Source organism: Rattus norvegicus, chromosome 20 (genome assembly GCF_036323735.1).
Source record: "Rattus norvegicus strain BN/NHsdMcwi chromosome 20, GRCr8, whole genome shotgun sequence".
Lineage (NCBI taxonomy): Eukaryota > Metazoa > Chordata > Mammalia > Rodentia > Muridae > Rattus > Rattus norvegicus.
In genome coordinates, this window is record NC_086038.1 from 12,550,227 (window position 1) to 12,622,315 (window position 72,089).

General features: G+C 43.9%; 1 protein-coding gene and 1 non-coding gene across 2 annotated transcripts; both read left to right on the forward strand.

Moving 5' to 3' along the window:
- The first annotated feature begins 8,766 nt into the window (after positions 1-8,766).
- On the forward strand, positions 8,767-58,361 carry Slc5a4b (solute carrier family 5 (neutral amino acid transporters, system A), member 4b). The gene is made up of 15 exons (XM_008772932.4): positions 8,767-8,901; positions 9,734-9,805; positions 11,171-11,275; positions 13,136-13,195; positions 15,743-15,847; positions 32,793-32,898; positions 33,883-33,963; positions 37,750-37,970; positions 42,813-42,948; positions 44,989-45,096; positions 46,778-46,928; positions 51,462-51,630; positions 53,567-53,782; positions 54,704-54,806; positions 57,250-58,361. Exons 1-15 carry the CDS (start codon positions 8,767-8,769, stop codon positions 57,462-57,464), a joined length of 1,983 nt encoding a protein of 660 aa, XP_008771154.1. The 3' UTR covers positions 57,465-58,361.
- LOC120099032 (U2 spliceosomal RNA) lies at positions 57,747-57,945 on the forward strand. The gene has a single exon (XR_005497859.1). It is a non-coding gene; the product is annotated as a U2 spliceosomal RNA (small nuclear RNA).
- Positions 58,362-72,089: the final 13,728 nt, after the last annotated feature.

The following is a 72,089-nucleotide window of genomic DNA, read 5'->3' on the forward strand; positions in this document are numbered from 1 at the left end:
TGTGGCATGTGGAGCTTGGGGATGGGACTAAAAGCTCACCTATGCAGTGACATACTTCCCCCAACAAGGCCACACCTACCCCGAGAAGGCCACACCTCCTAGTAGTGCTTCTCCTTATGGTCAAGCATTGACACCCATGATTCTATGGGGATCAAACCTATCCAGACCACCACATGAACAATTTTACTTGTTAATCTTTCCATCCCAATGGGCTGTCACCCCTTGCCTTTGTCTCTTGCTGTGTCCTTTTCCTAGCTTCCTGCAGTCTTCTCCTGGCTTCCTGTGGATGAAGATATAAAATTCTCAGCTCCGCCATGTCTCCCTGGATGCTGCCTTCCCCATGGCATTGGCAGAGAATGCCCCTTGCTGTTTGAACTTGTGATAAAAGGTTTCCATTGGTATGCCTTTACATTTCTTGGTTAGGAAGTGTAACTTTTGGATGTCAATACTGATTGATCCCCTCTTGTGATTTCACAGGCCATCTGCTTTCACTCAGTTAAGCCAGGATGTCACCACATGTCTTTCTCTAGCTAGGGAAGGGTTTCTATATGTCATATATATGCTTTCTATATATTTATATGTATATGTAGGGTTGTCTTCAAATGCTAGGTCCAGCAGAGTAATGATCTGCATGTTGCAAAAAGATCTACCTCAACATGATTAAGTAGCCTGTGTTGGTTCAAATTTCTAGAGTATGACCCGGGGCAGCTTACTTTAGATATATTTAAGTATAGTAAAACTTGGGAGGAGCTTCCGGTCTTCATCTGCACCCAGAGCTAAGGCTGTCGCACAGCCCTCAATAGCCAAATCCTGCTTAGAGAGAGTTGGACTCCCAGGAGTGCTCTCATTCCCAAGATCACAGGCTCACAGGCCCACAGGAGGCTCCAGTCAGAATCAGCAAGACCAACTAACATCAGAGATAACCAGATGGCAAGAGGCAAACGCAAGAACCTTAAGCAACAGAAACCAAGGCTACTTGGCAACATCAGAACCCAGTTCTCCCACCACAGCAAACCCTGGATACCCCATCACACTGGAAGAGCAAGACTTGGATTTAAAGTCACATCTCACGATGATGATAGAGGGCTTTCAGAAGTACACAAATAACTCCCTTAAAAAATACAGGAGAACACAGGTAAACAAGTAGAAGCCCTTAAAGAGGAAACACAAAAATCCCTTAAAGGATTTTTACAAGAAAACACAACCAAACCAGTGAAGGAGTTGAACAAAACCATCCAGGTTCAAAAAATAGGAATAGAAACAATAAAGAAATCACAAAGAGAGACAACCCTGGAGATAGAAAACCTAGGAAAGAGACCAAGAGTCATAGGTACAAGCATCACCATGAGAATACAAGAGATAGAAGAGAGAATCTCAAGGGCAGAAGATACCACAGAAAACATTAATACAACAGTCAAGGAAAATGCAAAATGCAAAAAGCTCCTAACCCAAAACATCCAGGAAATCCAAGACACAATGAGAAAATCAAAACTAAGGATGATAGGTATAGAAGAGAGTGAAGATTCCCAACTTAAAGGACCAGTAAATGTCTTCAACAAATTTGTAAAAGAAAACTTCCCTAACCTAAAGAAAGAGATGCCCATAAACATACAAGAAGCCTACAAAACTCCAAATAGATTGGACCAGAAAAGAAATTCCTTGCATTAAATAATAGTCAAAACATCAAATACACAAAACAAAGAAAGAATATTAAAAACAGTAAGGGGAAAAGGTCAAGTAACATATAAAGGCAGACCTATCACAATTATACTAGAATTCTCAATAGAGACTGTGAAAGCCAGAAGATCCTGGGCAGATGTCATTCAGACCCTAAGAGAACACAAGTGCCAGCCCAGGCTACTATATCCAGCAAAACTCTCAATTAACATAGATGGAGAAACCAAGATATTCCATGAAAAAAAAAACAAATTTACACAATATTTTTCCACAAACACAGCCCTAAAAAGGAAAATAGATGGAAAACTCCAACACAAGGAGGGAAACTATACCCTAGAAAAAGTAAGAAAGTAAACTTCTTTCAATAAGCCCAAAAGAAGATAGCCACACAAACATAATTCCACTTCTAACAACAAAAATGGCAGGAAACAACAATCATTATTCCTTAATATCTCTTAACATCAATGGATTTAATTCCCCTCCCAAAAAAGACATAGACTGACTGGGTATGTAAAAAGGACCCAGTATTTTGCTGCATGCAGGAAACTCACTTTAGTGACAAAGGCAGACACTACCTCAGAGTAAAAGGCTGAAAAATATTTTTCTAAGCAATTGGTCCCAAGGAACAAGCTAGAGTAGCCATTCTAATATCAAATAAAATCGACTTTCAACCAATCATTATCAAAAAAGATAAGGAAGGACACTTCATACTCATCAAAGCAAAAATCTACCAAGATGAACACTCAATTCTGAACATCTAAGCTACAAATGCAAGGGCACCCACACTCATAAAGGAAACTTTACTAAAGCTCAAAACATACATTGCAACACACACAATAATAGTGGGAGACTCAAACACCCCACTTTAATCAGTGGACAGATCATTGAAACAGAAAATAAACAAAGACACAGTAAAACTAACAGAAGTTATGAACGAAATGGACTTACTGGATAACTATAGACCATTTCATCCTAAAACAAAAGAATATACTTTCTACTTAGCACCTCATGGTACCTTCTCCAAAATTGACCATATAATCGGACACAAAATGGGCCTCAACAGATACAAGAAGATTGAAATAATGCCATGCATCCTATCAGATCACTGCGGACTAAGGCTGGTCTTCACTAACAACAAAAACAACAGAAAGCCCACGTACATATGGAAGCTGAACAACGCTCTACTCAATGATGACTTGGTCAAGGAAGAAATAAAGAAATTAAAGACTTTTTAGAATTAATGAAAATGAAGGCACAACATACCCAAAGTTAAGGGACACAATGGAAGCAGTGCTGAGAGGAAAACTCATAGCTCTGGGTGCCTCCAAAAAGAAACTAGAGAGAGCAGACACTAGCATCTTGACAGCACACCTGAAAGCTCTAGAAGAAAAAGAAGCAAATTCACCCAAGAGGAGTAGATGGCCAGAAACAATCAAACTCAGGGCTAAAAATCAACCAAGTACAAGGGATCAACAAAACCAGGGGCTAGTTCGTTGAAAAAAATCAACAAGATAGATAAACTCTTAGCCTGACTAATCAGAGGGCACAGAGACAGTATCCACATTAACAAAATCAGAAATGAAAATGAAGGCATAACAACAGAAACTGAATTCAAAAAATTATCAGATCCTACTACAAAAGCCTAATGCAACAAAACTGGAAAACCTGGATGAGGTGGACAATTTTTTCAGACAGACACCAGGTACCAAAGTTAAATCAGGATCAGCTAAACCATCTAAACTGTCCCATAACCCCTAAGGAAATATAAGCAACCATCAAAAGTCTCCCAACCCCCCCCCAAAAAAAACAAACAAACCTGGACCAAATGGTTTAGTGCAGAATTCTATCAAACCTTCAAAGAAGACCTCATACCAATACTTTTCAAACGATTCCCAAAAATAGAAACAGAAGGATCACGTCCTAATTCATTCTTTAAAGCTACAATTATACTTATACCTAAACCACACAAAGACCCTACAAAGAAAGAGAACTTCAGACCAACTTCCTCTATGAATATCGATGCAAAAATACTCAATAAAATTCTCACAAACCAAATCCAAGAACACACCAAAATGATAGTCCACCATGATTAAGTAGGCTTCATTCTTGTGATGCAGAGATGGTTTAATATATGGAAATCCATCAACATAATCCACTATATAAACAAACTCAAAGAAAAAAACTCATGATCATCTCATTAGATGTTGAGAAATCATTTGACAAAATTCAACACCCCTTCATTATAAAAGTCTTGAAAGATCAGGAATTCAAGGCCCATACCTAAACATAGTAAAAGCATTATACAGCAAACCAGCAGCCAACATCAAACTAGATGGGGAGAAACTTGAAGCAATCCCACTAAAATCAGGGACTAGACAGGGCTGCCCACTCTCTCGCTACCTATTCAATATAGTACTTGAAGTCCTAGCCAGAGCAATTAGACAACAAAAATAGGTCAAAGGAATAGAAATTGGAAAAGAAGTCAAAATATCACTATTTGCAGATGACTCCAAAATTTCCACCAGAGAGCTCCTTTCCTTTTTTTTTTTTTTTTTTTTTTTTTCGGAGCTGGGGACCAAACCCAGGGCCTTGCGCTTGCTAGGCAAGCGCTCTACCACTGAGCTAAATCCCCAACCCCACACCAGAGAGCTCCTAAACCTGATAAACAACTTCAGCAAAGTGACCGGATATAAAATTAACTCAAACAAATCAGTAACCTTCCCTCTACTCAAAGGATAAACAGGCTGAGAAAGAAATTAGGGAAACAACACCCTTCACAATAGTCACAAATAATATAAAATTCCTCAGTATGACTCTAACCAAGCAAGTGAAAGATATGTATGATGAGAACTTCAAGTCTCTGAAGAAAGAAATTGAAGATCTCAGAAGATGGAAAGAACTCCCATGCTCATGGATTAATATACTAAAAATGACCATCTTGCCAAAAGCAATCTACAGATTCAATGCAATCCCCATCAAAGTTCCAACTCAATTCTTCATAGAGTTAGAAAGAGCAATTTGCAAATTTATTTTGAATAACAAAAAAAAAAACCCCAGGATATCAAAAACTATTCTCAACAATAAAAGAACTTCTGGGGGAATCACCATCCCTGACCTCAGGCAGTATTACAGAGCAACGGTGATAAAAACTGCATAGTATTGGTACAGAAACAGACAAATAGATCAATGGAATAGAATTTAAGACCCAGAAATGAACCCACACACCTATGGTCACTCGATCTTTGACAAAAGAGCTAAAATCGTCCAATGGAAGAAAAAGACAGCATTTTCAGTGAATGGTGCTGGTTCAATTGGCGATCAGCATGTAGAAGAATGCTAATCGATCCATTCTTATCTCCTTGTACAAAGCTCAAGTTCACGTGGATCAAGGGCCTCCACATAAAATCAGATACACTGAAACTAATAGAAGAGAACGTGTGGAAGAGCCTCAAACACATAGGCATAGGGTAAAATTTCCTGAACAGAACCCAATGTCTTATGCTCTAAAACCAAGATTTGAGAAATGGCACCTCGTAAAATTGCACTGTCAATAGGACAAAACAGCAACCAACAGATTGGGAAAGATCTTTACCAATCCTACATCCAATAGAGGACTAATATCCAATACATACAAGGAACTCAAGAAGTTCGACTCCAGAGAGTCAAATAACCCTATTAAAAATGGAGTACAGAGCTAAACAAAGAATTCTCAGCTGAGGAATATCAAATGGCTGAGAAGTTCCTAAAGAAATGTTCAAAATCCTTAGTCATTAGAGAAATGCAAATCAAAACAACCCGGAGAACCACCTCACACTAGTCAGAACGGCTAAGATCAAAAACTCAGGTGACAGCAGATGTCGGTGAGACTGTGGAGAAAGAGAAACACTCCTCCATTGTCAGTGGAATTGCAAGCTAGTACAATTACTTTGGAAATCAGCCTGGTGGTTCCTCAGAAAATTGGACATAGTACTATCTGAGGACCTAGCTATACCACTCCTGGGCATATACCCAAAAGATGCTCCAACATACAACAAAGACACATGCTCCACTATGTTCAAAGCAACCTTATTTATAATAGCCAGAAGCTGGAAAGAACCCAGATGTCCTTTAACAGAGGAATGGATACGGAAAATGTGGTGCATCTGCACAATGGAGTACTACTTAGCTATTAAAAACAATGACTTTGTGAAATTCATAGGAAAAGGGATGGACCTTGAAAATATCATCCTGAGTGAGGTAACCCATTTACAAAAGAACACACATGGTATGCACTCACTGACAAGCGGATATTAGCTCAAAAGCTCAAAGTATCCAAGATACAATTCATAGACCACATGAAGCTCAAGAAGAAGGAAAGTCAAAATGTGGATGCTTCAGTCCTTCTTAGAATGGGAAACAAAATACTCACAGGCGGAAATACAGGGACAAAGAGTGGAGCAGAGACTAAAGGAAAGACCATCCAGAGACTTCCCTACCTGGGGATCCATCCCATATGCAGCCACCAAACTCAATCACTATTGCTGGTGCCAAGAAGTACTTGCTGACAGGAGCCTGTTATAGCTGTCTCCTGAGAGAGTTGTCATCCTTATCAGTACAGATGAGGATGCTTGCAGCTAACCATTGGACTGAGCACGGGGACCCCAAGGAAATTAGAGAAAGGACTAAAGGAGCTGAAGGGGGTTGAAACCCCATAGGAAGAACAATATCAACCAGCTAGAGCCCCCTAGAGCTCCCAGGGACTAAACCACCAACCAAAGAGTACACATGGGGGACCCATGGCCCTAGCCGCATATGTAGCAGAGGATGGAATTTTCTAGCATCAATAGGAGGAGACGCCCCTGGTCCTGTGAAGGCTCATTTCCCCAGTGTAGGGGAATGCCAGGGTGGTGAGATGGGGGTGGGTGAGTAGGTGGGGGAACATTCTCATAGAAGGAGGAAAGGGGGTAGGAAAGGGGGGAACTGTGAAAGGGGATAACACTTGAAATGTAAATACATAAAATATTCAATAAAAATGCAAAAATACTTGGGGAAGAGGGGAGGTTTCCTGATGTAACACAATCCCCCTTAAACAAGGAGGCATAGTTATAATAAACATGTACGCTTATCAAAGTACATGCTGCCTCCTTGATGAGGATGTGTTGTAGAGATAAGCTACATGCATTTCTTAAGGGCTTAGGGGATGATCTGGTGTGGTGTCACCCGCACTGACAGTGGAGAGGGGATTCGGGATATGAGCCACCTCTGTACTGGTTTGGGTACTTAGGGGGAGACCCTGGCTGCACAGATAATGAAAAGGTCATCTAGACCATTAGCCATCTCCAGTCCTGCGCGTGAGAGTTTGTTATGGCCTGGCCCTGTAGACAGCACAGATCACCAGGCTGTTAACCACCTCCATTCCTAGCCTTACGGTCAGGAAAGCAGGTTATACATCTTGTTGAAGAGATGATCCTGTGTGTACAACATTCTTGATTTTCCTGGTGCTTATCTGTGAGTTCAAGGACATTTGTGCTCTGGACGCATGTATGTATGTATGTATGTATGTATGTATGTATGTATGTATGTATGTTTGTATGTATGTGTATGATTTGTGTATATATGCTTTGAATATATATGTATATATACATGTATATATATATTCAACCACATATGTTCAATGAACATAGTCAACTACAAACACACAAATCTGTTTTGAAATTTGAACCAAAGTCCTGAGCTCTCTCACAAGAGAGGATTCTTATTTCCTCGGCCCATATCATTAACCCAGACAGCCAATACCGTCTTTGGATTCCTGCCTATCCATAAATTAAACTTGAGCAACAGCTGCTCACAATAATTAAGAATAAGTCATAGACCAAGAAAGTTTTGGATGCCCCCATTCAGGCTTGGAATGGTTAGAGCCCAGTTAGACCATCTGGAGGGGTGGTTTTCAACTTGTGAAAGATTCGAGATTCTGAAAAGTGTCCGGATATTAATATTAGGGACTTGTTCGATTCTTCCCCATGCGGTTCCCTTGGTCAAGAAGTCTGTTTCGTCCTTATTGAGGCCTCTGTTGAAGGAAAATACCCATGTGAAATGCCGTTGAAACAGTAGCCCCAAGTCAGGATGATGTTCTTAGGCCACTGAAGAAAGGACTCTGGTGGGGCTCCTTGAACAGCAAAGGAAAAGAAAACCAGGAAACGGCCACACCGACGGAACAATGTCCGCAAACTTGACTCCCATCTTTTCTGTAAACCTCCTCCTTGTTTAGGAAGCCTTTCCAGAGACCTTGAAAGAAGGAAAATACAGTTGCCAAGTGACTTGGTCCCTGCCAAAATGCTTATGTGAGACGTTGCTAGATTGCCCAATAGCCCTCTCGTCCTACACCCAGGCCATTTTGTTGGTACGAATCACACACTGGGGCTTAAAAATAACTAATGAAATTATAAATCACCATGTATGGAGGGTGACGTAGTTAAAAAGCCCTATTACAGCCTATGTTCCTCTGCTCCTTTTGAGCATGGGACCTGCCCAATGAATGTCCCTACATATATAAAAGGTGTTCCCAGAAGGAGTGTTGGAGCCCAATTTCTTTGATCAGAACTCCACAACACCATGGTCTTGAACTATCATATAAATTTCATTCAAATGATAAGTCCCAGAGAAATACAGTACTGTGGAAACCTTAAAATAAAGAATTAACCTTACTTTTAAGAGATAGCCTTTTTTTTACCATAGAGAATGTTTTGTAAGGAGCCTTGGCCCCAATGCTCGCTCTGTTCTGCCCTTTGCTTCTTCCCCTCTCTCCCTTTCTCTCTCCCTAGTGTGCAGCTGAACCTGTCTAGTCTTGAGTGTGCTGTCTTTCCCATCCATGAGCACTCTGCACACCACTTCTAATCCCCCCTCCATGTCTGATTTTTATCCCTCACTCTTACCCACTACCAAGAACAAGGCCAAGGTCCCGAAGCTTGAACACACAGCAGAGGTTTAAGGTCCATGCGTCCAAGATCAGCCCTGACACCTTGCTCCATTTGCCTGGGGGTTGATCATTAATCCAGTGTCTGCATAAAGACAGGACTCATCCTCAGGAAGGGACCAGAACCTCCTGAAACCATGGCTAGCACACTAAGTCCCAGCACCGCGCCTCGGACCGAGGAGCCTCCTGAGGTGTCAGAGCGCATTCAGAATGCGGCTGACATCTCAGTCATCGTCATCTACTTCCTAGTGGTGCTGGCTGTGGGGCTGTGGGTATGTGGGAAGCACGCTGGCTTTTGGGTGGGCACCTGGCTCAGGGGACAGTGTCTTCGGGTGGAGGAGGTGTGTCGCGATAAGCTGAGACAGGGATAGGTTGATGGTGACGTCATCGCCTTTCTATCGAACATTTTCTGGTAGGTGGTAGTGACAAGTAGGCTCCTTCCTAAGGCAACACAATTATTTGAATGGAGGGGGGATCAAAAATGACAGAGTCCATTTGCATCCCCAGCACTTGACAAAAACGCATTATCGAGTTTTCTTTATTTCTGTGTATCGTTTGAACTTCCGGCTTGGTGAGTCGGCCGCTTGAATCATTTGTGTCCTCTCTGTTCGTTTTCAGTATCAAATTCCATGCTGCAAATTTTCACCCAACACAGCACAATGCACCTCCTATTGTTTCCATGGCTGATAGCAAACAGCTGCTTTTCAGAGAGGATGGTTTCTTTTCTTTTTTTTAAGATTTATTTATTTATTATATATAAGTACACTGTAGCTGTCTTCATGCACACCGGAAGAGGGCATCGGATCCCATTACAGATGGTTGTGAGCCACCATGTGGTTGCTGGGAATTGAACTCAGGACCTTGGGAAAAACAGTCGGTGCTCTTAACCACTGAGCCATCTCTCCAGCCCCGAGAGGATGGTTTCTTAAACCCCTCCTGGTCCTTGAACCCCACTGAAAAGCCGTCCAAGCAGCAGCCTCTGGAGAATGTCTCCTGGGAGAGCACTGGAAACTCACTACTGCTCACACCCTGGCCGGTGTGGCTGGAGCGCTGAGGTGCACCTGCTGCTCTTTAACCCTCATCTTGTTTTTCCTTCCTACTCAGTCAATGGTGAGAAGCAACAGAGGCACCATTGGAGGCTTCTTCCTGGCTGGTCGGGACGTGTCCTGGTGGCCGGTAAGTGAGCCGGAGATTGCTGGAGATAAATAATAGAGCGGGAAATCAAATCTGCTCCGTCTATAGAATGTTTACATGTACGTATGCTTTCAGAGTTGGTTGTTTGCAATTGGATGACCAGTTGGCATGGTCATCATGGGGAAGGACTGTTCTCCAGTTCTCAACATCCGTTAGTTACCTGTAGTTCTTCATCCAGGCTTAAGGCCTCATGAGGTTTCCTTCTCCCACAATAGCATGACTGTTGGTGTTGCCCTTGTTCAGGTCGTGTTCAGGAGGCCCTGTTGGTGAGATTCCATAGGTGTAGGTTCTCTGACATTTCTAAGAGTTATATATTCATAGAACACTTCCTGTTCCTCTAGCTCTTACAATCTTCCAGTCCTTCTTCAGCATGAATCTCCGAGCCTTAGTTGCAAGAGTTGTGCTGTAGATGGATCAGTTGGCCCTGGGATCCACAACTCTGTATTTGATCAGGGATGGTTTGATGTAATGGATCAGACCTCTCTTGACTATTGAGTCTTAAGAACAGCAGACAGGGGCTGGAGAGATGGCTCAGTGGTTAAGAGCACTGACTGCTCTTCCAGAGGTCCTGAGTTCAAATCCCACATGGGGCTCCCAACCATCTGTAATGAGATCTGATGTGTGTGTCTGAAGACAGCTACAGTGTACTTATATACATAAAATAAATAAATCTTTAAAAAAAACAGCAGGCAGAACTACATAGAGATAGAGGAATAAAATGGCCTGTGACAAAGGTTGGAGAGGAAGTCCCTCATTCTGGAGCATGAAATCCTTAAGACTGATCTAAGTTGCAAAATCCGATAAGAATACTAGCAGCTTTGGCCAAAGACAGGTTCATTTCATAGACCACTTACAGAACAGTCAAAGCACCCATAAGGAAGTGTTCAATAAGCTTGTCTGATAAGAAAATTGTAAATCTATTAGACCACGCATGCTGTGTAATATTCAACAACACAGACAATAGTAAAACCAATAAGTATGGTTGCCTTTCAAAATATTACCACTCTTGTGGTTGCAAGGCAAGTTACCCAGTCAAAAGCCTTAAGTACTATTCCTCAGGCTATCGTGCTGCAGAGGTCTTAGACTTGTTCTGTGTCATTCAAGAATGCACCCTCACCAATAAGCCAATCACCTGGAAACTGCAGTTCAACGACATCAGAATTCATGACATGCAATATCTCTAGACGGTCCACCCAAACAATAAAGAATATACATCCTTCTAACCAGCTCATGGGACTTCCTCCAAAACAGACCACCTGTGACCACAAAGCACCAATTGCGATCTCTCATCAATAAGGCTGCTTTGGGTCTTTTTAACTCCAGCCGCAATCTCTGGTTGCGTTTCAGATGGGCGCCTCTCTCTTTGCCAGTAACATCGGCAGCAACCACTTCGTGGGCTTGGCTGGGACGGGAGCTGCCTCAGGAATTGCTATTGCAGCGGTGGAATGGAATGTGAGTGGTGTGGGGCAAGGTTCTCCTTTAAACCAAGTCCAGACAAAGTTATTTCAATCAAACTCGTATTCTAGGTATTCCAAAAGGCGTGTGTAGGATGTGCGCCTCTTTGATTTTCTTTCTGCTTCCCTTTATGTTAGTCTCCTTTTCCCCTTGGGTCTCTAGACCATTCAATAGAGTTTTCCCTTTCCTGCTGCAAGCCAAAAGTAGTTGTGACTGGATGTGGAGGCAGAGGCAGGTGGATTTCTGAGTTCATGGCTAACCTGCTCTACATAGCTAGTTTCAGGCCAGCCAAGGCTACATAGTAAGACCATATCTCAAAAATAAAATATGAGATGCATTTAGGGACGAGGTCCTGTCTATTTCCCCCTTTGGCTTACGGCTCCCCAGGCTTGAAGTAAGGAGGTCAGGAACTATGGCTGCAGGTACAAAGGATATCTTGGGTTTTGTTGCTTGAAGTTTATACTTTAAAAATTCTTATTTATTGGGCTGGAGTGATGGCACTGACTGCTCTTCCAGAGGTCCTGAGATCAAATCCCAGTAACCACATGGTGGCTCACAACCATCTGTAATGAGATCTGATGCCCTCTTCTGGTGTGTCTGAAGATAGCTACAGTGCACTCATATATATTAAATAAATAAATCGTTAAAGAAAAAAAAAGAATCCCTAGAACATTGACCACATCATGACTGACCCTGTGACCATCCTTCTGAAGAGACATGCTAAGACTCAACGGTCATTATCATTTCCCCATTGACCAATTGTAATCTCAGTTTTCTCTCTCCTTCCTAGAACCTGTATTTCTAGCCATCAACTACATAAAATACAAAAGCAGTGGTTACCCCTTGTGAGAAGCTTCCAAATGAACTCTGTAGTGTAGAATCCACTGGGAGAACATTGTACATATTGTGCATAGGGATCCTTTGGGAGGACAATCACAGAGAGTGTAGAGGACTTGACACATGCTATTAGGAGCTTGATCTTATCTCTTCACCCCCCCCCCAATATTTTCTCATGTAGTGTGTGTGCATAAGGTGAGAGGAAGACATCAGTGTAGGAGAAAGTCAGACCATGGTCAGAGTTTAGACAGACCATCCCTGGGTGGACTTAGGAATGACTAAGATTCATCACGAATACCTTTGCTCTGCCCTTGTTATGTATTTATTCTCATTTTACAGTAGTAGCACGAGAGCCTCCTGTGTATACCCAGCCTCCAGGTGTGCCCTTTGGCCAGAGTTTGATTCTGATAGCGCCACAGACTTTACCTCTAGAGTCACGTTCAGATGGCCCCTTGGGTACGAATTGTGTCTCTGTGCTTGCCTAATCTCTGTGAGGTGTGGTTTCCACTTCTATAAGATAAGGACAACTGCCTAAAGTAGCCGCCCCACTTGCTGTTGAAGCAACAGGGCCACACCTGTCAAGAACCTGCAAACACACATGTTGATGTTTGGTTGTATCTGCTATTGCTTTGTCTGAGGAGTTAGGATTAACCTCCCCATCAAGAATGTTCATAGAGCTTGAAATGTCCTTTTGGCTGCTTTATCCATTCCAGAATCTCGTGCTCACTGCCTGCCCTCCAAGGGCAATGTTTTGTGATAGCTTTCCAGTGGCCCACGTGGGCCCAGTCTGCCATGTTGTCTGACTCTTTTGTCTCACGTCTCGGGTCTCATCCTATGTCTGAGAAAGTGTTGGCCTGTGAGTCACAAGCACAGAGGAAAGGACATGATAGCTGTCTGAAGACCTCAACTGTTTCAGTGGGACAAGATTTAACAAAATGGCTTCTTACTGCTGCTTTTCCACCCCATGGTCCATGGCTCACGAGCAGGGCCTCTTTACGTTCTCTCCTCCGTCTCTTGCAGGCCCTGCTTATGGTGCTGGTTCTTGGGTGGGTGTTTGTCCCCATCTACATCAAGGCAGGGGTGAGTATTCATAGACCTACAATTGAGCCTTCCAGAAGGAATCTGCGGGTGCTTTTCTTCACCAATGTCTTTGAAGTAAAACTCAATACTCAACCTTCTCATGGCCTTCTACTGCTAAAGATATGCAGGTGACAAAGCCCCCGTCCCCCCCCTGGAAGGACTCGGTGCGAGAGGTGGCCACAGAGGAGCAAGAAACCTGTAAGGCTCTGTGTAATGGCCGCTGTGCTTGTCTACCTGGTGCAGGAACCTGAGTCCAGGATCTCCCATGTGCTTTAAGGGAAGCCCATCAGAAGGAATCAAAAATGACTTGGCATTGAACTGAGGGCATCACCCTTGAAGGCAGGGAAAAAATCAGACCCGAGAGTGCTAAAGGAACCACACAGAGGCTAAACATCGGCAGAGACCTTGCATTACCTGGAGGTCAGCTGGAAGATAAAAGCATATGCAGGAAGTGTAGGAGACAGAGGTGGGTGTGCATGTGTGGGGGAGGGGAGGAGGTGTCAATCATAATAGACACGTCTCCTCTCACCCCTGGGAAGTGAGCAGCCCAGTCTTCTGGAAACTCAAACTTCGTGGCCAGCTTGTTATTTTAGGAAGCCCCAGTCAAATCAGCTGAGAGGACAACTCACCCAAGCCATGGGCCGACGGTAGACATTTTACGAAAGACATCATATTTCACAATTTTATAGGAAAGATAGATTCTCCTGGGATAAAGGTGACATGCTTGATACCAGGTCCAAAGAGTAGGGGGGTGAAGAGAGAAGCGTGGGAATAATTTGAAGACTTGAGGCCTCATGGTCAGGCAGTGGGCAACCCCCATTGGTGGGGCTAGAAATAACAGAAAGGGTGCATGTGATGGATTAAGACTTAGTTTAGAAATGGGTGTTCGGTGCCTATTAGAATGCATCTTAGTAAGTTTTGTGTATCTATCAAAAGGCCAGAAGGAGAGTCCTTTATAAAGAAAACAGGTTTACTCAGCTCACAGTCATAGAGGTTCATCAACATGGTACCCAAAATACTTTGGCCACTGCTGCATCAAAAATATGGTGACGAAATGGAGAAGGAAATGGTTACCTGGGGGAGAAGTCAAGCATGGGCCTCATCCTTGCTCTGTGACCACCCACCTCTAAAGATCTTAGTGACTCTTGTGAGAATAGCATCCCCCACCCGTGGTGGTAGAGCTCCTGTTACCTGTCTTCCCACTAAGTGCTGCCTCATACAGATTGCCCAGTCCCAATGGCATCATGTGAGGCACCAAAGCTGAACCTCCTGAAAACTTGAGGAGAAAAAAATCAAGTCATAGAATTCTGTCCCTGGTCTCCAAAGAGGGTGCCTTTCTCATAGTACAAAACATGCTCATTCTGTAACAAGAGTTCTAAAGGCTGAGGTCATTTTAGAAGCGACTCAAAAGTCCAAAATCTTATTGGAGACTCTGGAGAAACTCTGGTAAGATTGTTGTGATAACACCATGACCATAAACAACATGGGGAGGAGAGGGTTAATTTCACTCACCTCAGGCAGGGGCAGGAACCTGAAGACAGGAACCCAAGGGCAGAAACCTGAAGACAGGAACCCAAAGGCAGGAACCTGAAGGCAAGAACCGAAGCAGAGGCTGTGGAGGAGTGCTGCTTACTTGCTTGCTCACCACGATTTTCTTCAGCCTGCTTTCTGCTATTTTCCAGTGCCATGGTCCCAGCAGTGGCACTGCCCATCGTGGGGGTGACAGATCCACACTAATAATCAATTAAGAAAATGTATCAGGCCAATCTGATGGCTTGTTCCTCATGGCTTGCTCAGCTTGCTTTCTTATAGACCCAAGACTACCAGCCTAGGAATAGCACCACCCACCATGGGCCCTCCCACCCTTGATCACTAATTGATAAAATGCCTTACAGCTGGGTCTCATGGAGGCATTTCCTCAAGGGAGGCTCCTTTCTCTGTGTAACTCCAGCTTGTGTCAAGTTGACACACAAAACCAGCCAGTACACTATCCCTCTTCCCAAATGACTCTAACTTGTATCGAGTTAGCATAAAACTAGCCAGCACAACACATAATTGTGGTTGTTTAATTACAAGTAATGTTGCTCTTAGATGATACAGAATTATTAGTAAAAACAATACTAAGTTACATCTATATGTCAGTTGGAGTTGTAGTTGTACATGGACAATAAACCTATACTAGAGCTGAGCAGGGTAATATATACCTCTAATCCTAGAACTCAGGAATTACAAGCCAGAAGTTTGTGAGTTCAAGATCACCTAGACTACATTGTTAGATTGTCTTAAGGAAGGGAGGAAGACTGGCTCACTTGGTGGGCAAGAACAAAGATATAAAACTATTGGTCCAAGGTCACAACTTGTAGTAAATGTTAGGAAGGAGTCGTAAGATGGTCTGCTTCAAGCCTCCATGATCGTTTCAGCCTACGGACCTACACGTTTGGAACTACACGTTTCTCACCTGTCTATTCCAACTTAACTGTCCGTAGGCGTTTATTGTACCTAGAGGTAGCCTCTGAGGAAAATTCCTGTTCATGTCTGTCTCTGCAGGTGACGACCATGCCAGAGTACCTCAGGAAGCGCTTCGGTGGGAAGAGACTGCAAATCTACCTTTCTGTCCTCTCCCTCTTCATCATGGTGGCTATTCAGACTTCCGTGAGTTCAGTGCCTCCTGACAGTTTAGCTGTCAGAGGTTGCTTGATAGGAGGACAGAATTATAAAATAGGATGTGGTGTTTCAGCAGCCTGGAGCCGTGTAGATGCCTTAACCTTCTTTGGTTCTTTCCACCACGCATTAATGAGATAAAGGAGAATTTCAGAGACTATTAATCCTACTGGCCTTCAGCTATGAAGACTAGATATATGCAAAGAGAATATTTTTCTCTTTAAGTGACAGTTAGCTATTCAGGGATGTAGAGAACCTATTTCACTTTCTACTTCTTCTATTGTATAATATGAACTGGAAAATATAAATGGGTTTAAAAACAGAGACACCCTTATTTAGGTGCCCAGTAGAAATCAGTAGAGATGGGTTTAGTTTGGAACTGATTAAATGCCCCACGAAGACAAACTCGGCTAATAAGGAAAGCGAAGTGGGGGTGACTCATCATTCTTTGGGGATAAGCAAGGACTGACCAGAATCAGAACGGTCTCATTGGCTGATCTATTGAGATATCTGTGCCAGTGAAAGACGGCTCACTGTGGGATCTTTCTGCGTTATTTGTATATAAAGCATCGAAAGGTTTCCTCCCGTACCGCATAAGAGGCAAACGCTCCCATGAGACTTTTTTACATTCTCTTTAGCCATTGTGCAGCCATTTTGAGCTCTGTGTTCTCAATGGTAACCCTTTCATTCTCTCTCACGCTCATATTTTGATCTAGGTTAATAGTTTCCTTTTCACTTGAACCAGAAGGGAATATATTTATTTTTCTTAATTGACCTTATCTGTGTCCTAAAACTTCCTCTTTAAAATAGAAACCACAATTAAGTGTTGAGATAATGTAAAGGGTTCTTTTAAGTTGTGTCTTTGGAGATAATTGAAAAGGAAGAAGAAAAAAATTGAAGATTCAGCACCCGGCATAGAATATATGGAAAGAGTAGTTTGGTCCATGTGCATTTGTGTCTAAAGATAAATTATCAGCTTTATGGCCCGTTGGGTGTCATAGTTTTTATGAGAGAAAGGCTGGCTTTAACCTTTGCCTTTTGGCTGAGCAGAATCATTGTTACAAGCAAACCAGTTGCCAGGTTTGGGTGACATAAACGTTTGCTTGCTGATGAATGACATTGTAAGTTATCCTTGGGAAGACGGCACTGAAATAGCTTACAGAGAAAGACAATCTGAAGAGAAAGAGGGAAGCTGGTGGGACCAGGGATGTCAAGGAGCCATGTGCTTCTCTGTTATAGAATAAAAGTACCCAGTTCCCCTCCAAGTCTGACAGCTAGAGCTTAGTCTCCAAAGAGCATTGTCTCAAGAATAGCAACTTCAGAGGTCCTCTCAGGATGAGCATCCCAAAATGAAGGATCCTTGGTGACGGAAGGAGATGGGGGTGTGCGTGAGCTAACTGGAGCTACAAAGAAGCCAAGAACCTATGTGTTGGACTGTGAAGGATCTGTGGTCCCCCACAATGACAGAACACCAGCTTGCCTGCAAGAGTGTGTCTTAAGTGATATCAGCGACGATCATTTAGACATAGGTATTTGTGTCCTTGTCCTTTTTGCACCTCTGTTGCTGTAATGAAGACCATGATTGTTTTAGTTAGGGTTTTACTGATGTGAACAGACGCCATGACCAAGGCAACTCTCATAAGGACAACATTTAATCGGGGCTGGCTTACAGGTTCAGAGGTTCAGTTTATTATCATCAAGGCGGGAGCACGGCAGCATCCAGGCAGGCATGGTGCAGGAGGAGCTGAGAGTTCTACATCTTGTTCCAAAGGCAAACAGGAGAAGACTGGCTCCCATGTGGTTAGGAGAAGGACCTCAAAGCCCACCCCCACAGTGACACACTTCCTCCAACAAAGCCAAACTCCTAACAGTGCCACTCCCTGGGCCAGGCATATTCAATCCACCACAATGACCAAAAGCTGCTTGGAGAGGAAAGGCTTTGCTTTATCTGACAGTTTACAGGACGTCATGAAGAGAAGCCTGGGCAGGAACTCCAGAGGTCAGAACCGAAGCAGACGTTGTGGAAGAATGCTGCTCCCTTGCTCGATTGTGCTTTTGGTTTGTTTTGGTATTGGTTCTGGATTTCTGAGACAGGGTTTCTCTGGTTGTCCTGGTACTCGCTCTGTAGGCCAGGCTGGCTTCAAACTCAGAGATTCAACAACCTTTGCTTCGAAAGTGCTGGAACTGAAGGCATGTGTCATCACCACCTGGTTCAGTTTAATTCCTTATACCACCCAGGTTGGCCTGCCCAGGAGTGGCGCTGTCCACGAGTGGGCTGGACCCTCCCACATTAACCATTTGTTTGCAGGGAGGCATGTCTGGGAAGGAAAGCTTATTGGCTAAGCCTCTAGGTACCTCTTTAGCATGGAGATATCTGTCTTGAGCCTATGTGAGCCACAGGTCACATCTCTTTTCCTATCGTCTTGGTCTGAGATGTTAGGGATGCCTCATCTATGAGTGGAAGGGACTTAGGTACATTGCCCTTAGGTGACTGATGGCCACACGTCTATGGGGGGCTGGGGCCAGTGACAGAAGCCTCGTGTCTGGGAGCAGGTGAAGCTTCTACCGTCCCTTCAGGGTCTCCTGGGCTTCAAAGCCTTTAGCTTAACCGAGGACCAGGCTACTTCTAATGGTCCACTGCCCCGCAACCATTGATCAAAAGATTTCTCTCCACGGACTTTCTGATGTCAACTGGTGGAGATGATCTCTCAGTGAAGCTTCCTTCTTCCCAGATTACGCAGAACAACAGAATCCAGCCAGCACAGTACTTTGACACTGTGATAACAGATTCGCACTGGGTGATAGTTACTCTGTATAGAAGGGATGACATTATTTTGTGAGATTTTTTTCCCCTTTCTTGGATTGAAAAAGAAAGTCACTTGTTTTCAACCCCCAATAATGTACATAGAGCTAGTTGTAGCTTGTGCCTTAATTCCTCAACGTTTTAGTTTGTATTTACTAACAACTGCTTGTAGCCCCAATAACCAATAGTTGCTCCCAAAGAATCATGTGGAGCAAGAAAGTTTTTTTTTTCGTCTCTGGAGTTAATCTTCCTCCCAGGGAGCATTTTCTGATTGTTTTATGATACCATCTGCGCCTTGCATCTTGTACCTAAAATTGTTCAAATATGAATTTTTATGCTGGGCATATTTAATAACAGGAAAATAGTTATTTGTACATAAATCGGCTATGTGTTATTTCAGGATCATAGATGCAATGCTTTAATTGTACTACACCACAGGAAAAAACGATAAACTAGTAACATGATTCTCCTGTTTTAAACCTCTTAATTGTTATGCAAATACTACACTGGGTGTCATTTCCATGCCATATAAAACCACAATGGTAAAATGGGGGTCCTTGATGTGTATTGTCAGCATCTGAAGATATACCATTTCGATGTATTGAAAAGGTTTCACTTCCACTTCTCTAACAGCTTTGATGTGCACAATGAAGAACAGTTCACTATGCAATCCCGCCATAACGCAGACCACTACGACCTAGCGTTTTCGTGCCTGGTCCGCATCTCTCTATTGTTTCCACCCATCTATACCTTCTAGCCTTTGTTAACCGCTATTTTAATCTCCTCTCCTAGGAGATCAACTAATTAAATACCCACATGTGGGTAAGAACACTTTCTGCTTGTTTTCTGTGCACGCTACAATACCGTGTCGGTTACCTTATGTGCTTCAAGATTTTTTTTTTTTTTTTTGTGGCTGGTTATATACAATACATTATCTATATGGGCCACATTCTCTTTTCCTATTTCCCTAGATGTGGACATCTAGGTTTGTCCTGTGTGATTATTGTTGTGCATAAGGCAAAAGTAAATAGGGCGCAGATTTCTCTTCAGGTCACTAATTTAGATTTATGCGTATATAAAATTATAGGCTTGCTATTCTGTGGTGGAGTACTAGATTCAATGACCAGGTTTCCGCATAGTTTTCGTACATACCCCACCCACGTCGGGTGACTCTCTCCCGCTAAGCTCTCCTCTTACCTCCCAGACCCTCTTTTCCCAATGCTTAACCATTTGCCTTTCTAAATTCTTCCCTCTTCTTGCTCAGATGCCCGTCTTAAAGAAATCTCTTTATCCACAGTCACGAAGCCTCTGTTTAGTCTCCCAGCCTTTACCCAGATAGGCATCTTTAACAGTCACATTGACCAATCAGCATCTGAGATCGGATATGTGGTATTTGTCTTCCGTGGGCAGGGTTTACCTGCTTCAAATAATGTTTTCTAGTTCCGTCCATGCTCCTGGAAATTTCACGGTTCTCTTTGCTTTAGTTTCATTTTTCAGTCGTCTGTGGATACGCGTGTAGGCTCACCCACATCCTACGGTTGTGAACTGAGCAAATACCTGTGGAGTCCTGGAAAGATACGCCCGGTTGTCGTGTAGTGTGGTCATACAGGAGGTCTGTTCTCCGTTCTGTGAGAAGCCTCCATAGTGGTTGTCCTGGATTACACTCCAGCAACAGGAAATAAAGATTCCTCCTCCCATGGCCTTCCCACGCATCTGCCCATCTGCCGCCTTCTGTGTTTGGCTGATGAAAATCCCTCTGAGGTGGGATTTCAGACTAGCTCTAATTTGCACTTCTCTGATGATAGAGACCTCGAACGCCTCAAAAATACTCACTAGCGCTTTGTGTGTCTTCTTTTGAGATCGCTCTGTTGTATTATTGGCCCAGTTATTGATTGGAATTTCTTTTTTTGTTGGTATTTAATTCTTTCCGTTCTTATGTGGTGTGAAGCCCTTGTCTGAAGAAGGCCTGCTAATGGTTCCCTCCCGTTCCTCGAGCTGTCTCTTCTGTGGATAGTTTCTCGCAGTACAGACGCTTTTTAATTTTATGTAACCCCGTTTGTCAATTCTTGTATTGTTTCCTCTGTGACTGGCATTCAAATTTGCAGCCTATGTTTACATCCTGAAATGATGTATTTCTTAATTCTTTGAAAACTTCAGACACACAATGTCCTTCTAACTCCTCCCAGATGCATTTTGGGTTTTAAATCAAGGTCTTTGATCCAATTTGAGTTGACGTTTGTGTAGTATGAGGGACACAGGTTCATTTTCATTCCTCTGAAGATGTATTTCCAATTTGGCCAGTACCATTTGTTAAAGACTATTTCTTTGTTGTTTTTGTTTTTGGGGGACAGGTATTTTTGATACCCTTGTTAAAATCAGGTGTCTATACCATTTGTTAAAGACCATTTTTTTTGTCGTTTTTTTGTTTTCGGGGGTCAGGTATTTTTGATACCCTTGTTAAAATTAGGTGTCTATAGTTTCGTGGGTTTGTCTCCAGTCTAATATTAGAGTTCCTGGTGTGCGTGCTGTCTTTATTACTGTGCCTTTTGTAATATAGTTGTAGTTCAAGTAATATGATGTCTCTCTCTAGCTGTGTTCTTTATGCTTAAAACTGCTTTGGCTACTCAAAGATGTGTGTGTGTGTGCGAGTGTGTGTATGTGGGGGGGGAAAGGGGGAGGAGAGAGGGAGAAGGAGAGGGAGAGGGAGAGGGAGAAGGAGAGGGAGAGGGAGAGGGAGAGGGAGAGGGAGAGGGAGAGGGAGAGGGAGAGGGAGAGGGAGAGGGAGAGGGAGAGGGAGAGGGAGAGGGAGAGGGAGAGGGCACCTGTACATGCTTCTACACAAGCCCAGGGACTGTGTTCTAGTTCTGTGAGAAACGTCATTGTATTTTGATTGGTATCTCACTATAGATTCTATAGATTGCTCTTGAGAGTGTAGCCATTTCCAGCACAGTAATTCTACCTGTGGAGGAGCCCGGAAGGTCTTTTTATTACCAATGTTTCCCTTCACTCATTTCATTCAATGTCTTAAAGTTTCCACTGTAGAAAGAAGCCTTTCACCTCCTTGGTAAGGTCTAGTCCCAGGCCTTTTTTGAAGCTATGATAAATGAGGTCTTTCCCAGTCTCTGTTCCCTGTTGGTGACTCTAAAGCTACTGGATTTTCTATGTTGGCTTTGTATCTTGCTATTTGCTGAAAGTATTGATCACATCCAGTTTTTTTTTTCTTTATTTTTACACTCCAGATTTTATTCCCTTCCCAGTCCACCCCCTACCCCCCACATACCCCACACACACCCATCTCCACAAGGATGATCCTACACCACCAGACCTCTAAACTTCCTGGGGCCTCCATTCTCTTGAGGGTTAGGTGCATCTTCTCTGACTGAACCCAGACCCGGGAGTCCTCTGCTGTCTATGTGTTGGAGGCCTCATCTCAGCTGGTGTATGCTGCCTGGTGAGTGGTCCAGTGTCTGAGAGATCTCGGGGGTCCAGGTTAATTGAGTGCGATTGCAAACTGGTACAACCACTCTGGAAATCAATTTGGAGGTTGCTCAGAAAATTGGAAATAGACTTACCTAAAGACCCAGAAATACCACTCTTGGGAATACACCCCAAAGATGCTTCACCATGCCACAGTGGCCCACTATGTCCATAGCAGCCTTATTTGTGATCGCCAGAAGTTGGAAACAACCCAGATGTCCCTCAACCGAGGAATGGATACAGAAAATGGTTCATTTACACAATGGAGTACCACTCAGCTATTAGGAACAAGGACATCCTGAGTTTTGCAGGCAAATGGATGGAACTCGAAAATGTCCTCCTGAGTGAGGTAACTCAGACCCAAAAGGACATGCATGGTATGGTATGTTCTCACTAATAAGTGGATATTAGCTTTAAAAAAATCTTTTTTTAAGGTGAATCTTTTCACTAACAGACCACATCCTCTGCAGATAAAAAGCAATGATTTTCTCCTGTGTCATCTTCGTCCCTTTCAGCTGTTCAAGCCAATTGATCTATGCTGTAATCTAGCTCTGCGGTTCCTTTTCTGGTTTTGATTTCAAGGATCTTCAGATGTACCGAAGTCCCCCATGATTGTTGAGTTTGGGCGTCTGTGGTCCTTCATGCCTTAGAGGCTCGTCTATGACACGGAGCGCAGCAAGGGTCGGGATATAAATATTTACAGTGGCTATGTGCCTTGATGAATTGTTCCTTTACCAATATGGAGTTGCTTTTCTTTATCTCTTCTGATTGCGTTAGGAGTTTAAATCCACGTTATCGGAGAGGACCATTGCTATGCCAACATGTTTATGACTTCCCGATGCCTTATAGATTGCTTCCTAACCTTTGACACTCAGTCCCTAGACGTCTGTTTCTCGGAGTCAGCACATAACTGGGCCCGTGTTTCGTTGCTTATCTAAATCCGGTCCGTTAGTGCGTGTCCTTAAATTGGGGGGGTTAAGGCCACTGTGCCCACTATTGTGAATGAGGAGGGTCTGCTGTTGTTTGTGGTTTTGTTTTGGTTGTTCTGGTTGATGGTTAATTTAAGTTAGTCATATCCTTTTTTATTTTTCTCGTGGTAGTGCTGGGTGTTTGCTGGTTGGCTATGTGCCTATGACTGGCTCCTTCTCCATTCTCCTCTGTGGACCAATAGCTTTCAGGCCCCATACAGTCTTGTATGTAAATTTTTCTCCTTCCTAGGTACACAGCATTTGTTGGAGAATTTTCTATACTGCTGATTTTCTGGGACTTGCCTTAACTTGTGTATGTCTCAAGATAATTTTGAGGGGTTGGGGATTTAGCTCAGTGGTAGAGAGCTTGCCTAGCAAGCGCAAGGCCCTGGGTTCGGTCCCCAGCTCCGAGAAAAAAAAAAGAAAAAGAAAAAAGATAATTTTGATCTCTTCCTCTATTTTTTATTGTTGATTTCTTCACTTACTTACTTATTTTTATCTTATTTTATCCGGAAGCCATTAAGTATTGGCGATCTTCCCGCTTCTGTCCTCCTCAAAGCTGAAGTCATAGGGTTATTATTTATAACTTTTAAAACATTCACAGGGAGTCTTTTGAAATGGCACCCAGTTTCCTACGATTCACTGCAGCCCACTTTAGATTTTTTTTTAATTATTTTATTTATTTACATCCCAAATGTTGCCCGATTCCCCCTTGTAGAGTTCTTCTCCTGCCTCCCCTCTCCCACGTGCCTCTGGGTGGATGCACCCCCCCCAACCCCGCACCCTCCACCCCTCCCTGGGGCATCAAGTTTCTACAGGATTAGGAGCATCCTCTCCCACTGAGTCCTCTGCAATGTATCTGCAGGGATTTTAAGCCCTCTTGCTGTTCCAGCCATAAGTGCCTTCCTGACTCCTCAGGCAAATCTGCACTGTCATCATGATGTGTCCCGTTCACTGGGCCTGGGTTCGCTGGTTGGCACACACCTCTGCCTTGTGTTTCACCACTCCAGGGCTGGACCCAGACTGACTTGGTGCCATCACTGTGTGCTCCACGCCCTTGTGCCCCCGTGTCTTGGCAGGCTCACCTAGCGTTAGTGTTATCAGAGACCTACAGGCCGCTTTCTGAAAGGGCTGCCTAGCCTCATTTGGAAACTGTGTGCAAGCCTTCCGCTTTCTCTGCGTCTTCAACCTGCACATGTTACTTTTAGTGTGACTGAGCGTGGCTGGGGTTTGCATTTTCCCGCTGATTACCAATGCTCAACTTTTTCTTAATATAAAATTGTTGTGGGGATGGAGGGATGGTTCGGTGGTATAAGCCCTTGCTGTTTGGGGCTCACAGGGAGACTTACAAGGATATGTAACTCGAGCTGCAGTGGACCTTGGATCCTTTTTCTGGCTTCCACTGATAGCAGGGAGGCAGGATGTATGCTTGCTTTCAGACAAAGCATGCATGCACGTACCACAAATATAAGTAAACTTTGAAGATTTGTATGCGTTATTAATATTTCTCCTCGTGAGAATGATTTCTTGAGATCGTTTATTCATTTGTAATCAGCTCCCGTGCGCGTTCTACTGTTGACTTATTTTAGTGTCTAGCTTGTAAATATTGTCGCTATTTGTCAGGTCTTCCCTTGGTTGAGTTTTTCCCTTTTGGTGGGGAGGGAAGGGGTGTGAAAGGCTTTCATGAGAGTTAGCTTTGACTGGCATGCAGTGTCAGGTTTCCCGTGGCGTTTCCCCAATACTTCGCTTGGGTTGAATGCACCCCTACCCATATTTCTGTCCCCCATTCATACTTCTCCATTCCCAGGATTCCCCTTTCCGACTTCATGTTGCATGTTTCTATTACCCTCTCTACATGACCTCTTTAAAGCCATTTTCGATGTTTATGGGCCCCTCTCTGCTTTTATAACCTGTCTTTGCACTCATGGCTACACACACGTACACACACACACATAAACACACACACTCACACATACATACACATATACATACACATATACATACACATACACACATATAATACACACACATACACATAAACACACACATACATATACATACACAAATATATATACACATACATATACATACACACACATAAACACACACATACACATAGACACACACACACATATACACATTCATACACACACATATACATACACACATGCACATACACATATACATACACACATATACATACACACACATACATACACACAAATATATATTTTTAAGTATATATACATATACATACATGCACATATACATACACACATACATACACATACAAATATATATATCTTAAGTATTATACATATACAGACATATTTGTGTTATTTTTATTTTTATTTAGTTTTACTATATATATTTATAATATCATACTACTTATGTAATACTTATTTTATTTCCATTTATATATAAATCAGAAGCTGGGATCCTCCTATGACAGATGGCATGTGATGTTTATCTTCCTGAGCCTGGGTTACCTCACTTAGTAGATTTTTCCAGTCATATCTTGCAAACTTCATGATCTTATTTTTCTTTACGGCTGAATAAAATTTCACCAAGTCTATCAACCACATTTCCCGTATACATTCATCGGTGGAAAGATAGTTTTTTTGTTCCCAACTATTGTGAATTGAACACAGCCACTGAGTCAATGGACACAGTTGGTCAAGTATCTGGAGGGGGACGTCAACTCCTTTGGGCAGATGTCAAGGAGTGGTATGGCTGGGACAGGTGGGAAGTTTGTTTTGAGGTTTTTGAGAATTCTCCTCACTTATTTCTGCAGTGGCTGCCCCGCAGTGTGCAATCCCCACCCATGGGGAGCGAGACTTCCGTTCCCCTCCCCCACCCTCTCCAGCATTTGCTGACCTCAGTCGTTCTGACTGGAGTAAGAGGAAATCTCCAGGCTGTTTGATTTGTGTTTCCATAATCACTAAGGGTGTTGAAAACTCTTCTAGATACTTCTGGGTCGTTTTTATTTCTTTTTTGGAGAACTCTCCGTTCAGATCCATGGCCCATTTTTTAACGGGGTCGTTTGTTTTATTGACTCTTGGGGGTTTTCTGTTTTTTGTTTTTGTTTGTTTGTTTTGTTTTGTTCTGTTCTGTTTAAGTTCTTCATCGCCTCTGCACATTCATGTTCTGTGAGACTCTATCAGATTCATCCTCTACACATACATAGCTGTAAAAGTATGTCTCCAGTTCTGTGCCCTTCCTTTTCCTTAGGTTGACGGCTTCCTTGGTGGTAAAGAAGCCCCATCGGTCTAAGATTGGCCTTAATTCCGTGGCAAATGGGGTTCTATTCAAAAGGTCCTTTCCAGGGCCTGGATCCTACGGTGTAGTGCTTATGTTTCCTCTGGCCGGTTCAGTATTTCAGGTTTCACACTGAAGTCTTTTATCCATTGTAGGCTTAAGTTTTTTCAAAACCTACCCTTGCTGCAGTAAATCTCCAAACCCAATAAGCCTGGGCACAGAACACAGAACTCAATTATAATACTTACAAGCTACGCGCCTAGATCGGGCAGATAAACCACGGCTCTACTCTACTCCCCAACTATGAGATCCCTTTTAACTTTCGGTTCCTCCAGGCCACATGTTTCTGCTCCATCTTCCTTCCACCTCTTTTTCCTGTCTTCCTCTCTCTCCCTCTCCAAAACTTTCAACCCCGCCTTTTTCCTCTATGGCCCAATCACAGGCTCTAGCCTTTATTTGACCAATTAAGGTGAGGGACGGGTTCACATGAAGTCACCTGACTGCCTGACTGACCCACTCCTCATTGGAAGCAGCCTGTAGGCTTATTGTGGGGTCCCAAGACACCACTCGGGGTGGGGAAGCGCAGTTTGAGAGCGGGACCCAGCTGGAGCTGACTCAGGGGTCCCTGGGCCTGCAAGGAGGCGGGGACCCTCAGGTCCGCAGGCTCTTGGGCATCCAGGAGCCACTGGGATGCCACTGAGGAGCTGAGAATGAAGTGGGGGGCCCCTCGGGGCTGGATCTACTCTGGTGCCGAGGGGGAAAAGGGGGGACTCCGGCTGGTCCCACAGGGATAGTCCTTGGCTTGATGGTGGCAGGCTGCAGGCTTAGTTTGGTGGTAGCCACAGGTGGGAGCACAGAGAGGCCTTCTACAGTCAATTAGATGGTGGCTCTGTAGGTGAAGGCCTTCTCTGTGGCTCCCCACGGCGAACCTGATGAAAAGAGACAGTCCAAGGTTTTAAGACATTTATTATCATGGTGGGAAGTGAATGAGTAAAGCCATACCCCACTTCTCAGGGTAGGCCTGAGATTAAATACCTTTTGCAGGGAGAGTGTCTGGGAAGGAAAGTTCATAGGCTACACCTCTGGGCCTTTAGGTACCTCATTATAATGGAGATCTGTCTGGAGCCTATGTGACCTGTGGTCACATCCTCTACCAGTGGAGGAGCTTGGGCTTACATGACTGATGGCCACGAATCTATGGAAGGCTGCAGCTACTGACCAACCTTGTTTCCTAGGAGCCAGGTGAAACTCCTACCATCCCTTTCAGGGTCACTGCTGGTTTCAGTTTCAAGCCTTTGCTTAATCCGGAACCAGTGTGCCTTTCACGGTCCCAACAGCGGCTCCTCTAGAGAAAGTGGAATTAGCATCAAAATGCAAAGAGCACTAGAGCAATCCTCAGCATACTTTTAATAAGGATTCTCGAATGCTTTGACACCCCCTACCAGCTCACTGTCCAAAGTTAGGAGAGGAACATGGTAAATAGGACAAGAGGATGGGAACCTGTTTAGAAATAGTTCTTTGGGGGCGATTCCAATCTCCATTGTCAGGATACCAGCCATCCAGTTCAGTAGTGACACCAAACATGAATCAGCACGATCCAGCAGAAACAGCCAGGCCTCCGCCAAATCGGCACAAGTCAGCGGGGAGCAACAAGGTCCAGCAGGAATACCAGGGGAAGTTCTCTGCCATTCCTCTCTCAACAAAGTGGAGATGCACAAAGAAGTGAGATCAACGAATCGAATTGTTGCATAACAAGCAAGGCAAGCGTGCAGTAACTGTCTGTTGAGTCCTACTCACACACTCTCCAAACGTCATGGGTCTGCTCACTGGTCTTGCTTCAGCAAAACAGCACAGGAGTCTGCATCACATGACCCAACCAGAGACTTCCATTTCAGTCCGTTTGGAGATGATTTTTGCTCAGGGTGACATAGATGGGTCTAATTTCGCTCTACAGCATGTGGGCATACGGTTGTCTTCACACCATTTACTGAAGACGATGTCTTTTCTCTGGTGTGTGTGTTTTGATAGCTTTGTCAAGCATCAGATGGGTGGAGTTATGTGTGCTCGTGTACGGATAGATCTTCTGTTTTGTTCCATGGGTCAATGAGACTTTTCTGTACCAGTCTCATACTCTCTTTTTACTGCTATCACTCAGTAATACAGATTAAAAATTCGTTCTACGAATCCCTCCCCTTTTGGTTTGGCATTGCTTTGGCCAGCTGAGCTCATGGTTCCATTTGCAATTTAGGAGTTTTAAAGTATTTTCTGTGAAGAATGCTAAGACAATCTTGACTGGGATTGCCCTGGCACTATAAAGTGCTTTTGATAGGACAGCTCATTTCCACAGTATTAATTCTACAAATCCCTAAATATAGATGGTCTTTCCGCTTCCTAGCATCTTCCTCAATTTCTCTTCCCAGAGAGTTGACATTTTCGGCACAGAGAAAACCCTTCTTGGTTAGGATCATTCTTAAATACTTTACATTTTTAGAGGGATTGTCAACGGGAGTCCATCCATGAGCTTTTTCTCAGCATGTTTGTTTCCAGTGTATCGTAAAGCTATTGATTGTTAGAAAGCTGGTTTTATATCCATGCTACGAGTTTTCCGGGAATCTCTCACATACAAGATCTTATCATCCGAAAATAGGGGTAATTTGATTATTCTTGTTTACGTCCCTTTGGTTTCCTCCTCTTGTCTGATTGCTCTAGACAACGCTTCGAGTAATACTTTGGGATGAAGTGAGAACAGTGAACAGCCCGTTCTCATTCTTGATTTTAGTGGGGTTTTTAATAGGATAATGTTGGCTGTGGGTTTCTTCTTTCTTTTTTTTTTTTAATTAATTTATTTATTTTATGTATGAGTACACTGTCGCTCTCTTCAGACGCACCAGAAGAGGGCATCGGATCCCATTACAGATGGTTGTGAGCCATCATGTGGTTGCTGGGAATTGAACTCAGGACCTCTGGAAGAGCAGTCCGTGCTCTTAACCGCTGAGCCACCTCTCTTTCTTGCACGTAGCCTTTATTGTGTGGAGGTTTATCCCCTCTATGCCATCCCTGGTGCTTCAGTCATGTAGGCGTGCTTTTGTCAAAGGCTTTTTCTGCATCGATTCAGATGCTGATGTGATTTCTGCCCTCGGCCATTTGTATGGTTTGTGACACTTACATATGTTTGAACACACCCTGCTCCTCTGGGATAAAACCAGCTTGATCATGGTGGATAATATGTGTCTATATTGAGCTTGCAAGTATTTTATTGATTTTTTTTTTAATCTCTGTTCATGCGGTATATTGGCCTGCGATTTGCTGTGTTTGCCTATTTTTTTATATTAAAGTAATTCCATCTTCATAGAAGTGTTCTTTTTGCTACTTTTTTTCTTTTTACACAATTTAAGAAATATTATTGGTGGGGTTGGGGATTTAGCTCAGCGGTAGAGCGCTTGCCTAGGAAGCGCAAGGCCCTGGGTTCGGTCCCCAGCTCCAAAAAAAAAAAAAAAAAAAAAAAAAAAAAGAAATATTATTGGATGTAGATCTCCATTGAATGTCTGGTATAATTCATGCCTCGCCTGGTTTTAGTAGGAAAGAATTTGTGAATTATTTCAAGGGTTCTAGGAAAAGAGTAACATCAGAAGCCATGCTGACACAGTCTCATCCACATGACTGCCCAAACTTGAGTTGAAAAAAAAAGAGGACGCCAGTGGTCTTGCCACACTGGACATGGAAAAGCTCACCAGCCTTCAACCCTATGCAAAGAACTGTAGGTAACTAAGGGAAGCTGGGAGCAAAAGAGGTCGTCTACCCCAGGGAAGAGCACACCAGTTCTTTGTCCTTTACTGAGTGGTTAACACTGAAAATATACATACAGGTAACATATGAACTAAATAGATTATATTTAGGAATATATGTGCATGTGCATATACATATGTTCATGGAATAACAACGAGTTGGGGAAAGGTCTTACATTTGATAGAGAGTGGAGAGGGGTATATGAGAGAATTTAGAGGGAGGAAGTTGAACATAGTAATATGTCTACTAAAGCCTTTCTGTCTGGCTTTAAGTGAACCGGATAGCAAAGCCATTGTGTCTGGCTTTAATGGAAATGTTTCAGCAAAGCCTTTGTTATGTTTAGATCAGTCAGTAGAGGCCGAGAAATTGTTTGGAGACTGTTTGAACCTTGAACAAATGTTGTCTCTCTAGAGAATTTGCACTTGGTGTTACGTGAGAGCTTGCAGCTGCACCTTGCAGCCTCGGTCCTAAGACACTCCTGCCAAACCTGGAGTTCTTAACTTTTGATTGTGGCTAGCTCTGGTCAAAAGGGACTGAGATTTGTGTGTGGGTCGTCTGCTCTCTCTGGCAGCGAGGGCAAGATAACCTTGGTGACTGGAACCTTTTCTAGCCCCAGTTAACCTTGTATAATGTTTGAATAAAGTAACCGGAGTGAGCCAGCTGGGTGTCAGTCTTTTCCAAGAAGGCTGAACCCTTCTGCCCCTTTGGAAAATGAAGGCTTAGCATCTTGGTGAACTTCTCTCTCTCTCTCTCTCTCTCTCTCTCTCTCTCTCTCTCTCTCTCTCTCTCTCTCCCCACCCCCACCCCCAAGGCACCTACAATAGACACCAGTATAAATAAGAGAATTATATTATACTCTCAAAATGAATAAATAAATAGATATGTAAAGAAGATAAAATACATTCTTTTTTTAATGATTTATTTATTTTATGTATGTCAGATCCCATTTCAGATGGTTGTGAGCCACCACGTGGTTACTGGGAATTGAACTCAAGACCTCTGGAAGAGCAGTCATTGCTCTTAACCGCTGAGCCATCTCTCCAGCCCCCAATAAAATACATTCTTAAAAGTTAAAACATGGGGCTGGGGATTTAGCTCAGTGGTAGAGCGCTTATCTAGGAAGCACAAGGCCCTGGGTTCGGTCCCCAGCTCCGAAAAAAAGAACCAAAAAAAAAAAAAAAAGTTAAAACATGAGGCTGGAGAGATGGCTCAATAGTTAAGAGCACCGACTGCTCTTCCCAAGGTCCTGAGTTCAATTCCCAGCAACTACGTAGTGGCTCACAACCGTCTGTAATGTGTGTGTCAGACACACTAGCTACAGTGTACTCATATAAATAAAACAAACAAATAAATCTTTGAAAAAAAAAACAAGTTAAAACATTTCTTTTTTTTTTTTTTTTTTGGTTCTTTTTTTCGGAGCTGGGGACCGAACCCAGGGCCTTGCGCTTCCTAGGCAAGCGCTCTACCACTGAGCTAAATCCCCAACCCCAAGTTAAAACATTTCTAAGAGTGATGTTTAAATTATTTTTAAAGAGTCATCCCTTTCTTTCTAAAGCAGTATGTAATTATATAAAAAGAAAACAATTAGAATCCTAAAATTTTCATTGATAGAATACTAATGCCAATAAGATACTCTTTGAAATACCCTTCTTGGGCTGGAGAGATGGCTCAGCGGTTAAGAGCACCCGACTGCTCTTCCAGAGGTCATGAGTTCAATTCCCAGCAACCACATGGTGGCTCACAACCATCTGTAAAGAGATCTGATGCCCTCTTCTGGTGTATCTGAAGACAGCTACAGTGTACTTATATATAATAAATAAATAAATCTTAAAAAAAAAAAAGAAATACCCTTCTCAAGAGAATTACTATAGGTGATTATTGAGCCCCTCTAAGCTTTATGGTACAGAAAAAGGTTACAGGACATGTTGCGTGTAATTTTAAAAAAACACGCTTCCGACCGCTAGCCCAACTCCTGGCTTGACCGTTCCTCCCAGCTAGCTTTGACAAGCCGCCAGCTACCACCCCGGCTTCTCTCTTTCTCTGCCCACTTTTGCTCCTCAGAAGAAAAACATTCAGGCGGCTCTATTACCTTTGAACTTGCCAGATAACACGATTGCTGGGCGCAGAATCTCCTGCCCTAACCTTATCAGCCAGCCTCTATCGGCCATCTGCCGGTGGCAGAGGCCAAGAGGTCTAGCTACCCCAAGATCGTATTGGTTCCGTGCTTCTCATCCCAAAGCCTGGCTGAGAAGGCCCCTTCTCTTTCCTCCTGCGCCTTTTTCCTCCTGGGACTCGGGAGTCCCTCCTTTACCCTTTGCCCATCAATGGACTCCCACCTTCTTGATTGACTAAATCAATAACCAATCAGGGAACGAGACCTTACTATTAGCACCTCCCCCTACAAGGACAAGCCACTTCCTTTCTGTAGCCATTGAACAATGAACTACCTGTGGTGAGCGTATAGAAAAGAGAGTGAAAATTGCTCAATGACTTGCAGGGGATGTTGTGGTGGGGCCATTTAACCAGAGACTTGGAAGAGGGGCAGGAGTCTATCAAGAGAGCTAGGAAAGGAGGTGGATGTTGGAGCAGGAAAATGAGGCCTAAAATATGTGTTTCTTTCCCATCCCGACTGTTGCTTTCGTAGTCAACCATATTTTCCGGAGCCATATTTATTCAGTTGGCCTTGGGATTGAACCTGTACCTGGCCGTCTTCATCCTCTTGGCTATCACTGCTTTTTACACGGTGGCCGGTAAGTCTGCCTCTGGTTTTACTCACCCATGTGTTCTATTTGTCCTCCCCCATCTGTGATTAGTGACTGGGTGTTAGCCTTCTGAGGGCCAGAGGAAGGGTGCCATCGCGTTGCCACTGTGAGACTAAAGCGCAGGACAAGAGCAGCAGTTTCAAGAAACGCGACAGAATGCTCGCCGTTAAATGTAAGAAGAGTGATCAAGACAACAATATGGAAAGTGTGTGGCAGCCATTCAAACTAGCTCCTCACGAAGCTTAGATGTTGGTCTAGTGTCTCGTGCATAAGAAACTAAACTCCTCTCCATAAGTTTTAAATCAGCTAGTATGGTTTATACTCACTGACTTGGAGGAGAAAAGAAAGCGAGAAGAAGTTAATCCGAAGTGACTATTGCACGTTGAACACCATTTCAGATTCATGAGGGACGGGGCCCTGACCTCTGATTTCCCAGCTCACCCTTGTTTCCGCGTCGCACTCCCCAGAAGGAAACACCTTCGGGTGGAAGATCCAGTGAGGTTAGAATTTAGAGAGGATATTTTTTCTCATACAACACTGTTACAAAACACAAGTCAGTGATTATTTCTGGACTCCAACTAATAGAACAATGATGTGTCCCGAACAAGCAAGGTGCAAGGTTTACTGAGACAAGAATGAATATATGGGGGTAATTGAGTAGATTATTATGGTGAGCTGTCATAGCATAAAAACTTCATTTTTCCCTTATTTAATATTCAAAATCTCATCAACATGGAACTCCACCAATGATTCTTTGTATCTCATTAAGACAAGAGAAAGCAGATGAACTAAATACACTAATAAACACAGGGAAAACTGACCTCAAGACAAGCTGTGGCTCACACGGGACCCATGATGCATTCATTGTCTGCTGACTCCTTTCTATGTTTAGGATAGAGGAGAGCCCAGAGGTGAAGAGGGAAATCAGTATGCACGGATAAAATGTCCTGCTCCGTTATTTTCTCTCCACAGGGGGCTTGGCCTCAGTGATCTACACAGACTCTGTGCAGACTTTCATCATGCTGGTTGGCTCCTTAATTCTCATGGGGTTCGGTAAGTGAGGACTGTGGGGTGCACCTTGGGCTGAGGAATTATGGGAAATGTTCTCGTCTGTTTGTTCTGTTATGTTGCCTCCTGGTTTAACTGCATCCTACCTCCATTTCATATAGTTCCCTTAATGGGAAAGGTATCTTTCAGTCATCTGGCTGGGGTTCTTTGGCTGTACTGGATAGAGACTGTGGGTAGACAGGGAAAATCGCTTCAGTTCTGGCAGCACCAAGCCCATTCATCTATTGGTAGTCACCGTCTGACAAACTTTTCCTGGGCAGATAGGAACTAACATCTAGACTACTTTTCCCGAATGCAGATGCTCCCTTCTTCTAGATTCAATCTCCTTGTAAAGCATTCCCTTGAGTTTTCTAGTTGGGCTATTGAGCTTTAGATTTCAGCCTCAGTTCTCTTCAAATTTTTGTTTATTATATTTTGAAATCTTATATTCTCTTCCTCCTCCTCCTCCTCCTCCTCTTCTCTCTTCTTCTCTCTTCTTCTCTCTTCTCTCTTCTTCTTCTTCCTCTTCTTCTCTCTTCTTCTCTCTTCTTCTTCTTCTCTCTTCTTCCTCTTCTTCTTCTTCTTCTCTCTTCTTCTTCTTCCTCTTCTTCTTCTTCTCTCTTCTTCTCTCTTCTTCTTCTCTCTTCTTCTTCCTCTTCTTCTTCCTCTTCTTCTTCTTCTCTCTTCTTCTCTCTTCTTCTTCTTCTCTCTTCTTCTTCTTCTCTCTTCTTCTTCCTCTTCTTCTTCTTCCTCTTCTTCTTCTTCTTCTCTCTTCTTCTTCTTCTCTCTTCTTCTTCTTCTCTCTTCTTCTCTCTTCTTCTTCTCTCTTCTTCTCTCTTCTTCTTCTTCCTCTTCTTCTCTCTTCTTCTTCTTCTCTCTTCTTCTCTCTTCTTCTTCTTCTCTCTTCTTCTTCTTCTCTCTTCTTCTTCTCTCTTCTTCTTCTTCTCTCTTCTTCTCCTCTCTTCTTCTCTCCTCTTCTCTCTTCTTCTCTCTTCTTCTTCTCTTTTCTTCTTCTTTGTCTTCTTCTCCTCTTCCTCTTCCTTCCCCTCCCTCTCCCCCTCTTCCTCCTCCTCCTCCAGTCTTATGTTGTATTTTCTTATGCATCAGTACAAGCCTTTCTTCTCTTTAAATTTATTAAGATGTTCCTTTGTGTCTTTGTTAATTGTCCTGGAATTCTTGATGAGTTTATTATCACTATTTTCAATTTCGTATCTTGGGCATAGTCTAGGCAATTGTGTTGAAAAAACAATGGCTGGAGCAGTGAGGCAATGGGGAGGGATTAAAAGAATTCAAATAGGAAAAAGAAATCAAACTACGCCTGGTTGCAAATGGTGTACTTACTATACATAAGAAATCCTAAAGATCTACAAGAAATAATCAACAGTGTGGCAGGATACAGAATAAAATTTTAAACCTCTATAGACTTTCTTTTTAAAAAAATTTATTTACATATTTTATGTACGTGAGCACACTGTAGCTGTCTTCAGACACACCAGAAGAGGGCACCAGATCCCATTACAGATGGTTGTGAGCCACCATGTGGTTGCTGGGAATTGAACTCAGGACCTCTGGGAGAGCAGTCAGTGCTCTTAAACGCTGAGCCTATCTATATCCTTTCAAAGTACCAACAACAAACATGCAGAGAATGTGATCACGCACACACTCCCATTCACAATAGCCTCAAAGAAAACAATATATCTCAAAGGAAAACTAAGCACGGAAATGAAATCCAATAAAAACTTTAAACCTCCGAAGAAAGAGATAAAGGCACTAGAAAATGGAAAGACATCCCACGCTCATGGGTTGGTAGAATTAACTTGTGAAGATGACCATTTTACCAAAAGCTATTTTTTTAAAGATTTATTTATTTATTATATATAAGTACACTATAGCTGTCTTCAGATACACCAGAAGAGGGCATCAGATCTCTTTACAGATGGTTGTGAGCCACCATGTGGTTGCTGGAAATTGAACTCAGGACCTCTGGGAGAGCAGGCTCTTAACCACTGAGCCATCTCTCCAGCCCTACCAAAAGCTATTTACAGACTTAATACAATCCCAATCGAAATCCTCATCTTAATACAATCCCAACTGAAATCCTCATCTAGTCCTTTACAAAAATAGAAGAAATCCCCCCAACATTAATGAGGAAATGCAAAAGGCAACACATAGCTAAAACAATCCTGAGCAAAAAGAGAAATGCTGACAGGATTGCCATTCCAGAAGTCAAGATACATTACAGGGCCGTAATAATAGAACCAATGTGGTGTCAGAACAAAAACAGACATGTAGATTAATGAAACATGTTGACTTTTCCTAGCTTGTGCTAGGACAGCCCGTTAAGTCCTACTCATAGCATCCAAATGCTTTTAGAGTCCCCAAATCTTTTACATTCCTCCAAAAACAAACAAACAAACAACAACAACAAAACACCATGATCGGGCCTGTCACAGAAACTTCCCTTGCTACAACTAAACACGTGGTAGGCAGCTTTTAGAATGAAGGCTTTATTTGGGGCTTGCAGTTTAAGAGGCATAGGAATTCAAGACCATCTCGGTAGAAAATAACATGGCAGCCAAGTAGGCGTGGTGCTAAAGCAGAATCTTTGAGCTCACAAAGCAGGAAGACAAGAAGACACTGAGAATGGTTCGACTCAAATCCCACCTACTTTGTTATACACCTCTTCCAAGTCCTTATCTCCTGTGTAGTTAGGGTTTCTATCGCTGCAATAGAATGTCATGACCAAAAGGCAAGTTGGGAGGAATGTAAAATCAACTTTTATCCACCCGATGTACTTGTTGTCTTGAAGGATTACTGCTGAGTAAACTCACCCTTCCTAGCTCTTTCTGAACTCTGGCTGGCTAGTTCAACTCAGCTGGTCTGGCTCAAACTCCTCTCCAAGCTGACTTGTGTAACATATAGAAAAGTGATAGAGAAACAGGTGACATCGGTGATAGGAAGTACAGAATGCAGGCATAAAGGATAGAAAGATACTTTTTTCTGGTTTCAGCTGTCATGGTTGTGAGTATGTGTGCGTGTGTGTGTATGTGTATGTGTGTGAGTATATATGAGTGTGTGTATGAGTGTATGTCTGAGTGTGTGTGCATGTATGTGTGCACATGTGTCTACATGCAAGTATGTATGAGTGTGTGTGTGCATGTGTGTGCATGTGTGTGCACATGTGTCTGCATGCATGTATGTATGTGTGTGTGCATATGTGTGTACATGAGTCTGAATGCATGTAAGTATGTGTGTGTGTCTGTGTGTGTCTGTGTGTGTCTTCATGTGTGTGAGTATGTATGAGTGGGTATGATATGAGTGTATGTATGAGTGTGTGTGCACATGCATGTGTGTATGTGCATGTGTATGTCTGTGTGTATATGTGCATGTATATGAATATGAATGAGTGTGTGTGTGAGGACTGTGTATGAGTATATGAATGTGCGTGTGTAAGGGGGGTGAATAAAAATGTAATTGACTGAGAAACTGTAAAACCATAGCAAAGTTCCATTGCTTCTAAATGGCCAATATTCTATCACGGATGAACCCAAGGCACAGACCATTTGCTCAACTCAATGGTACCTTCCACAGGGCTGGGGAGGGTGTGTGGGTGTCTTTCTTCTAAAAGAGAAACAATGTTAAACAATTCTTTGCCTGCACAGACCGTTGGGGAAAGTACTGAAGCCAGACATGGCCATGCTAATAGGAAGCACTAGAGTACCTTCCCTGCAGGAGTTCTTGTGAGCATGAGGTGTTTGAAATACTCACACACTGTGTCTGATGCCTTTGCAGCATTTGCTGAAGTCGGAGGCTACGAGAGCTTTACAGAGAAGTACATGAATGCCATCCCCTCTGTGGTGGAGGGGGATAACCTGACCATCAGCCCCAAGTGCTACACCCCTCAGCCCGACTCCTTCCACATCTTCCGAGATCCTATCAATGGAGACATCCCGTGGCCTGGACTGATATTTGGAATGACCATTTTAGCTATCTGGTACTGGTGTGCAGACCAGGTGAGCATGGGCACCGGCATGTGTGACTGTGTTTATTTTTATTTTTATCGTTTCATGCAAAAGCATCAACTGCTTCTATTTTGTACACGTTGACAATATTTAAAGCGTCAGATGCTTTTCTATGTCTTGTCTTTAGAAAACAGTTGTTTTGGTCTCTCTTCACTACATCATGTTTTTCCCCCTCAGAGACACATTCAGTTCTTTCATTTAAGTTTTTTTGAACTCCATTTCTAGTCTCTAAAACCACTGCGTTTGGTATAGTCTGTGATATGTCAGCATTGATGTAATTTTTGATGGCAGTAGAAATAGACGCAAAGGCTTCTATTTCTCTCTTTCGCCTTTCTACTTTTAGTGCTTTTCTCTTAATTGAGAATTAAGCTTCCCTTCTTCAGTTCCCGATCTTCGGTTGTCCCGACCTTTCTACAGATCTTGATCACAATTTTAGAGCATTCAGTCTACAGGGTTTGTCATTATATGAAAGTAATTATTTGTTATGCACATGCACATTTTTGCTCTATATATGCTCTCGTGTGTGTGCGTGTACATGCGTGTACATATGTGTGTGTGCATATGTGCATTTGTGTGTGCACATGTGCATGTGCATGAGTGTGTGCACGTGCACGTGCACGGGCTTGTGCACGTGTGCAGGGTGTGGTTTTCTCTAGCTTTATCCTTTTCTATTAACAATTCTTACATTTACCTTAAAGTTTCTTGGCAATCACTACTCATTATGTATCAAAACATCTGTAGATTGGTGGAAGACCCTCACAGTATTTTTTTTAACAGAGCCATGGATGGCATCAATCATATATCAGAGTAGGACGTTTGTTCCACTTCTTTTTTTTTTTTTTTTTTTTTTTGGTTCTTTTTTTCGGAGCTGGGGACCGAACCCAGGGCCTTGCGCTTCCTAGGTAAGCGCTCTACCACTGAGCTAAATCCCCAGCCCCGTTTGTTCCACTTCTATCCTGTCTCTGTAAACAAAATAGCAAGACTTCACTCTGCGATGTCTTACAAGCTTCTAAGAACCCAAAACAGTGGGTGTTACAAGGAGCCCAGGGGCACCGGGAATGAAAGGCACACTTTGATGGTGAGAGTGAGTTAGCTCCCACCCAAGAACAGACAAGACAACTGAATTAGAGTCAGGGACAGCCCCTGCTCCAGTTGTTGGGAGACCCCCATGAAGACCAAGCTGCACATCTGCCACACATGTGCAGCGGGCCTCAGTCCAGCCCATGTATACAGCTCTAGATTCTGCAACATTGTAAACCATAGAAAAGGCAAACTGGTATATAGTTTTCCTGATCATGCCTTCCTGTGTGCTCCAGAATGCTTTTCTTCTCCACTGTTTCTTTTGACTATTGAAGACTCATATCCTCTCCCTCTCCATCTCCCTCCCCTTCTCCCCCTCCCGTCCCTTCTCCCTCTCTCCCTTCTCCTCTCATTGTCCTGCACTCATATCAGTATTTTAACTTTATTGTAATTTTAAAAGATTTTCCACTCTTCATATATTCATCTAATTCAATTCATACAATTTTATTGCTGGGATTTTTTTTCTCTGTAGTTTAATTTTTGTTTGTAGTCCTGCTTGTTTCTTTTTTTTCCTATCATGTTCTACTTTGGGGTGGGATCATGAGTTTGCAACATTGTATTTTAGAAATACTCTTATTTTTACTTCGTGGCTGTTCCCTTTCTTACGTTTATTGAGTTTAGATGGAACTTCTTTGACTCAAAATCTTTTCTCCTTTACGTTTTATCTCTTTCCTTTATGTAACTCTTGCTCCTTTTCTCTTGCCCTCCAAAACATTCCTCTGCACTGTTTTTCCATGTCTCTCATCTAACCCTGTACTGTTCTCCTGCTGTGATCACCATGCCTAAGACAGCTTCTAGAAGGAAGGGCTTACTTGGATTTATGGTTCCAGAGGAGTAAGAAGTCCTTTGCCGTCACAGCGGGGGAGCATGGCAGCAAGCCGGCATATAGAGTAGCAAGCTGGCAAGTCGAGAGAGAGCTCACATCTTACACCTCAAACAGGAAATAATAAGAGCAAACTAGGACTGTGTTGTTGTAAAAATATAATAAATAAAAGAAAAGTAAGGTTGTCTTTTATCCCCGCTAGGTCTGTCACCACAGTGCCCCAAAATATCTGCTGGATCTCTTAATTCTCAGTCAGCAAAACCTCTCACCCGTTTCGCTCCATCCCATATCATACTGCCAAAGGCCTCTCTCTGAGCCTGGCAGCAATCTCTCTACCTATCTAGTTCCCAAGGCAGGTTTCCATGCCAGAAATACACATCCCAACTCTGTGGTGGCCCAGACCAGCCACCCCACACTCCATTACACTTAAATCTACACATGAAAGAACACACAACACAATAACCTTTGACCCAATTGATAAGATATAATTGCCCACCTAAACATACAAAGCCCAGTACCATCCATCCCTTAAGAACATTAAATACACAGAGTGGAATCTTAACGTCACCTGCCATATTGTCCTGCCATGGCTTCTCCCCCTCTCCCTCCTGCCTCTTCCTCCTTTCCATTCCAGTCTCCTCCTCTTCCTCCACACTTCCCCCCCCCCATCTTTCCTTCTCGTCCAATGACAGGCTTCCTTCTATCCTGTACCTGCCTCACCTGTGACATCATCCCACAGGAATGGTCTTTATGGGAACCCATAACAACCCAGGCTAGGGCCAAGGTTACTGGTGGTTCTACACAAAGTGACAGTAAGAGCCTATGGCTGATGACGGCACCTACACAGCTCATTGAACAGAGGTGGTAGGCAGGTACCTAACTGTAGCGAGAAATATTTTTAAAGCAGAATACCATGCTAGAACCGGCACCACTGGGCCACATGGCACCAGCGGGGTGTTCTTATCTCAGTCAACCAGACTCTCTGGCCCAGAGCTCTCGAAATGTCTTCACACGACTGACAAGTTCCCTTAGCAGGTCACTGCCACGCCAGCCCCGTGTAATGACTGCCCATCTCGCATTAGCTGTCATAAATCCCTGTACCCCGCCAAAAATCAAAACTCTAGAGTCTTAGAAGTTATCAATCAGATTTATATCAATAATCTCTCACCCCACACAATAAACTCAGAGCCAATTGATATTGATAGAAACTGCCCACCTAGATAAGAAATATTGTCACATAATTATCCATCCCTTATAAGATATTCATAGCTACCTGTGGCTATTTAAAGCCACACGGATCTGGGTCATCCTTCTCTTCCTCCATCTTCCTTCTCCCCTCTCCATCTCTTCTCCTCCTCTCTTCCCCCTTCCAACCAGGAAGTCCCGCCCACTCCTCGCTCAGTGATTGGTCCCCTGAAATTCATTAGGAAGGTCCTTGCCGCACCTAACCAGAGCCTTCACCCCTACAAACTCATGGTACTGTAAGGTATGCTTCACAATACCAGAGGAGAAAGGTAAACGCCAGCCTAGCTGCAAACCGTTTGATCTACGATGGTCACCCGCCCGCGAAATATACTGATGCAATCAATGGCAGAACAAAGCTTGTGAAAGTAGCCACGCAAGATCTGATTTAAGGCCCAAGCGGCGAGATGGAACCCACAGCCGACCATAGTTCGGTGGCCAAAAAACAAGACCAGGCAATCCAGGGACCTAGGGTAAAAACCAAATGCAATATAAGGACTCCTGACAACATTCTGCTATACTCCTAGACCAGTGTCTCTCACAGCCACCCTCAGAAGCTTCCTCCTGAAACGGATGGGAATTCGGAGGCCGCAGCCAGACAATGAGCAAGAGTGAGATTCCTTGGAACACTTGGCCCTAAACAGAATGTCTCGATCAAATCCCTCTCCTCAGGACCACACCAATTCTATCACTTTCGATTCCTAGCCCAGATGAGTTTTCAGAGTGGTCTGAAGAATTCCAGAAACGTCTCGACGTTCTATTTTCATTGGCTTCCTAATTATGGCGTTTCCAAGGAAACTGGCCTGACCGCCTACAAGTCAGCTACCTGATAATTACAAGGAAGGTGTTGGGGATATGTGTATGTACAACGTTCGAGACAAGAACACACACAGCTTGCGGCAGCATCTGAAGTGGCTTGGGGAGCATGCTGCCTTACCGGGCTGCAATCTAGGGTGTGAGAACCATGTTTCAGTAAGAGCCGATGTATACAGTCTATGTACAAGGGTCATGTGTACTTCATACGAGACTGAAAACGTTGAAAATATGTTTTTTTTTATTTTTTTATTTTTTTGGTTCTTTTTTTCGGAGCTGGGGACCGAACCCAGGGCCTTGCGCTTCCTAGGTAAGCGCTCTACCACTGAGCTAAATCCCCAGCCCCGAAAATATGTTTTAATAATGGATAATGTTTACTACTTCCCATGTGCCAAGGGCCATGAATGCATTCATTATAAAACGACTGGAAAGCCCTATGAGAGGTATTTCTACTTTAGAGATGAGAAACAGGAGACGTACAGGGGTTCAGCAGTGCAAATTAAATAGTAGTGCAAATCCTGATGCTGCTTTAAAGCCCATTGGTTTCCACTAACCACGCCTTTTCAAAATGTTTTAATTTAATTTTATTCTGTGCATATGAGTGTTCTGTCTTCAGATAAGTATCGCATGATCTGGAGGTCAAAAGAGGGTATTAATTCTTCCAGTACTAGAATTATAGATGTCTATGGCTGCTGGGAGCCGAACCCTGGCCCTCTGCACACACAATATCAAGAGCTTTTCACTGCTGACCCGCATCTTCAGCCCTGACCATATAATTTCTTATTCTATGTAATCTTAAGCCTTAAAAATGTATCCTCGCCCTCTTTAAAGTCATAGCAGATCCTTGCACTAATAATGCTGTGTTTCCCTGGCAGGTCATGGTACAGCGCTGCTTATGTGGCAAGAACATGTCCCACGTGAAGGCTGCCTGCATCATGTGTGGCTACCTGAAGCTGCTGCCTATGTTCCTCATGGTGATGCCGGGGATGATCAGCCGTATTCTGTACACAGGCAAGCCGTGGATATATGAATCCTCTTTTTCTATATTTGATGTCTGTGGTTTTTAAGATAAGAAAAACCTTCATAGGTTAGAAGGAGAGATGGAGGGATATCGTGGTAATTTTAGCTAGACCACTTCCTGCTCCCGGCCACCACCTGCCAGAGCCCTCTGGATTTGAGAATGAAAGACACACACACACACACACACACACACACACACACACACCAGTTAATTTTTGACATGCCCTGACTAGCTCAAAGATTAGGCACTCCTAAACCTTCCCCTGCTAGCAAACGCTCCCCTCTGGTACTCCTGAGACTCTGAACCTTTCCATGCTACCCCAGGCCTCATCAGGGAAGTGGCCACTTACTCGAATTCTCACATGACTGGTTGGCTTTCTCTCCTGTAGCTCTCATGTCCCATCCTCCTCCCCGAGTCATGGCGATCTCCCTCCACTTCTTTTTCCCAGTTCCTAGCCCACGCAAATCTAAAGGTCCTGCCTCAGTCTTCCTGCCCAACCATTGGCCATTGGCTCTTTATTGATCGATCAAAAACCAACTGAGGACAAGGACCTTCAGCATTTGGGTACACAGAATCACGATTTTTGGGGGCCTGATTAATTCAAAGCATTAGAACCCATCCCCAACAGAGGGAGGCACTTCTGAGAAAAGGGTCAGAAGGGGAACATTCAGCAGATTTGGCACTCTTCCTCATCACTTTCATACATGCTACCAGTCTCCCTGCAGACTTCTGAAAATGTGCATACTGTCCCTGTGAGTGGATTTGATGTAAGATAGTCCAGAAGTTCCCTTGGTGATGAGGTGGAACTGAGCAAGGATGTGATAGCTGACTGTGGTGGCCCAGGGAGTGGCACTGTTAGGAGGTGTGGCCTTGTCGGAGTGGGCGTGGCCTTTTAGAGGTGGGCGTGGCCTTTAGAGTGGGCGTGGCCTTTAGAGTGGGTGTGGCCTTGCTGGAGGAAGTGTGTTACTGTAGAAGTGGCCTTTGAAGCCCTCTTCCTAGCCAAAGTCAAAGCTTCTAACACTTCTTGAGGGACGATTCCTCCCCTACAAGGCACACTAAGGAAAGAAGCTTTACCAAAACATCATAAGAACAATCTCCAGAGTTCAAATTACCCTCAGCACCAATGAGTGCCTCCCATATTTCACCAGGATGGCCCATTCCATTGCTTTCCAAATCCAAAATCCACATTACTCCAAACAAAAGCATGGTCAGCAATGTCCCAGTCTCTGGTACCAAATTCTGTCTTAGTTAGGGTTCCCATTGCTGTGGAGAGACACCATGACCAAGACAACTCTTATGAAGGACAACATTTAATTGGGCTGGCTTACAGGTTCAGAGGTTCAGTCCATTATCATCAAGACAGGAAATATGGCAGCATCCAGGCAGACATGGTGCAGGAGGAGCTGAGAATTTTACACCTGTTCCAAAGGCAACTGTCTTTCAGGCAACTAGGAGGGTCTCAAAGCCCACCCCCACAGTGACACACTTTCTCCGAGAAGGCCACACCTACTCCATCAAGGCCACAAACACTCCAACAAGTCTGCACCTCCTAATAATGCCACTTCTGGGCCAAGCGTATTCAAACCACTACATTGACCTTTTATGATTGGGTGGGGCAACATCTCTGACCCAGAAAGTCTTGGAGGTACACACTCACACCTTGGTCTCTCAGAGAACTTCAAAACTGAATCATTTGTCAATGTTTGGGGAAAACTAATTTCAGAGTCAGATGAGGATAGCTACTGCTGACTTTTTTTCCTTGAGAAATTACTTTTTCTCAATTAGGAAAGGTAGAAGAGACACAGCCAATCGTTTCTGAGGAACGGAAGACACATTTCTATCGTCAGCCCCATCACACAATGGTCACTGTGTTTTCCCAACTAGGCAGAAGTGTATCAAGTTCAAAGTTCAGCATCCAATTTCTAGGCAAATATAGATCCTCCCATCTGTGATCTTGTGTCTTCCCTCTGTCCCCCATCTGCAGATTGTACCTAGTTGAGTCCTGCTCAATGAACTGTGTCTCCCCTCAGATAAGGTGGCCTGTGTCGTACCTTCTGAGTGCGTGAAACAGTGTGGCACGGCCGTCGGCTGCACTAACTATGCCTACCCCACCCTGGTGCTGGAGCTGATGCCTGATGGTTGGTAAACACCCATAGCACATTTCGAGGGCTCCACGGGCCATGAGGGATCTACTGGGGGAAGACTCTCTTCCGTTGATTCAGTCCTACTCATCAGATAATTCTTGAGAACCAATCACAGTCTACCAATCACATGCTGGCTAGGTCTGGAGATTGTAGGGAGGAGCTAATTTCCGTTAGGAGAATACCACTTAGCGTGAATGCTGTCTTCCGGCTCAGTCAACATTGAAATGACGTGTTAGCCAAAGAGGAAGTTGTAATGCTGCAAAATGCGGAAACCCAGAAGGCTAGAAGTTAACTTGTACCTTGGTTTTAGGATAATATCACAGTCTGCCTGCTTCGTACATAAGTACATACCATTCCTCGCGAGGTTCGTTGGCTTTTTAACCAGTAAAGTATGCATGATCGCCCGTGGAACTCACTGTAGTGTTACAGCCCAGATCATAAGCTTCATATATGAAGCCCTGATTATTGGAAATTCAGAAAGTGATCATCGCTGTGCGGGCCGTACCCTGAGCAAGTACAGAGCTGAAAAGTCTAAGTGGCCTGGGGGGTCTCGGTTGACACTTCTGTGCCATCTCTCCTCCTTGATTTCCATGAGCTTATTCAAAATTAAGGGACCCACAAACTCCATTCTCAACTTACCCTGTACTGGGAGGCCTGGAGCTATCACCAACAGGGGTTATGAGCAGAACTGTGAAGCTCTCGCAATGATTCAAAACGATCAGCTTTGCCCATAAAGGTTTTCTCCGCAGTATCGTCTGTCAGGACTCTAAGTCTCCAATTCTCAAAGTCATCACAAAGTCAAGAGTTTCGCCTCCAAAGAAAGATGGTTCTGGGTTCTTCCTTCTCTTGCAAAGTAGTTCCCAGAACGTGACCTTTAAGTGATACTTAACTCTCAAGCTAATACTAAGTTGACCCTGAGGAAGAACCTCAGAAAATGTTTGCACTATAAATGCAGGTAATTATGCCTCTTAAAGCTAATTTTAAGCCACAGAAGCCAACCATCCACGTGATAACTTTGTATTTTTTAATTTTTTTATTTTTTGGTTCTTTTTTTCGGAGATGGGGACCGAACCCAGGGCCTTGTGCTTCCTAGGCAAGCGCTCTACCACTGAACTAAATCCCCAACCCCTGTATTTTTAAAATTAAACTCTTGGGCTAGAGAGATGGGCTCAACAGTTAAGAGCTCTGACTGCTCTTCCAGAGGTCCTGAGTTCAAATCCCGGCAACCACATGGTGACTCACAACCATCTGTAATGGGATCCGATGCCCTCTTCTGGTGTGTCTGAAGACAGTGACAGTGTACTCATATACATACAATAAATAAAAAATTAAAATTAAACTCTCAGATCAAAAGACAAGGATTTCAGTACCGCATTCAAATATGATGAATTTGATTAAACCTTGTTATATTCTGTAATGATTTACTTATTTACTTTTCATGAATAATCACAGTATCCAACCCACATTGAAGCTTTACTGTGTTTCAACAGCGTTCTAAATATTTTGTGTGCTTTAACTGACTGGATCTCCAAGAAAAACTCAGCAGTGACACACGTCAACCGTGGCTTTAGCTAACAACTCTGTAAGAGTGTTTTACCCTTGAACGATTCTTTGATGTAGATGTTCATAAGCCATGACATCCACCTTAACCAGAGCTTGCTCCCTCTCACCCCAGGACTGCGAGGCCTGATGCTGTCGGTCATGTTGGCTTCTCTCATGAGCTCCCTGACCTCCATCTTCAACAGCGCCAGCACCCTCTTCACCATGGACCTCTACACCAAGATAAGGAAGAAGGCATCGGAGAGAGAGCTCATGGTAGCCGGACGGTGAGGGAACCTGTCTCTGCCTAGAACTCACTCTGAGGAAGGGTGGCTATAGACAGGAACTGTAGAGCCCTGCTCTTTGGATTCAGGGAAAACTAAAAATGTAGTTCAACCATGGGGGAAGAGTCATTAGGAGATGTTCAACTCAACCTTTCTCTTCACAGACCCAAATATTATAGCCATAGTTTTAAACGTATATAGTTTAGCTTTTCAGACTCCCACTGTCTGATTACTGTCCATCCCTTCCCCTTCTCGTTATCCCTACATCGTCACTTCACAAAACTCTGTGTTTAATGGGATGTACCTCACACTCTAAGTCTGACAGCTGAATGACTTTCCTGTAACAGTTTCTATGTGTACTGTACGGAAACGATCAACTACCTTGTCCACATTATACAGAGAAGTCTAACAACTGCGTTCACTCGAGGTTGAGCCATGTTAGACAGAGACAGATCCTCAAGAAGATACAAAGTCCAAGAGGCTGCTTGGAGAGTTAGGAGGCCCTGGGCAGGCTGGGGGCCTTGAGGGGAGTAGATGGAAGGGAAGAAGAGATAGCAGCCAATGTGGTGTTCTGTTCTTCATTTAATTTTTAGACAAAATCTAGCTGCCATTTTGTATAATGTTTTAAAATTTAAAGTGAAAAACGTAGAGGGAGAACAGGAAACAAATCCCCATGGAAAAACTGAATGCTCAGGGCTAGAGAGATGGGTCAGCAGTTAAGGGCACTGGCTGCTATTCCCAAGGTCCTGAGTTCAATTCCCAGCAACCACATGTTGGGTCACAACCATCTACAATATGATCTGATGGCCTCCTCTGGTATGCAGGTGTATATGCAGATAGAGCACTCATATACATAAAATAAATAAATCCTTTTTTAAAAAAAAGTTGAACACTCCTATAACCATAATTTTTGTCAAGAAATAGAAATTACTAGGAAACCCAAACCTTTTCTTGGCTTCCACATTTCCATAGCTAACAATTACTATTAGTAATGCACCAAGCCATTCAAACCTTCCCAGGTTACGATATGGTAACCAGAATACCACAGTGGATTTCTAATTCTTCTATGATGAGGAAACGTTGCATTTTTCTGGGATGGTTTATTCATTTAATCACTGTATATATAGATATAGATGTGTGTGTATTTGTGCTTATATAAGTATATATTTATACTTATATAGAAATACATTGTGTATCTATACATATACACATATACATATACATACACACACACATATATATATGTATATATATTCATTATAGGACTATATTAGAATTTACTGTTCATGGGAATCTGACTGGAGTGTTTCTGTCTGTTAGCTTATATGAACATGTAATTCTATCAAGGATATCAGTGTGTGTGTGAGTGTGTGTGTGTGTGTGTGTGTGTGTGTGTGTGCATTTCATTTTAATTAATATCAAAGAATATTCAGTAGTCCCAATTAAAAAGAAATATGGGGAGTGATTTCGAAAGAAAAGACATTATGACTTTTGCAAAAATTAATGACAAGAATAACTCTGAGTGAACTGATAAAAAAAAACAGGCGGATCATTTTTCCTTTATACCATATACCCATGTGGGTCTCCTATAGTGAAAACAGATCACTCCATCTGGGTGGGCTGGCAGGTGAATTTGTTCTGAAGCCATTAGGAGACTGATATCTCCCAGATTGCACACTGAGGAAACCTGGGGGTCGGTGCTCAGTTCTTTCAAGATGGAGACGCTCTCCCTCTGACAAATTAAAGTACAGCATCTATTAAGAACAGCGTTAGAAGATCTTTAGCAAGGGCTGGAGAGATGGCTCAGCGGTTAAGAGCACTGACTGTTCTTCCAGAGGTCCTGAATTCAAATCCCACAACCACATGGTGGCTCACAACCATCTGTAATGGGATCTGAAGCCCTCTTCTGGTGTGTCTGAAGACAGCAACAGTGTACTCATATACATGAAGTAAATAATTCTTTTTTTACAAAAAGCTTTATCAAGATTACATTCACACTGGCTGCAAGGGGAAGAGAGTGCATGTCTAAAATGTTATGCTTTTGCAGCAAATAGCAACAATAACTGTAACACATTAACCACCTGGCATACAAACTCAAAAATGTCCCTAGTTCTAAATCTTGACTCTTTACAAATGAAGTGAGAGAGACAGAGACAGAGAGACAGGGACAGATGAGAAATAAGACCTCTGAGTTTCTTGGTGACCTGGATTTCATGACGCTCAGGTTGGAACAGTTCCAGTAAAAACTCAGGTTGGAGAACCCTGCTATGAAGGGCTAAGTCCACCATGACCAGAAGGCTCAGCAAAATGGAGGACTCCTTCCTCAGCAGGACTTCCCTCTCTCTGCCTGCCTTTCTTTGGAGAGCATCCCTGAGCATAGGTGCCTGGCCTTCTGTGAAGAATGACTTGTGGAGAGCTTCATACCTCAGCACCCAAGTCCCGCATGGTAATTCCTGCATGGTAATTCCCACATGGTAATCGGGAACTGTATTATGACCAATGAGTTCTTTCCACCCTTACCCCTACAAGCCCTTATGAGCCCAACTCCGGAAAGAGTACGTTTGTCTCACTGCAGCACCTCCAGGTCCATCCATGATACTCACCCTGTGCTCTACCTCCGTTCCCTTTGTCCTTGGCTGGCCGACCAGTGGCTAACGACCCCTGGGGAGAAGGGAGACCCCATAAACCCATAGCCCTGTTAACGTTTCCGCGATTAAGTTAACGAGTCTTCCACCTACGTTGTCTAAAGCCCACAGTCTCTCATAACAAAGACATGAGAAAAAAACAGCCATAGATTTTTTTTTAATTTCTCAATCAGATGTATGATTCTGTGAGGAAAATAAGTAATTAACAACTACATCCTCTGTCACACAGCCATAAGTTCTGGGAATAAATTCAGAACACGATAAAAAAGGATGTATCAATGTATAGAGGGACCTAAAGTGGTTTGACGTAGGTGTAGTGTGGAGTCCCTTGGCTTTCTGGGAAAAGCAATAAGGAATCTATTCTCCTGGTAAGATCAGCATTCATGAATCTATGTTTTCATTTAATATTCAAGTCATATTCCTATCCCACTAGCTGCTATCCTCCTGCTTGCCGTGAGTTTCATGTGACCCACTAATAGATAATTAGGATTTCATTACCCAGGATCAATTTCCTGGGTGCCCACACCCAGGCCCCTGTGTGCATCTGTCTTCCGCTTGACATCTGCTCGCACCAGAGTAAGTGATTGGGATGTGGTACTTTGGTCAGCAAGGCAGTCACCTAAGCGCAGTGGAGTGTGTGAGAGACAACACCAGCTTAGTGAGGGAGCCGTGAGGAGTGAAGTGGACTCGGTCACCTACAACAGGACATTTGATTGTGCTGGACACGTGACAGGAGGCACTGAGGCAGAGCGAGGTGCAGAGGGTGCGACTTACTTTCCAGTGATTTCCAGTGATAAGAGTGTAGGGTAGGGATGTGTGATCAAATCTTCAGTCCTTCAGGCATTGTGTGAAGACCATCTGGTGTGGTTTTCTCCATACTTGTGAGATTGGAGCAGTTTATACATCTGAAACTCTTGTCCCTCTGTCCTTTGAAAGACTCCTGGTGACACACCCCCACCGCCACCACGTTTGCTCAGGAGATCACGCCAGTTAGGAAATCGCTTGCTCACAATCATTTAAGACGCTGGGTTTGGAATAGCGACTCATCCCCTGTGGACCACAGCTACCTCTAAAGCCTTTTTAGCTTCAGTATTTTTTTTTTTTTTCGGAGCTGGGGACCGAACCCAGGGCCTTGTGCTTGCTAGGCAAGTGCTCTACCACTGAGCTAAATCCCCAACCCCTAGCTTCAGTATTTTAAGGAATTCATTTCAGCTGCTGAAATACTCGAGTTGGGGAGTGTACATCCCCCGTTTCTTACCATGCCACACGACATCTGAGATGTTTGACATTTGCATCCTAATCTCTGAAGATTGACTCAGTTTCCCTCCAACTGGGAAAAAGGAAAAAGGCAAATCTTCTTTATCTATCACATAAATTATTAGCGGTGGATAGAAGTAGTTTGATGTTTGTCTCTAACGTATGAGTACCTTGAGAAGTACTAGTCAGTTGCTACAATTGGAATCGATTTCGTGAATATATAGCTAATCTCATAAATTAAAAAGTTACAGCTAATTTTGAAAAGTTTACTCATTGACCTTTTAAAAGAGATTTATTTATTTACCTTATGTATATGAATACACTGTCACTGTCTTCAGACACACCAGAAGAGGGCATGGGATCCCATTACAGATGGTTGTGAGCCACCATGTGGTTGCTGGGAATTGAACTCAGGACCTCTGGAAGAGCAGTCAGTGCTCTTAACCTCTGAGCCATCTCTCCAGCCCTCACTGACTTTTTTTACTACCTGATATTCTTTAGGCATGGCATGGGTCCGTGCAAGGTCGAACAGCCTGACTTTCCTTGGAAATCCAATGGAAGAGCGATGTTGGGAATGGTGGGGCTGGGCCAGAGGCTTTAGTCTAATCTTTAAACCGTGGTGTTTCCCTGGCAGGGTATTTGGCATCGTCCTAATCGTCATCAGCATCCTGTGGGTCCCGCTGATACAGGCGTCACAGAACGGACAGCTCTTCCACTACATCTCCTCGTTTTCTAGTTACATCGGGCCTCCTGTTGGCGCTGTGTTCTTGCTTGCCATCTTCTGCAAGAGGGTCAATGAACAGGTGGGGCAGACTTAAGCGAAGCCTTAGCAGGAATGAGGCCAACATTAGGACTCCTCCCGGAATAGAAACAGATGTTCTTTTATGTAAGCCCAGTTGCCCACGCCTAGGGTTCCAGACTATTATTCAAGAGCTTGCCTCAGGAAGACATCTTGAGTCTAGATCTTGAGTCAAGACCAACCAGGGCAGCACAGTGGCATCCCATCCCAAAAGTCATGCGTTCTGTCGCATCTAAATCTGTCACTTAAGGCCCATTTCGACGTCACCTGGGGTAAGCCACAGTTTGTAGTCCTCACGGAAGTGCGTGATCGAGGATGGAACGCACAATCGTGTTAAACTCTTACCGTGTTTCACAAGCTATGTACGCTCATTGTAAGGTATTAAAAAAAAAAACACTTATTTTCAAAACGGGACTCCAATGTCCAGGCATGGTAATATGGACATCAAGTAAATCAACCAACTCTATAACACAGAAACAACTGTGTGCCTCCCTCATTTGAGTGCTGAGAGGGTGGAAATAGAAGATATGTAGAATGTTTACAAGAAGGAAAAAAAAATCAAGCACACTAGCACTAACTCAAATGCATTAAATCCTATTGCTCTGTACGCGATTGGTCCCTGTAGGCCATTATCTTAATCCATCAACTCTTCCATATACTCCTCCGGCAAGGAACGGGTATGGAGAAGCTGTTGTCTGTTCTGCCTTACTAAGTAGGGCGTTGAAATTCAGGCGTAGTCTTCCACAGTCTAAAGCTCATATTTCTGATGCCCGGGCCATGCTAGTTCCAGAGAGCTGAACTGAGAGTTTGTGTTTCCAATACCGTAGAACACTGAAAAAAAAACTAAAGGCTTTGACCTGTCAAGCACGCCTCTTAGCAACCCCGGAAATCGTGAAAGTCACGGCTCTATTTACTTGGCAAAATCTATAGATTGAAAAAACAAAAATAAGAAAATCAAAATGTGATATCTAAGATATGGAAATTGTCTTAGTCAGGATTTCTGTTCCTGCACCAACCTCATGGCTGAGAAGCAAGTTGGGGAGAAGGTTTATTCAGCTTACACTTTCACATTGCTGTTCATCACCAAAGGAAGTCAGGACTGGAACTCAACAGGAAGTAAGAGCTGATGCAGAGGCCATGGAGGGATGTTTCTTACTGGCTTGCTCCCCCTGGCTTGCTCAGCTTGCTTTCTTATAGAACCCAGGACCACCAGCCCAGGGATGTCTCCACCCACAATGGGCTGGGTCCTCCCCCCTTGATCACTAGTTGAGAAAATGCCTTACAGCTGGGTCTCATGGAGGCATTTCCTCAAGGGAGGCTCCTTTCTCCGTGATAACTCCAGTTTGTGACACACACAAAAGCAGCCAGTACAGAAATTAAGTAATTTCAATCACTCTATAATGCAAACATCATAATATAAGCTGGTCGTACCCATAAGTGTATCCAAATAGCGTTGGACAATAAATGAAGTAGGAAGAAATGCACAATGCATACCTGGAGAGATGGCTCAGAGGGCACAGGCACTCGCTGCTCCTGTGGAGAACCGAGGTTGGTTTCCAGTGCCCACACTCACTCAACCACCTGTAAGTTGGTTCTTGGACTTTAGCTCCCTCTTCTGGCCTCTGCAGGTACTTCATGCATGCGGTGCTCATACAAACAAGCAAGTACACATAGACATAAATCAAAATAAACAGGTTTTTTTTTTTTTCGAAGCTGGGGACCGAACCCAGGCCCTTGCGCTTGCTAGGCAAGCGCTCTACCACTGAGCTAAATCCCCAATCCCAAATAAACAGGTTTTTAAATGCTCTGGTATCTGAGAAGCAAAGACAGCAATAACCCACAAATAAAGACAGATTCTCAACTTTCCTTTTGCCTTAAGGGAGCCAGCAAGCAGGATGATGGTAATGGTTTCTGTTTTTCTTTTTGTTTTTTCCTTTCAGGGAGCCTTCTGGGGGCTAATGGTCGGACTCGTGATAGGCCTTATTCGTATGATCACTGAGTTTATATACGGAACGGGCAGCTGCCTGGAGCCCAGTAACTGTCCCAGGATAATCTGTGGAGTTCACTATATGTATTTCGCCATTATTCTCTTCTTTGTGTCCATATTGGTAATCCTGGGAGTCTCCTTCCTAACGGAGCCAATTCCTGATGTCCACGTGAGTAATAACTGATGACTCCATGCTTGCTTAAAAATATCTCTTCCTAACACCATTAGCTACTATCCCGGCTTACGCAATGGAAACATTGTACCTTAGACTAGAGCTAGATTCCACCAAACACTGGCCTTGTGCCCAGCCTATGCCAGCAGCAGAGAATGAAGATGTGTGAGATTAGGAAATGAAATGGGAGTCCACAATCTCCCTAATGTGGCTGGGAGATAACTCCATGCCACCTCCGCCATTTCAGGATACCAGAATGACAGCACCTGGCGTTGCCTAAGAGACCAGGAAATACCAGTGAGCAGAAGAGGTACCTGGGCTGGGCCAGTTTAGGGGCCAACCAAATATCGTCCACAGCATGAACAGAGGTGAAATGCACATGGCAGCGGGGATGAGAACATGGAACATACGGTGTTCATTTTTGTCATATGATATTGAAATTGACCAAAAGAATATCAGTAATGTTCGGGGTGGGGTGGGGTGGAGAGAACAGCACACAGATACAATCTAAGGATGATGCATCCCAAAAGACAACTTCATTCAAATGCTTTAAAGAATAAGAGTAACTATTAGACAGAATGAAAGTAATCACAATGTATCACTCACACAAGTGATAGGGTAGCAAAATCAGCCAAGGGTCTCTGTAGGACAGCTGAATCTATGCCCTTTCTGTTATCACAAAGGCAGAAGTAGGAGTCTAAAAATACTACTTGGAGTTGTGAGCAAATACTAGAATTAAAAACAGAAATAATTTTAAATGTTTGATGCGTTTTGGTGAGATAGTTAGTAGATCTTCCCTTTTAACCTACACTGTCCTGGCACAGTTGTGTTTTTAAAGCCATACATTAAGTGAGGTATCCTTGGGTCACTATAGATACCCTCCCATCACTAATGAACTTATACGCTGTCTCTGTTTAGCTATACCGCCTGTGCTGGAGTCTTTGGAACAACACAGAGGAACGGATTGACTTAGATGCAGAACAGGAAACTCGTGAAGAAGTTGGTGGTGCTCTTGAAGAAGGTAAAATCTGGTTTACCTTTAATGTAAGAACACTGTGTATGTTTGGCTATGTGGCCTTTCGTGGCTTTTGTTTGTTTTTAAATCCCACTAAATTCAGCTCCTGAGATTTACATGTATGTATATACAACTAAAAAATTTAAAACATGTCCTCAACATCCAGGGCTTCTGATCATCCAATAAGAGATCCACTTATTCATCTCCAGTCCATCCATCTATCCATCCATCCACCCATCTACTCATCCATCCATCCACCCATCCACCTACCCATCTACCCATCCACCCATCCATCCATCCACTCATCCACCCACCCATCCATCCACCCACCCACCCACCCATCTACCCATCCATCCACCCACCCATCCATCTATCCATCCATCCATCCACCATCTATCCATGAAAATGAGTGCCAGCTGCCAAAATAACAGTTACAGACGGACCCATCTCTACATACTGTGCTCAACACATCAGTCTTGATTGGTCATGCCTTAGTGTCTGACACAATCTCCTCTCCACACTTATTCATCACTATTCTCCCTGATACATCTTCTCCTCCAGACCAAGCTAGTCCATGTGTTATCAATGGACTAATTTTTGGGTTTGTTTCTCTTTGTTTTTATCCTTCTATCTCCTTTGATGACCTTTCCCCTTAGTATACCCTTCTATTTAAATTACTTGAGGTTAGTCTATTAAATATGATTTCTACATTAGGTTAGGTGACAGTTGGGTGTTTCATTAATTTTCAGTCTCTTTAAATACAAAGGTCATAACCATCCCGCCCAATACTTTTGTTGTATTTCACAGATTTCTGCTTTATCTTTAATTATTTTCATAGATTACTGTTTAAAAACTTGTCTTAATTTTCCAAAAGCCACCATGAAGAGCTTTGCACAAAACTCTTTTGTGTGTGGTCCACGGTACCATTGGTACATACTTTTAAAAGTCTGACTGAAGGGTAAGGGCATTCCCCACAGTCCCCTACTTGGGAATTAAATGTCCTTGCAACAACATTTAGCGGTTCTGTTTGCATGCCAACTTCCGGACACAAGTATTAAAAGGTTTTCAATGTTTACTAATCATGGATGTGAACTGCTATTTCAAAATAATTTAGTTCAAATCGTTCTTTTCTTTTTTTAATTAAAATTTCTAAAAAAAATTATTAATTGATTAATTTACATCCCAAACACTGCCCCCTTCCTGTTCCCCTCTCACAGATTCCTTCCCCTCCCTCTTCTCCTCTGAGAGGGTTGGGCTCCCTAGGTATCCCCCCAACACTGGCACATAATATTTTATTTTATTTTTCTCTCATATATTACATCCTGATGATAGTAGCTTTCCCTCCCTCCTCTTAGTCCACTCCTACCTTCCCATCCATTCCTCATCCATTTTTCTTCAGAAAAGGTCAGGGATGTCAATCAAACATGATATATCATGTTACAATAAGATTAGGCATGTCCCCTTGTATTCAGTCTGGATAAGGTGTCCCAGTGGGAGCAAAAGGGTTCCAAAAGCAGGCAAAAGAGTCAGAGACACAGACATTTTATATACATATATAAATGTGTATATATATATATATATACATATATATGTATGTGTGTATGTGTCTATGTCTATCTATGTATATATGATATATATATGCTCCTTATTACATATAGATATCATAAATATATATTAATATATTATACAAATATAATAATACAATAAATTAAATACATACATAATACTTTCAAAAAACAATGATATAGAATACAAATTCTTTTTTTTTCCAAATCGTTCTTTTCTGAGTGTTTCTATGAACCACCTGTTACTGTTGTTTTAACTATTTCCTTCTTCTCGCATGTTTACATGAGGTGGTTGGTGCTCTTTTCTTCTATTTTTAAAACCTCATTGTGATATGTCAACGTCCCCCGCCCCAGTCTTTGCTTCTTTTTATTTTGTTCATTGGAATCTTTTTTTAAAGATTTATTCTATGTAAGTGCACAATAGCTGTCTTCAGACGCACCAGAAGAAAGCATCGAATTCCATTACAGATGGTTGTGAGCCACCATGTGGTTGCTGGGAATTGAACTCAGGACCTCTGGAAGAGCAGTCAGTGCTCTTAACCACTGAGCCATCTCTCCAACCCTGTTTATTGGAATCTTAACATGCAGAATTTTTATTTTATATAGTCCAACTTAAACATATTTTATTTCTTTGGTTCTTTTTTTCGGAGCTGGGGACTGAACCCAGGGCCTTGCGCTTCCTAGGCAAGCGCTCTGCCACTGAGCCAAATCCCCAACCCCAACATATTTTATTTCATATAGTCCAATTTAAACATATTTCCCCATGGATTCCCCCGACCCTTGCAAGTGGTTATGACATTGCTCACAGCCATGTACACGGCAGCAACGGTGACTTCTAGTTCCTGTCTTTGGGGATAACTCATCGATGCCTTTTCCTGCTTCAGACGATGCCGAGCAATCCCGTGGATGTCTTCGGAGGGCGTGCAGCTTATTCTGCGGTTTGCAGAGTACGGGGCCCAAGCTGACCGAAGAAGAGGAGGCAGCTCTGAGGCAGAAATTCTCAGACACCTCTGAGAAGCCCCTGTGGAGAAATGTAGTGAACATCAACGCCATCCTCCTCCTGGCTGTGGCTGTCTTTGTCCACGCCTACTTTGCCTGAACCCTCAATGAAGCAGAGAGTGCTTCTCTCGAGTTTCCCTTTATAAAGTTGGTTGTGTGGCGAAGATAAATGGCCAACTGGAAATGTTGTATAATTAGATTTCTCGATTTTGTCACGCCTCTGTGACTAGTTTAAGAACTCTTTTTTCTCCCCAGCTCTATTTAGATGTAAATGGCAGTGTATATATTTTTAAGATGTACACCATGGTGATTTGATGTGTACACACTTTGAAATGACTGTTGTGATCAGTTTCATAGACTCATCATCTGATTTGGTCATCCTATCGCTTCTCGGCCTTTTGGCTAAGATCAAGTGTAGTATCTGATTTGGTCATCCTTCGTGTGTTTATGGCGGCAATATCCAAGATGCGCCCACCTAGTAAATTTCAGGTACACAGCAGATATTTTAAAGGGTAGTCTCCGTAATTTACATGGATTCTCTTTTTTTAATATTATTTATTTAATGTATATGAGTACACTGTAGCTGTCTTCAGACACAGCAGAAGAGGGCATCAGATCCCATTACAGATGGTTGTGAGCCACCATGTGGTTGCTGGGAATTGAACTCAGGACCTCTGGAGAGCAGTCAGTGCTCTTAACCGCTGAGCCATCTCTCCAGCCCCAAAATTCTTTTCTTTAATCCAAAATTGTATGCCCTTTGATCAACATGTGTTTCAAAACGTACAATGTATGGAAGCTCAGTATTCCTTAGATACTATGTGGCATCCCAATGAATGAGCATCAAGGGGCTGCAAAGCACATAACGTTTCTCCTCATCAATTGTTTCTGTGGAGCAAGCTTCCTTTTGTATCTATATTTCCAAGTATTTGTGATGCACTTGTATGTTTGTCTTGTGTATATTCTGCCTCCCTGAAAAGGGACTATAAATATGATAGCAATAAATGAACTAAAAGTTTGACCTTGTCTTTAATGGAAATCTGCACCCTGCACCTCATATTCTTTCTTTCTTTCTTTCTATCTATCTATCTATCTATCTATCTATCTATCTATCTATCTATCTCTCCTCCTCCTTCTCCCCCTCCTCCCTTTCCCTCTCCCTTCCCTCTCCTCCCCTCTCTCTCTGTCCTAGAAAGGTTATGTGACTCACTTACATTCACAAAGTCTGAAAATGGGCCCAGTTTGGTCATCAGTTTTCCAATTCTGCCTAGTTCCCTTAATGCAAAAACCACATGGTTCATCCCTAGTGTGGGTTTCAATATTTAACGCTAACGGGATCAAATGGATCGGGCTGCATATATTACAATATGGTAAAAAGATGGTCTCTGCCATTACTGTGTAATTGATCTGTACTAGAACATTAAAACCTAAGCAAAAGACTACGGATGCCTGAAACACACACACAGGAGCCCCTCTCTCATCCACCCCTAGCGCCATCAGCACACCCACCAGCCTGGCTCATGGTTGTCTGTTAAGTGCAGCTTCCCCTCTCCCAACTGAGTGACGTCCAAGAAAATACAAATATATAGCTGAGGGAAAAATAAAGACAATCCAAGGCTTGAAATGTGGATTCAGTAAGGAGAAAACAAATATTAAAGAGAACCCCAGGGAAAACGGAGGTACACTTTAACCCGACTAGAAAACTCAAGGGAAAACTTTACAAACTGAATGGATCAAGTTGAAGATAGGATATCAGGACTTGAAGATAAAGCAGAGGAATTAGACCAAACAAGCAAAGAATATGGCAACAAAATAAACGAGCAAAAGAAAACCACGCACGCATGCACTCACGCACGCACGCACGCATGGGTACCTGCGCACCCGCGCACGCACCCAGGCACGTGCAGGAAAGGCACATGCAGAAACTGTGGGACACCACGAAGAGGCCAACTCTCCACATTATAGGCATAGATAAAAGAGAAGAATCCCAGGTCAACGGCACAGACTAGACCTTCAGGGTCATCACAGTTGGTTTGATTGCCGTTTTGTTGGGTCGATTGTCACAGGTTAGAGTCATGTGGGAAGAGGAAGTTCCTCCATCAGATTGCCTGTAGGCAAGTGTGAAGTACTTTCTCTTGATTGATGATTGATATGGCGAGTTCGGCACGTGGCTGGAGGAGTTGGGGATGATGCCACTCCTGGGCTGGTGGTCCTGAGTTGTATAAGAAAGCAGAATGACCAGACCGTGAGGAATGTTCTGGTACCCATCTTTTCTCTGTGGTCTAGGCTTCAATCTTTGCCTCGAGGTTCCGACCTTGAATTCCTGCCCTGACTTCCTTCAACACCTGAATGTGACTGGAGACTTGTAAGAGAAAATAAACCCTTGCCTACTTCAGTCGCGATAACTTGTGGATACTGTTTAAGAAACCCTACCTAAGACAAAGTTACTAGAATAAAACTTCCCTCGAGTTGCTTTTGATCACGGCCTTTTTCCCCCATTAATTTATGCATTTACTCAGTTTATATCCCTATTGTATCGCTCCCCACCCCCGTCCTTCTGGGATGCCCACACCTGGCCCCTCCCCTTCATCTCTGAGAAGGAGGAGATCCCTCCTGGGGACCAACCCACCCTGGCACCTAAGTCACTGCAGGGCTAGACACACACTCTCCCACTAACACCAAGACAGCCCGATTAGGGGAAGGAACAGGATCCACAGGCAAGCAACAGAGTCAGGGATCACCCCCCACTCCGGTTGTTGGGGACCCATAAGCTGCATATCTGCTACATATGTGCAGGGGGCCTTGGTCCAGCTATGCTCTTTGGTTGGTGGTTCAGTCTCTGGGAACCCCCAAGGGTCCGGGTTAGTTGAGTCTGTTAGACGTCTTTGGAGTTCCTATTACTTCAGGTTCCTCAATCCTTCCCCCAACCTCTTTACAGACTTCCTGAGTTCTGTCTAATTGGCTTGGCTGTGGGTCTCTGCATCTATTTTCATTGGCTGAGTGGAGCCTCTCAGAGGACAGTGATGCCAGGCTCCTGTGTGCAAACATAACAGAGTATGGAGTATCATTAATAGTGTCAGGATTGGTTCTTGATCGTGGTCTTTATAACGGCAGTAGAGAGCAAACTAAGACAACATCTGTAGCAATTAGGCAATTCAAGTTAAAACTGCCGTGAGATTCCATCCCACCACAGTCATAATAGTCAAATTAAAAAGTAGGCAGTGGGGCTGGAGAGGTGGCTCAGCGGTTAAGAGTACTGGCTGCTCTTCCAGAGATCATGAGTTCAAATCCCAGCAACCACATGGTGGCTCACAACCATCTGTAATGGATCTTGTATGTCTAAGACAGCTACGGTGTACTCATATATAATAAATTAATTAATTAAAAAAAATAACACTGACAGTTCCACCGTATGGTTTAAGAGGAAGGCTTTTATTGTATATATGAGGGAGAACATCCAACAACATTAGCAGAGGTATTAGGCTAAACACCTAACTTAAAGTCATTTTCTGCTCACCCAGTAGACCTTTACAAACTTAGGAATTTATAAACAAAAGGAGGGAAAGGGAAAGGAAGGCTGGGTTGCTACAGTATAATGCGCTTAGCACTTGCTTTGTTGGTGTGAGGCCCTGAATGCAATCTCAGTACCCCGCCCCCTTTAAAATAAAATAACGCTGTTACACACTGAGGGCAAATTACCTGGCATAGAAATTAATGAAGCAAGACCTGGTTTCAAGTACAATGGAAACTCCATTTTCCAAGATTCCAGAGGGCGATTCAAACATCCAGAAATGAGCTCAACCTAGACTAGGAGAGGATTTCCGAATAAAAGACAGCACTCCTCAGGAACTTGTGAAGATTCATACAAAAGGCTAGCTGTGGTCCCTATTAGCATACCAAAGCACAAACTGGCCCCCAGGCTCCCTCCTTGCACTGTTCAGAGTCCAGGCTAGCATTCTATCTTCTCCCCCCCCCACTACCCTAAACTCCCTCCAGCTCACAGGCTTCCCTCCCCTAAGCATTCATTCTCCATCCATGATATTGATGCCCGCTCCCCCTCTCATTCTCATTCTCTCTCTCTCTCTCTCTCTCTCTCTCTCTCTCTCTCTCTCTCTCTCTCACTCTCACTCTCGCTCTCTCACTCTCGCTTGCTCTCCTGCTTTTTTGATCAGCTCTGGTCCAGCTTCTGCCGTGGCCAAGTCCAGTCTGCTGCTGGTGAAGGACCCTAGGTATTTTCACCAGCCTTACACCCACTGCCTCAGGTCAAGACTAGGCCAAGTTCCAGCTTCCCCGCTCGGGTCGAGGCTAGCCCAGGTTCCATTCTCCACCCACAGTTCTCAGGAGGAGCAGGGACATTCTTGAAAACCAGAAGAACGTCCTGACTGATACCTGTCCCTCTGGTCCCAGAGAGAGTTCAAATACGTGTCATAATCTGCCCATGCCTGCTAGCCAATAGAGTCAAAGGCCAATGTGCTTAGCCAGTAAGTTTAAACTGTAGCCTTGCTGATGTAACCTGTACCCCTAAAAAGTATAAAGACTGTTTGTTATAGCCATTTGGGGTCGCCTTCCAGTCACTCGCCACGAGGGGCTGATTGAGGCTTAACCCTGAGGCACTGGAAAATAAACCTCTTGCATTTGCATCGAGCTCCGATCTCGAGTCTCACTTGGTGGGGGAAATCTCCCGGTAGTTAAGACTCACTTCAAGTCTTACATTTGGTGCGTTGGCCAGGAAGCCAGACCCCCTAATGCGGTCTCGAGGAACAGTGGTCAGAGGAATAGCTCCGTGGTTGTCCCTATCCCTGTCGTCTGTATCCGGGCTGTCTATATCCATGTTGTCTGTATCTGTGCTGTCTGTCTTGCTTTCTGCTTGCACGAGAGCATCCGTAAAGCTTGGAGAGCCTCTGGTCTGGTGCAGTCAATTGTGGCGGGCAGACGTGCTTTAATGCTGTGACTGAGGGGAGTCTGGAGGACGCTTCAGCCCCACCCCCACCCCCAGGGAGTGGAGAGGAGGCCTCCACTCTTTTTGGACTTGATACCAGCAGGAGCCAGCCAAGTCGCCTGATTACCTGGTTTCTGTGCCCATGGCAGGGGCAAGCTATCTGTGTGTCGATTGTCTTTCTCTGTGTTCTTGGACTTGGACTTGAACTAACATTATTTCTGGACGTGGGACAGACTGAATCTATCCCATTAAACATCCTAGTTAACCACTGGAGGGAAGTTGGGGGAAGAGGAGAAAACTTGTCAGTAGCAGTAAAGAAGGGCAGGTTAGTTCTTCTCTGCTCCTCCGAATGGCCCACCTTGGGAGTAGGGTGGCCACCCACAGGGACCTTCGATTTCAGGTGATCAAAGCAGCAAAGGAAACAGTCTTTAGGTGGGATCCCCTGGGCACCCACACCAAGTGCCCTATATAGTTACCTGGAAGGATCTAGTGGAGAATAAAAGCGTGGATTAAAGCTTTTTTTGTCTCCAAGACTCTTGAAGGTCCTGGCTATGAAGGAGAAGAACCATGTAGAGACCAACAAGTCTGTAAAGATCAACACCTTCCAGGACCCTTCCACAGCGGATCTGATACTGATGGATCCTCCCTTACCCCCCTACCATGGCCCCGGTTCCCATGGCCCCGGTTCCCATGGCCCCTCAAGGATCTCCCTTGAGCCCTCATCCAGCATCCCTTTACCACCCCCTTCCTCTGGCTCCTGCAAGGGGGGAGGGTAGGGAGAGATCCTCGGAACTAGGACCAGCTGTGGGGACCCAGAGCAAAAGGGCCACTTCCTCCAATACAACACTGGTCCATCTGCCTCTGAGCCATGCAATATTGGCCTTTCTCTTTGGCCAACTTGTACAACTGGAAGGCCCAACACCCCTCTTTTCAGATAACCCCAGGGGGCTGATTAATCTCTTTGAGACTGTTGATTTACTCAACAGCCCACCTGGGATATCCAGCAACTCATGAGAGTGCTCTTAACGACTGAAGAGTGAGGGAGGATAATGCAGGAAGCCAGAAAGAATGTTCCCTCAGACACAGGGCACCATCGATTGACCAGGCTGTCATCGACAGTGGATTTCCCCCGACTAGACCTGGCTGGGTCTTTAATACAGTAGGAAATAAGGATCACCTGAAGGTCTACCACTAGACTCCATTGGCAGGTCTCAAGGGGAGGTCGCAGGGTGACCCACCAATTTGACCAAGGTATATGAGGTAAAGCAGGGGCCAGACGAGTCATCCTCAGCCTTTATTCTGCCAATATATGACCCCAGCATCGAAGAGCACGAAGCTACTGTGGCTATGGCTTTTATAGACCTGGCTAGTAGAGATATCAGGAAAAAGCTTCGGAGGCCAGAGGGACTACAGGATAAGTCGTTGAGGGATTTAGTGCGGGTTGCTGAGAAAGTCTACCATAACCGGGAGACAGGAAGAGAAGGAGAAGAGAAAGAAAGGAAGAAGAAGATGAAAAAAGAAAAATAACAGGAAAGGAATTTACAGAGAATCTTGGCTACAGTAGTTAGAGAAAACAGAGAAGAGAGACTCCAACCAAAGAGAGACAGAAACCCCCTTGAAAAGGAGCAGTGTGCATATTGGGAGAGGAAGGGCCACTGGGCCCACCCAAGAGTGCCCTAACAAACAGAAACCAGGGGCAGGAAACCCCAGGCCTTGAGAAAAGCACCCCCAAATGGTAAAGGTGTTAGCCCTCAGGGAAGACAGTGACTAGGGAGAATGGGGTTTGGACCCCTCCCTGAGCCCAGGGTAACCTTAAAAGTGGAAGGAAAATCCAGTCAATTCTTGGTGAATACTGGGGCCCAACACTCCATTCTCCTCCAAACTGATGGGGCAGTCTCCAGCAAAAAATCATGGGTCCAAGGGGCCACTAGGACTAAACAATATTCATGGACTACCCGAAGAATTGAGGGCCAGGTGTCCCACTTGTTCATGGTCATCCCTGACTGTCCCATCCCTTGCTCAGGAGAGACTTGCTCTCCAAGATGGGGACTCAGATCCACTTCCTTCCTGACGGCCCTCAATTGAGTAGTCTGCTGGAGAACCTGTCTAGGTGGAGGACAAATACAAAGTGTTTGAGACCAATACCCAAAAGACAGAGGATATTGCTTGGTGGCTGGAAAAGTTCCCTCTTGCTTGGACTGAAACAGCCGGACTAGGTCATGCGTGTCTGCAGGTCTCTGTGTATGTGGAGCTTAAGACCCAGGCTGATCCTGCTTCAGTGCACTAGTACCCGATGTCGGGGGAGGCACCAGAAGGAATTGAGCCACTCATCTCCCGGCTCCTCCAGCTTGGGGTGTTACTTAGTGCCATTCGGCCTGGGACACACCGCTCCTGCCAGTTAAGAAGTCAGGCGCTAACAATTACCCACTAACAATTATCGCCCAGTCCAGGACTTAGGAGAGGTAAACTGTGGTAGAGTGGCTGACACCCACCCTACTGTGCCTGACCCCTACACTCTGTTGAGTTCTTTCCCCTTAACCGAATGGGAAAAGGAAATAAAATTGGAAAAATAGGACATGTGGTTCCTAGGTATGATGGAGAAGCAGTTTATTATAGAGATGTGGGTGAGAAGATAGCCAGAGGCAGAGACCTCTGGGAGAGTCATGACCCTGAGTCATGTGGGAAGAGGGGGAGGGGAAGGGAGAGAGAGGAAGTGAGTACAGGAGCCAGGAGGCTGAAGGTGCAGAAGAGAGGTGGAGAGGGGAGTAGAGAGCAGGTAACCAAAATGTCTGTATTATACAGGGAAGAGCCTCTGAGGAAAGGTAGCCCAGCCACTGGGCTGCAGAGCTCAGGGCAGAGTGTGATGTGTGCTGACCATTCCCTGTAACAGGTAGGGACTGAGGGATGCTGGGAAAACCTGGAGGGCCAGGTCCACTTTGATATGTCCTAAGTCCCTTGTGAGGGGTTTAAAAATAACATTAACAATACCACACAGTGGTCTTGTCAGTTTATACAACCAGTAATACCTTTAAAATCAGAGACAAAAGAGCCCTACAATGAAAATTACAAAACATCGATGTCTTAGTTAGAATCTTATTGCTGTGAACAGACACCATGACCAGTGTAAGTTTTATAAAGAACGACATTTAATTGGGGCTGGCTTACAGATTCAGAGGTTCAGTCCCTTATCATCAAGGCAGCACAGCAGCATCCAGGCAGACATGGTGCAGGAAGAGCCGAGCTCCTTCGCCTGAAGGAAGCCAGGGACAGACTGAGCATCCTCAGGCAGCTAGGATGAGGGTCTTAAAGCGCATGCCCACAGTGACACACCCACTTCAACAAGGCCACACCCACTCCAACAAGACCACGCCCACTCCAAAAGGCCACGCCCACCCAACAAGGCCACACCCACAACAGGGCCTCACCTTCTTTTTTTTTTTTTTTTTAAGATTTATTCATTTATTATATATAAGTACACTGTAGCTGTCTTCAGATACACCAGAAGAGGAAATCGGATCTGTTTACAGATGGTTGTGAGCCACCATGTGGTTGCTGGGAATTGAACTCATGACCTCTGGAAGAGCAGTCGGGTGCTCTTAACCACTGAGCCATCTCTCCAGCCCAGTAATACCTTTAAAATCAGAGACAAAAGAGCCCTACAATGAAAATTACAAAACATCGATGTCTTAGTTAGAATCTTATTGCTGTGAACAGACACCATGACCAGTGTAAGTTTTATAAAGAACGACATTTAATTGGGGCTGGCTTACAGATTCAGAGGTTCAGTCCCTTATCATCAAGGCAGCACAGCAGCATCCAGGCAGACATGGTGCCACTCCCTGGGCCAAGCATATGCAAACCATCGCAAACGATAAAAGAAAATTTAAAAACTCACACACACAAACTGGGGGAAAAATTTTTCGTTCTTGCCAAAGCAATGTCTATCACGATACCAATCACTTTCCTCAAAGAATGGGAGGGGGGGGGGGATTCCTAAAATATGTATACAAAGCAAACGGCAGCCAGAGTCAAATCTAACGTGAGTAAAATTAACAAAGCAAGGGACATATCCTTCCTAATTTTCATCTGTGCCTAACAGACTAACCAACTAGTCATCTAGGCCAGAAGAGAACCTGAAAGTAAACTGGCCCAGAGGGTAGAGAAATGTCAGCTTTATCAACCTCATCCAAAGCTTTTGGAAATTCGTCTAACCTTTTGATTGAGGACCATGCATGCACATGCGCGCGCACACACACACACACACACACACACACACACACACACACACACACACACATCAGACTTGTTCACTCTACAGTCTGGTTTCAAAATGTTGTACACTTCAGTTTTTACATTGCATTCATCAAGGTTGACGAACTTCTACCTTTACAACTTAATCATTGTTTGGTTTTGGACAGGGACAGGCGCTGAGGTGCATATTTTACATACCAAAACAGACCGGGCCTCCGGGTTCTCCCAGCATCCCTCCGTCCCTTCCTGGCAGGCCCTGCCTCCAAAAAACCGACCTGCCCTTCCCCCAGAGGCTCCTCCCTAAATACTCCTGACATCTTGGTCTCCTAGGCCCCACCTCTCTCTCCCCAATTCCCCTCTCTCTCCTCCTCCTCTTCTCTCTCTCTCTGTGCACACCTCCTTTCTTTCTCTTCACCACATTCCCCCCATTCCCCAGGGAGACCTCCCTGACCTTGGTCCTTGGGGCCAGTGGATTCGCCAGCGAGCAGTTCCCCAGTAATCCTGTGTTTAATGTAATCTGATCTGGCTTGAATTGGGGCTCATTTCACCAGCAGAGAACTAAGTCATCAGTTTTTATCCTAGAAAAAGAATTTTAAACACTCCACGTAATACATTGAAAGTAGACGTGCCACACACACACACAAACAGCTTTTAAAAGCAAAGAATAGGGGTTGGGGATTTAGCTCAGTGGTAGAGCGCTTGCCTAGCAAGCGCAAGGCCCTGGGTTCGGTCCCCAGCTCCAAAAAAAAAAAAAAAAAAAAAGAGCAAAGAATAACTCAATCTCTATACAATTATAAATTATAAAGTTATAAATTGTAGCCCTGGGAAGGAATGCAGTAGTTCAGGGGAACAGCTTGTACACACCGTGCCCAGGGTCGGTCCTCGAAGCATTTAGTCTGTAAAATCTTAAATCTTTTGAATTAACATTTATTTTTACAGTATTAAGGATGAAAACTTTAAATCGTGCATCAAAATTCTTGGAATTCCGGCAAAGCTACAGACAGCAGTAGACAAAAAAAAGTCTGAAATTCTTGTCGGAACACAGTCCAAGAATGGAGTCCTGTGAAGAGAATTCTTGTATAAGGGGGAAACTGAGTGCTTGTCTTGTGACCTCAGTTTCTTCAAAACACAGAAATGTTCTTTGAATGCGCTTCCTGCTCCTCCCAGGTGTAGATAGGTGTGAGTTTACTTCAGATCGTTGTGTTTTATAAAAAAATTGAGTGCCAGGAACGTGTTTGAGAGAGGGGAGGTATGGTGTGGGGGAGGGGTGCCTCCTCAGACCCATGCTGAGGCATCATTTTCCCTGAGAGACCAGCCACACAGAACGGACATAGTATAGAATAGAGTTTATTCAGGGCACGGGAAAGGGAGTTGGGAAGGGAGGAGAGAGAGAGAGAGAGAGAGAGAGAGAGAGAGAGAGAGAGAGAGAGAGAGAGAGAGAGAGAGAGAGAGAGAGAGAATATGAATATAGACGAGAGGCCAGCCAAGAACACGTGGAGAGAGAGGAGGAGGGTGAGGAGGGGGTAAGCAGCCCCTTTTATAATGAGTCAAGCATACCTAACTGTTGCCAGGTAACTGTGGGGGCAGAGCCTAGAAGAAAATGCTAACCCAGATTACTCATTACTGCTTGCTACTGTTAGTCAATTAAACGTTTTAACCATTCTTTATATGCCTCTATGGAAAAACACGGTTTCGATGAAGATCTAAAAGTCTGATTGGTTAACGTGTCAGGGATTGTGGGAAGCTGAGATTCGCCAGGTCTGACGCCAAATGGTCTTGGGCTATCTTTAGCTTTTGATAGCTTTCAATAGGTATTCCTTGTCCACCTCTGTGTTTGACCTAACGCCCTTATGCTTGTGCCGATTGTGTGAGTAAACCCTTTTGGAATGTGCAAACAGACCTTTAGCCTCCACAGCACAAAGATGAGGGGGAGCCATCAGATGTGAGGCTGGTAGCAGAGATGTTCTTGTTTTGCTGTATCTGAGGTTCAAACTGAGGGGTCCAGAAACCTTGGAATAAACATTTTCCCATCCCCCTTCCCCCCCCAAAGCATACTGGGCTCCTCGGAGGGAACCACGGACAGGACAACAGATCGTTAGTCAACGCCCAGCCCTGACTTAGGAAGGATAAGTCTGGAGTCAGTCAGCTCCCTGCTAGAGGAGATAACAAGGCCATAAAATACCCCATCCAAAGACCAGCCTGGAGACCCCCACAAGGATGGGGAAATATCTTATCTCTGGATGGGCCATCGGCGCTGGGCTGCCTTATATGGTTTGAGCATCCCATCCCGTGGTTAAACGTTCAAGACACAGGAATGCAGCCCACTGACCACTTGGATGCGAGTCAGTCAGAAACTGACCCATGTAACATCCCCAGCACCCACCAATGAAATTTTAGATTACGTAACTCTAACTAACCTCCTCCCCCACCCCCGCCACCCCGCAGTTTCCTGTGAAAAGGCTTACTCGCCTTTGTCTGTGGTCGCCATCTTGATGAATGCTGGATTTCTGCAGAATACAACCCTCTCTGTTTTAACATACAAAATCTGGGGAATTCTCCTCTGTGATTCTTGTACCCTTACACGATCAGTGCATTTTAAAGTCCAGATTTATGGGGTTGGGGATTTAGCTCAGTGGTAGAGCGCTTACCTAGGAAGTGCAAGGCCCTGGGTTCGGTCCCCAGCTCCGGAAAAAAAAAAAAAAAAGAACCAAAATAAATAAATAAATACATAAATACATAAATAAATACATAAATAAAGTCCAGATTTATGGCTTTCTTGTTACTGAAGAAAAAAAAAAAAGTCACCATATTGGAACATCATAGTATTGGAGGTAACCTGAATCATCGTCCCTTTGTTTGCCTCAAGAATATTTTATTCTACCTGAAATGGGCGCTATGATTTTCTATGGATAAGTGTGAAACAAAGGAAAGAGGCCTCTGGATTAGGACAGGAAAAGAGAGAGGGGGGAGGGGGAGGGAAGAGGGAAGGGGGAGGGGAGGGGAGGGGAGACAGAGACACACCCAGAGGATCTATGAACTCAGTATGGACTCATCAGTGAGAGTCTAACCTTACAGAAATCCTGGAGTCTGTGGAGCACACAGGCAACCAGAAGTTTTTCTCCACCAGTCTCGGTATACGTTGGGGTCACGAGGCACACAAATAATGAGGAAGGACCATGGAAGTCAGGGTAAACCAAGGGCAATTTTATCCACTTCCTGCTGGGAGGTGGGGGATGGGTCCGGTTAGGGTCTCAGTCTCCGGAGCTGACAAAGACCTTAAAAGAGCTCAAGCAGTCTCCTTTTGAGGGGATAATAAGAGGGAATTCATAAACTGAGGAAGGTTAGTTCTCAAGCCCCGGATGTTGCGGCAGATAGCAAGCTGGTGGATAGACTCAAGGATATTCTTTTTTTTTTTTTTTTAATTAACTTGAGTATTTCTTATATACATTTCGAGTGTTATTCCCTTTCCCGGTTTCCGGGCAAACATCCCCCTCCCCCCTCCCCTTCTTTATGGGTGTTCCCCTCCCCATCCTCCCCCCCTTGCCGCCCTCCCCCCAACAATCTAGTTCACTGGGGGTTCAGTCTTAGCAGGACCCAGGGCTTCCCCTTCCACTGGTGCTCTTACTAGGATATTCATTGCTACCTATGAGGTCAGAGTCCAGGGTCAGTCCATGTAGAGTCTTTAGGTAGTGGCTTAGTCCCTGGAAGCTCTGGTTGCTTGGCATTGTTGTACATATGGGGTCTCGAGCCCCTTCAAGCTCTTCCAGTTCTTTCTCTGATTCCTTCAACGGGGGTCCTATTCTCAATTCAGTGGTTTGCTGCTGGCATACGCCTCTGTGTTTGCTGTATTCTGGCTGTGTCTCTCGGGAGAGATCTACATCCGGCTCCTGTCGGCCTGCACTTCTTTGCTTCATCCATCTTGTCTAATTGGATGGCTGTATATGCATGGGCCACATGTGGGGCAGGCTCTGAATGGGTGTTCCTTCTGGGTCTGTTTTAATCTTTGCCTCTCTATTCCCTGCCAAGGGTATTCTTGTTCCCCTTTTAAAGAAGGAGTGAAGCATTCACATTTTGATCATCCGTCTTGAGTTTCATTTGTTCTAGGCATCTAGGGTAATTCAAGCATTTGGGCTAATAGCCACTTATCAATGAGTGCATACCATGTGTGTTTTTCTGTGATTGGGTTACCTCACTCAGGATGATATTTTCCAGTTCCAACCATTTGCCTACGAATTTCATAAAGTCATTGTTTTTGATAGCTGAGTAATATTCCATTGTGTAGATGTACCACATTTTCTGTATCCATTCCTCTGTTGAAGGGCATCTGGGTTCTTTCCAGCTTCTGGCTATTATAAATAAGGCTGCGATGAACATAGTGGAGCACGTGTCTTTTTTATATGTTGGGGCATCTTTTGGGTATATGCCCAAGAGAGGTATAGCTGGATCCTCAGGCAGTTCAATGTCCAATTTTCTGAGGAACCTCCAGACTGATTTCCAGAATGGTTGTATCAGTCTGCAATCCCACCAACAATGGAGGAGTGTTCCTCTTTCTCCGCATCCTCACCAGCATCTGCTGTCACCTGAGTTTTTGATCTTAGCCATTCTCACTGGTGTGAGGTGAAATCTCAGGGTTGTTTTGATTTGCATTTCCCTTATGACTAAAGATGTTGAACATTTCTTTAGGTGTTTCTCAGCCATTCGGCATTCCTCAGCTGTGAATTCTTTGTTTAGCTCTGAACCCCATTTTTTAATAGAGTTATTTGTCTCCCTGCGGTCTAACTTCTTGAGTTCTTTGTATATTTTGGATATAAGGCCTCTATCTGTTGTAGGATTGGTAAAGATCTTTTCCCAATCTGTTGGTTGCTGTTTTGTCCTAACCACAGTGTCCTTTGCCTTACAGAAGCTTTGCAGTTTTATGAGATCACATTTGTCGATTCTTGATCTTAGAGCATAAGCCATTGGTGTTTTGTTCAGGAAATTTTTTCCAGTGCCCATGTGTTCCAGATGCTTCCCTAGTTTTTCTTCTATTAGTTTGAGTGTATCTGGTTTGATGTGGAGGTCTTGGACTTAAGTCCACTTGGACTTAAGCTTTGTACAGGGTGATAAGCATGGATTGATCTGCATTCTTCTACATGTTGACCTCCAGTTGAACCAGCACCATTTGCTGAAAATGCTACAGGCTTATAGGACAGTCTAGCCACTGTCAGAAATAGCAGAACAAAGTAACACTAGAGATAATCTGATGTCGAGAGGCAAGCGCAGGAACCCAAGCAACAGAAACCAAGACTACATGGCATCATCGGAGCCCAATTCTCCCACCAAAGCAAACACGGAATATCCAAACACACCAGAAAAGCAAGATCTAGTTTCAAAATCATATTTGAACATGATGCTGGAGGACTTCAAGAAAGACGTGAAGAACTCCCTTAGAGAACAAATAGAAGCCTACAGAGAGGAATTGCAAAAATCCCTGAAAGAATTCCAGGAAATCATAAATAAACAAGTAGAAGCCCATAGAGAGGAGTCACAAAAATCCCT

Bases quoted from the DNA above. Each gene is read 5' to 3' on its own strand.
- Slc5a4b (XM_008772932.4), top strand. From the start codon at position 8,767: ATGGCTAGCACACTAAGTCCCAGCACCGCGCCTCGGACCGAGGAGCCT. The intron at 15,848-32,792 runs GTGAGTTCAGTG...TTGCTTTCGTAG, and splicing joins TGGTGGCTATTCAGACTTCC to TCAACCATATTTTCCGGAGC. The intron at 46,929-51,461 runs GTGAGGGAACCT...TTTCCCTGGCAG, and splicing joins GAGCTCATGGTAGCCGGACG to GGTATTTGGCATCGTCCTAA.